The sequence below is a fragment of the Bufo gargarizans genome, chromosome 9 (assembly GCF_014858855.1).
Source record: "Bufo gargarizans isolate SCDJY-AF-19 chromosome 9, ASM1485885v1, whole genome shotgun sequence".
NCBI classification, from domain to species: Eukaryota; Metazoa; Chordata; class Amphibia; order Anura; family Bufonidae; genus Bufo; species Bufo gargarizans.
Window position 1 is genome coordinate 188,692,049 of NC_058088.1, and position 60,948 is coordinate 188,752,996.

The window sequence follows — 60,948 nt, forward strand, 5'->3', positions numbered from 1 at the left end:
GCTGACATGATGTCGGCTGAGGATGGGAAGTAGGTGGCGGGCCACCAGTCAGCACTGATGTACGATGACTTCCTTGGCTTCACTTGCCATTTATGAAGAGCTCAGTAATGGAGACTAATGCCTCTTGTCAATACCATTAATCCATCCTATAAAGCGGCATTTACTCACAAAGCAGCTACTGAAAGTGAGAAGCCTCGCCTGTAATGTAGGGAATGGGATCGGGATCCTGGGAAGGTGTGGAAATACTACCCTCTAGAGGCCAACACCAGAAAAACATGAGCAATTTTTTTGGTAATTTTTTTAAAGGGATTATCCATATTCAGATTTTAGATAGCTGTCTCATAAGACCGACAGCTATTTAAATTTGGATAATCCCTTAAAAAAATATAGACAAATTGCTCATGTTTTTCTGGTGTTGGCCTCTCGAGGGAAGCAGTCCACACATTCCCAGTGTCCAGAACTTACTTTAGCTATCTCTCCTGACCCATCCGTGCACATGCCAACCAGACACTGATCGGCAACACACCTAGTCATGTTTCAAGGCTTTGAATAGATTGGAGGTTGACTTACAGGTTTTTACCTATAGATTGAACCAGAGAGACAGTTTTCTTCCTTCTTGAGAAGAGCTCATTTGCATACTTTTCCCATGAAGCATTGCCTGTAGCTGAATCCCCTCAATGAGAACCAGTAACCGCCAAAAAGAAAACATAAAACCGGTAGAACTCAAATATTTTAATAGAAAACCAAGGACGTACAAACAGTTGTAACAATCGTAACAAATTAAGACTTGAGTATTATTGGTATGACACAAATAGGGTTGAGCGAACCCGGACCCAGACTTTTTCACTGAAGTTCGGTTGATTTTATTATTTTCGGTTATAACGGAAAATAATAGCATTCTTAAGACAGAACGCTAAATAAAATGGCCATTGATGGATTAAAAATAATTTAAAAAAACTCACCTCATCTACTTGATCGCGCAGCCGGTATCCTCTTCTTTCTTCTTTCTGCAGGACCTGCAAAAGGACCTGTGGTGTCGTCATCGCAGGTCCTGCTGAATGAAGATAGAAGAGGATACCGACTGCGCGATCAAGTGGATGAGGTGAGTTTTATATTTTTATTTTAACCCCTCAATGGCCATTTTATTTAGCATTCTGTCTTAAGAATGCTATTATTTTCCATTATAACCATGTTATAACAGAAAATAATAAAGTGAAGTTCGGGTCCCCGTTAACTTTAATGGGGTCTGGGTTCGGGGTCAAGTTTGACCTGAAGTTCGGGTTCGCTCATCCCTAGACACGAACAATCTCCGTACCTTGTCTGGATAGTGGTATAAACACAAAACGTCGAAAAATAAAAGCTCATGAATTAAAATAGATGCCATACAGTCTCCACCCTTCAAAAGCAGTGGTTAAACCCCAGGAGAACTTTGGATTGAGGGTGTAGATGCTATAGAGGCAGACCATGAGGTCCATGGCCCAGCTTTGGTTGGTCCTATAGACTTTTCGATTGGATGGCAGGACTGTGCAGGATGCCACTCCCTAGAGGAACTGCAGGGGGTGGCAAAATGTTCCAAGATAGGTCGGAGACAGTAAATAATGAGGCCCCTTCCCCTCTTTGTATGTCACTACTTTAGATGGCCCCTCTATCCAAAAGAATAGAAAAAGGAATCCTGCTTCTTCTATTTAAGATATGTGAACCCCACCAGTATTGTGACCCTTCAAAGTACTTTGTTCTTAAGAGTCTCAAATACCTTAATAGGGGTGTGTCTGACAACACAATGCTGTCCGATTCCAAGGGGCAACCAACAGAGTTTTCAGCTATGGAATTTTGGCTATAAACGGAAAGTGGAAAATTCCTTTAAGACATTTCCTCCCAAATAAAGTGGTAATAAACGTCATTCAAGACCCTCCATCATGGTCCATAAAAATGGCAGCCCTGACAGCTTCAAAACAGATCAAGCCGTATAGTGGTGCCCTCACTATGTCACCTCAATTTCCTTCATAATGAAAACTATATACAGATCATGCATCACAAAAATTCCACCAAAAGGAAAACCCACTGGGGAACAGCCGCCATAATGGAGGAGGCTTGACATGTATTCGATGGCCAATTTGTAGAATTTTTTAAATTCTACAAATTTTTAAATCAAATTCTTCCGCTTACTAAACACATCCTTCATTTACCGTAACTCTAAATGTGAAATTTCTTCCAATTTTGCGTAGAATTGTACAGTCCAATGATGGAATCCCTGACAGCTGTAGTAAGAGGGACCTACCACTAGAGGGAGCTCTGAACCATTCAATAAATCGAGTGTTGGTGAGTGCTTGATATTAGGGGTAGTAGTTCTAGGTCACTTCTTTTTTGGCAGGACATTGTCCTCGAAGTATCCTTTGTTGGCGATGTTACCGGCAGGGTCGTAGAAGCCAACAGAGATGTACATTCCTTTATTGTCTGTGCTCAGTCCAAACCCGACCTGGGTAGACCCTTTCCAGACCATCTGGGTGAAGTTCCCTGGAGAATGGAAAAGAAGCGGGTGAAGGGAATGATGGGTGCACAGAAGTTGTAGAGGGCCATAAGTTAGAAAAACATGGCTGTTTTCTTCCAGATACCTGGTATTACAAATAAGCTCCAAATGTCCAAATAGTTCTAGAATATACTCCACCAACACTGCTCCGAAGCTGCCTGTCCTTGGGGTAGCCCTTAGGAAACGGGGCCCTGAACAATTGCTCTGATTGCCACCACCTAAAATCAGCCCTACCCTTGAAAACTGGTGCCATGTTCCTCCGCTCTGAATATCCAATTATTACTAAGGAAGCTCAGGGGAGTTGTCATGCTCCTCCCCTCTGAATATCCAATTATTACTAAGGAAGCTCAGGGGAGTTGTCATGCTCTTCCCCTCTGAATATCCAATTATTACTAAGGAAGCTCAGGGGAGTTGTCATGCTCCTCCCCTCTGAATATCCAATTATTACTAAGGAAGCTCAGGGAAGTTGTCATGCTCCTCCCCTCTTAATATCCAATTATTAATAAGGAAGCTTTAGGGGCGTTTTCATGCTTCTCCCCTCTGGATATCCAATAATTGATAATGAAGCTCAGGGGGAATTGTCAGACTCATGTTCCTCCCCTCTAAATATCAAATTATTGATAACGAAGCTCAAGGGGAGTGGCCATGACAACCTGCTGCTTGATTTAGGTGTGACTAGAGTGTCCTATCATGACATAGGTTTTGGGGAATGTAGGATCCACTCACCTGATCCGCTCTGGAACCCAGGGGTGCTGAAGTTGTACTTTGAGATCTCATTGTACCATGATTCTGCCACTTCCTTCCCTGTGATAGGAGAACAATCAATGACATAAGATGTGAGGACCTCATGCAACGGTAGATACCAGAGGGCCCCTGTGTAAGAACAGTACGTGTGGCCCCATGGGGACCAGTAACACATCATATTGTAACCTTTTCAATTACCATTAGCGGTCATGTAATCTAGTAGCCAGAATTGGTATTTGCCGTTAGGTCCCCTTTCCTATGGGGCCCCTGTGTAACTGTATAGGCTGAACATGCGACCTGTCCTCCCCTGACATCCCATAATGTAATTATGTTGGCCCCTAAACTGAACCAGGGTGGAAATAGTGGGCGGGGTTTACATGGCCGTGTCCAAGAGTGGTCACTGGTTGACTAAACCTACATTCTTCTCAGAAGAGAAGCAGCAAAATTTCCCTCCACTGATCTCCTAAAACTTAGGGGTACTGACCAACAAGGTTCACTACACCCAAAACTGAAATTTCACTTTTGGTGGAGTCACCCTTTAAATCTGATTTGACCCTGATGCCGAACATGCCAGCAGCCTTTCTCCTATATGTATTCGAGCTCACCGTCCCTGCATATAAAAACTCGCTAAAATATCTCATTCAAGCGGTGAAGGCAAGTGATTCCTCGACACTGGAAATCGACGGTCCCTCCGACCCTCGAGGAATGGTTTTAGGGAGTAATGTTATTTCAGAGAATGGAGGAACGAATAGCCCACACCCCCAGGGCCGTCTTTAACGGGCAGCTGCCCAGGCCCAGTTGCTCCTGGGGGGCCCAAGGCAACTGCCTCTTGAGCCCCTCTGGCCACTGGAGGACCTTTCATGGAGCCATACTTTATTAACTAAGTAGCAGGACATGTAGGACATACATGGGGGATGTCCCTGCACTTACTATTATTTCTGGGCACTGCTCCATTGCGCTGCTGTGGCCCCCGTTACATTCTCTCGCACTGTATGCTAAGTAACAGCATCGGAACACCAGGGAGGAGACATCAGCTTTTCCATGTGGACGTCTCCTCCCTGGTGTTCTGATGCTGTTACTTAGCATACAGCACAGAAGAATGTAACGGGGGCCACAACAGTGCAACGAAGTGGAGCCCAGAAATATTAGTAAGTGCAGGGACATCCCCCATGTATGTCCTACATGTCCTGCTACTTAGGTAATAAAGTATGGACCCATAAATGCGGCAGCGACACTTGTGTTCTCCTTCTTGCCCAGGGTCCAATCAATGTTATTATAAAATCCAATAAACGCTTTCATTATGAATCTGATTGGACCACATACCGGTAGGCAGGCTGGTGTCTGTACCCCAGCGGTACCAGAGGTTCTCCCCATGTTCGGTGGAACTGTTTTGTAGAGCGCGGACCCCCACTAAGTGATCCGCCCATTTCTGGGCCTCCTGCGTCAGTGGGGTGGTGAGCTGCAAGGCCCCCGATCCGTGCACGCGCCTGTACTTGTTGTGCTCATTCAGTAGATCTTTCCGGAATGTTTTCAGGTCTTTATCTGAAAATAAGGAGAGAATAACAATGGAGGTAACAAGATATGTGACTATACCACTCTACTTATATGAGGTTGTCACAGCCCCGCCCCTTCCTGATATCTGATAATCCAGCAGATATGATGACTGGCTGATGCCAGAATATAAGGAATTATTATTATAAGTGCACTAGTAGGTGTCATTAGTCCGAGAGCCTGCAAGTCATACCTGGAATAGCAACGACGTCATTGGGAGCCGAATCCTTCACAAAACCATCTTCGTCGTCATCGTCGTCTGTGATTTTGGAGCCCCGGGGAAGGACGTTACGGCCGTAGAACCCGGGGTTGGTGATGTTCCCACATGGGTGGTACTGGGCTACAACAATGAACATGCCCTTTCCGCTCGATGCGATGCCAACTCCAACCTCCTTAGAAGCCTTCCATACCATCTGGGTGAAATGTCCTGTGGAACGAGTGAAGAAAAAAAGATCAAAAGACGTGAACAAGGCAGCAGCAACACAAAAACCCACGTCACGCTCCACCCCGTCAGGCCAACTTTGCATCAGCTTTTTACGGAATGTTCCTTTAAAAACTGGAGCTCTACAGCACAGCGACACTACCAATCTTGACCAGCAGATGGCAGTATGAACCAATATAATTTTTTAAAGTTTTTTTACACACTTATTTTTTTATTTAACGCATTTATATAACGCTTACATATTCCGAAGCACTTTACATATGTTCCCAATGGGGCTCACATTGGGAACAGATACTCTTCAGTGGTTTACAGACATTAGCATATATAATACATATGAATTAGACATTCTGCTGGTTAAATACCTGTGTCCGGCTGGTGGCCTGGTTTGAAGAAATTGTAGTTCTTCTCTTCTTTGTACCAGCTGTCCGCAACTTCCTGACCTATTAAAAAAAATAATAATAATAATTAAAATGATTGCTATGAATTCAAAAATTGCAATTCCACTAATAAACACCAGATGGCAGACCAGCACTAGTGTCGATACCCTTGTGGTTTGTATATAAATGTATGTAATGTAGGCTTTAAAACATGAAAAGGTAAAAAAACATAACTATAAAAAAACTAAAAAACTGCAGTTCCACTGATGAACACCAGATGGCAGGCCACAAAAAGAGTACCATGCATTACAAGACTCATGATGTCACTTACAGACCTCTGAAGTGTTAAAACTTTGCCTGACCCTGAAAGCCGATATCTTGGACCACACCTGAAGCTAAACAACGTATCCAACTTGAGACATTGAGACATCTTGAATGGGCCCTGGTTGTCATTGGTGGACTTCCCCTTCAAGGAAGTCCTACAACTGACCTGTCACAGTGATGGACGGACTTCCCGTTTTAGCCCAGATATTCTCTCCACAGGACGTGTCACTGTGCTTTAGTGTCTTTAAGGTCAAGAGATGCTCCGCCCACTTCTGGGCATCTTGACTAATCCGGGTGCTCAGCTGCAGGGGTTTGGCTCCGTGTTGCGATCGGTAAGCGTTGTTTGCCTTCAGAAATTCCTTTGCAAATGCCCTCGGATCCACTGGATCATGAAAGAAAGGGTACGTTAATACATAAGGAACTTTTGGACAATCTCCCCCATTCAGAATCCCCCCATAGAAGCAAGAGCCAGGGTTAAGGATGTCCTCTGGACTGGAGAACTGCTCACTGATTCCATCTAGACCTGCAGATCTCTACTTCTCTAATTCCAATAATCCACAATGTTTGACAAACTGGTGCCCCAAGACAGTCTGAAGACATTACCAGTAGAAGATGAAGAATCTTCCCCACGTGTGGACGGATAATAGGTGGTGGAGGACGATGTCCCTCGGTCAGTGGGGCTTGTGGTCGACTCCGTCACTGGGGTTCCCTTGGGCAGCACGTTCTTCTGAAAGTACCCAGGGTTGGTGATATTCCCAGCTGGACTGTACTGCGCCACTGCTATCACCATCCCTTTGCCATCCACAGCCTTGGCAATGCCAACTTCTCTGGAGTCCTTCCAAACCACCTGCGTAAAGTGACCTGGAAAGGAGAACATAGGAAGTTCAACTACTTCATCATCAACAGAAGGTTCATCAAGACCTCGGAAAGGTTCATGCTCTAGCCCCAAGCATAACCTTCCTTCCTTACATAACTCTTCCTTACAGTCTATGTAGGATCCGTATTATACTCCAGAGCAGTATTCACCATTCTGCACACTTCAGAGCTGAAATATCCTTCTGCTTGTTAAGTGTCTGCAGAGAGTTTGCTCTGGAGATTTGCATTTGTCTTTATAGAAGAACAGTGAGTGCAGCTTTGGAGTATAATACAGGATAAGTAATGTAATGTATGTACACAGTGACGCCACCAGCAGAATAGTGAGTGCAGCTCTGGAGTATAATACAGGATGTAACTCAGGATCAGTACAGGATAAGTAATGTAATGTATGTACACAGTGACGCCACCAGCAGAATAGTGAGTGCAGCTCTGGAGTATAATACAGGATGTAACTCAGGATCAGTACAGGATAAGTAATGTAATGTATGTACACAGTGACTGCACCAGCAGAATAGTGAGTGCAGCTCTGGAGTATAATACAGGATGTAACTCAGGATCAGTACTGGATAAGTAATGTATGTACACAGTGACTGCACCAGCAGAATAGTGAGTGCAGCTCTGGAGTATATTACAGGATGTAACTCAGGATCAGTACAGGATAAGTAATGTATGTACACAGGGACTGCACCAGCAGACTAGTGAGTGCAGCTCTGGAGTATAATACAGGATGAACTCAGGATCAGTACAGGATAAGTAATGTATGTACACAGTGACTGCACCAGCAGAATAGTGAGTGCAGCTCTGGAGTATAATACAGGATGTAACTCAGGATCAGTACAGGATAAGTAATGTATGTACACAGTGACTGCACCAGCAGAATAGTGAGTGCAGCTCTGGAGGATAATACAGGATATAACTCAGGATCAGTACAGGATAAGTAATGTATGTACACAGTGACTGCACCAGCAGAATAGTGAGTGCAGCTCTGGAGTATAATACAGGATGTAACTCGGGATCAGTGCAGGATAAGTAATGTATGTACACAGTGACTGCACCAGCAGAATAGTGAGTGCAGCTCTGGAGTATAATACAGGATGTAACTCAGGATCAGTACAGGGTAGGTAATGTATGTACACAGTGACTGCACCAGCAGAATAGTGAGTGCAGCTCCAGAGTCTATATCTGTATATAAGAATAGTGATGACGTGTGAACTTTAAGAGTGACATTATTTTTTCGGCATACACTCAGAGAAGCTTTCTCCTGTTCTCACCGTCACTCTCAGAGATGACTCATATTTAGAGGCCCTCTCTTGTCTGTATGCACATTGCCCAATAAACCCTCTAGCATTAATGTCAGAGCAAAGTCCTATAATTCATTGTATTCACGATCATTAGCTTATCACAAGTTCAAAGGACAATTCAGGAAATTGGTCAATAGTATGAAATGTGTATAGAGGGATACAATGCAGCACGTGTGAGTAGCTGGAATCTAGCACTGGTCTGCAAGAAGGCACTATGCCTACCACGGGCATCGCCATAGAGGGTGCAGAGGTAGCATTACACCCAGGGCCGGCGTCATAACCCGGCATCCCCGGGCAAGTGCCGGGGCCCAATGCTCCTGGGGGGGCCCACTGAGCTGCTATGAGCACTTCCATCAATACAGATGGGAGCTCTCACTGCTGTCATTTCCGTTACGCAGTACCCCCTGGTGGGCCCTCTGAGCTGCAGAGACTCAGGACACGCCCCCTCTACACAGGACACGCCCCCTCCACACAGGACACGCCCCCTCTACACAGGACACGCGCTGCCTGAGGAGAGAGACCGCAGGGCTGGAGCTGGAGCAGAGAAGTGTGGAGACAGTCTGTGAGTCTGCACTGTGACTGTCTCTTGTCTGTGGGACAGAAGGGGGAGTCTCTTCGATCGGCTGCTGCTTCATTCTATTTAGTTGTGTTACTGTTTCATTAAGCAGTTTGTCTCCATGACACCTGCCCCCCCCCCCCCCCCCCACATATCCTGTCCTATCTCATCCTCATGGGGCCCCTGCTGTCTCCTTTCCTCCCTCATGTATCCAGAGCTCCTGTTTCACCCTCCTATCTCCTATTGCTGCCCTGCACAGACCTCCTGCCCCTACTTGTTGTATGAATCCCCCTCAGAGCCCCTTCCCCCTACTTGCTGTGTCCCCCCCCCCCCCCCTCATGTCCCGGGCCCCTGTCTCACTCCTCTGCCTCTCATTATGGTGGCATCTGAACAGCATTCACCATAAGGACCTTCTAACGTCACAGGGTCATGTGACTGTGCCCCCCGCCTAGTACTGTGCCCCTTTATACCCTGCATTGTGCCCTCTTACCACACCCTGTGCAGTGCCCATAGTCATTCCCTGTACTGTGCCCTCTTATACCCTTTTATCCGGTCACTGTATGGTGGTTTTATCATTGTATGGCGGTGTTATCACTATATGGCGGTAGTATCCAATAACTGCATGGCCATAACTGTATCCCCTTCCATGCCCACACCACTTGTTTTAGACCTGGCATGAGCGGGAAAAGATTGCGGTGCTAAGGACCTTTGCGCCACAATCTGTGTCAGAAATACGCCTAACATAGACGTATTTCTATATAATAGATGACCCCCTAATTGTATTATTATTCGGGGGTAGGGCTAATATCTTTATATTATATAGATTCTAGTGTATTATACTGTGCCCTGTATTTCTCAGTAGAAAATGATCCTCACCCCTGACCACCAGGACCAATTAGCGCTCTGTCAGTACATGGCGGCCTCCCCTCTCCGCCACGCTGCTCCGCTGTGTACTGGTGCTTATTCTGACACTAGGGCCGGGTTCACATCCCATTTGTGCCATCCATTTAATGTATACCAAAAATGTATGCGTTATCAGATGCCTCAGACTGATGCCGAACAGTGGCGTCCGGTCACCATACAATCCTCAGACTGATGCCGTACAGTGGCGTCCGGTCACCATACAATCCTCAGACTGATGCCGTACAGCGGCGTCCGTTCACCATACAATTCTCAGACTGATGCCGTACAGTGGCGTCCGGTCACCATACAATTGTCAGACTGATGCCGTACAGCGGCGTCCGGTCACCATACAATCCTCAGACTGATGCCGTACAGCGGCGTCCGGTCACCATACAATCCTCAGACTGATGCCGTACAGCGGCGTCCGGTCACCATACAATCCTCAGACTGATGCCGTACAGCGGCGTCCGGTCACCATACAATCCTCAGACTGATGCCGTACAGTGGCGTCCGGTCACTATACAATCCTCAGACTGATGCCGTACAGCGGCGTCCGGTCACCATACAATCCTCAGACTGATGCCGTACAGTGGTGTCCGTTCACCACAATCCTCAGACTGATGCCGTACAGTGGCGTCCGTTCACCATACAATCCTCAGACTGATGCCGTACAGTGGCGTCCGTTCACCATACAATCCTCAGACTGATGCCGTACAGTGGTGTCCGTTCACCATACAATCCTCAGACTGATGCCGTACAGTGGCGTCCGTTCACCATACAATCCTCAGACTGATGCCGTGCAGTGGTGTCCGGTCACCATACAATCCTCAGACTGATGCCGTACAGCGGCGTCCGGTCACCATACAATCCTCAGACTGATGCCGTACAGTGGCGTCCGGTCACCATACAATCCTCAGACTGATGCCGTACAGTGGCGTCCGGTCACCATACAATCCTCAGACTGATGCCGTACAGTGGCGTCCGGTCACCATACAATCCTCAGACTGAGGCCGTACAGTGGCGTCCGGTCACCATACAATCCTCAGACTGATGCCGTACAGTGGCGTCCGGTCACCATACAATCCTCAGACTGATGCCGTACAGCGGCGTCCGGTCACCATACAATCCTCAGACTGATGCCGTGCAGTGGCGTCCGTTTACCATACAATCCTCAGACTGATGCCGTACAGTGGCGTCCGTTTACCATACAATCCTCAGACTGATACCGTACAGTGGCGTCCGGTCACCATACAATCCTCAGACTGATGCCGTACAGCGGCGTCCGGTCACCATACAATCCTCAGACTGATGCCGTACAGTGGCGTCCGGTCACCATACAATCCTCAGACTGATGCCGTACAGCGGCGTCCGGTCACCATACAATCCTCAGACTGATGCCGTGCAGTGGCGTTCGTTTACCATACAATCCTCAGACTGATGCCGTACAGTGGCGTCCGTTTACCATACAATCCTCAGACTGATACCGTACAGTGGCGTCCGGTCACCATACAATCCTCAGACTGATGCCGTACAGCGGCGTCCGGTCACCATACAATCCTCAGACTGATGCCGTGCAGTGGCGTCCGTTTACCATACAATCCTCAGACTGATGCTGTACAGTGGCGTCCGTTTACCATACAATCCTCAGACTGATACCGTACAGTGGCGTCCGGTCACCATACAATCCTCAGACTGATGCCGTACAGTGGCGTCCGTTTACCATACAATCCTCAGACTGATACCGTACAGTGGCGTCTGGTCACCATACAATCCTCAGACTGATGCCGTACAGTGGCGTCCGGTCACCATACAATCCTCAGACTGATGCCGTACAGTGGCGTCCGTTTACCATACAATCCTCAGACTGATGCCGTACAGTGGCGTCCGTTCACCATACAATCCTCAGACTGATGCCGTGCAGTGGCGTCCGTTTACCATACAATCCTCAGACTGATGCTGTACAGTGGCGTCTGTTTACCATACAATCCTCAGACTGATGCCGTGCAGTGGCGTCCGTTTACCATACAATCCTCAGACTGATGCTGTACAGTGGCGTCCGTTTACCATACAATCCTCAGACTGATACCGTACAGTGGCGTCCGGTCACCATACAATCCTCAGACTGATGCCGTACAGTGGCGTCCGTTTACCATACAATCCTCAGACTGATACCGTACAGTGGCGTCTGGTCACCATACAATCCTCAGACTGATGCCGTACAGTGGCGTCCGTTTACCATACAATCCTCAGACTGATGCCGCACAGCGGCGTCCGTTCACCATACAATCCTCAGACTGATGCCGCACAGCGGCGTCCGTTCACCATACAATCCTCAGACTGATGCCGTACAGTGGCGTCCGGTCACCATACAATCCTCAGACTGATGCCGTACAGTGGCGTCCGTTTACCATACAATCCTCAGACTGATGCCGTACAGTGGCGTCCGTTCACCATACAATCCTCAGACTGATGCCGTGCAGTGGCGTCCGTTTACCATACAATCCTCAGACTGATGCTGTACAGTGGTGTCCGTTTACCATACAATCCTCAGACTGATGCCGTGCAGTGGCGTCCGTTTACCATACAATCCTCAGACTGATGCTGTACAGTGGCGTCCGTTTACCATACAATCCTCAGACTGATACCGTACAGTGGCGTCCGGTCACCATACAATCCTCAGACTGATGCCGTACAGTGGCGTCCGGTCACCATACAATCCTCAGACTGATGCCGTACAGCGGCGTCCGGTCACCATACAATCCTCAGACTGATGCCGTGCAGTGGCGTTCGTTTACCATACAATCCTCAGACTGATGCCGTACAGTGGCGTCCGTTTACCATACAATCCTCAGACTGATACCGTACAGTGGCGTCCGGTCACCATACAATCCTCAGACTGATGCCGTACAGCGGCGTCCGGTCACCATACAATCCTCAGACTGATGCCGTGCAGTGGCGTCCGTTTACCATACAATCCTCAGACTGATGCTGTACAGTGGCGTCCGTTTACCATACAATCCTCAGACTGATACCGTACAGTGGCGTCCGGTCACCATACAATCCTCAGACTGATGCCGTACAGTGGCGTCCGTTTACCATACAATCCTCAGACTGATACCGTACAGTGGCGTCTGGTCACCATACAATCCTCAGACTGATGCCGTACAGTGGCGTCCGGTCACCATACAATCCTCAGACTGATGCCGTACAGTGGCGTCCGTTTACCATACAATCCTCAGACTGATGCCGTACAGTGGCGTCCGTTCACCATACAATCCTCAGACTGATGCCGTGCAGTGGCGTCCGTTTACCATACAATCCTCAGACTGATGCTGTACAGTGGCGTCCGTTTACCATACAATCCTCAGACTGATGCCGTGCAGTGGCGTCCGTTTACCATACAATCCTCAGACTGATGCTGTACAGTGGCGTCCGTTTACCATACAATCCTCAGACTGATACCGTACAGTGGCGTCCGGTCACCATACAATCCTCAGACTGATGCCGTACAGTGGCGTCCGTTTACCATACAATCCTCAGACTGATACCGTACAGTGGCGTCTGGTCACCATACAATCCTCAGACTGATGCCGTACAGTGGCGTCCGTTTACCATACAATCCTCAGACTGATGCCGCACAGCGGCGTCCGTTCACCATACAATCCTCAGACTGATGCCGCACAGCGGCGTCCGTTCACCATACAATCCTCAGACTGATGCCGTACAGTGGCGTCCGGTCACCATACAATCCTCAGACTGATGCCGTACAGTGGCGTCCGTTTACCATACAATCCTCAGACTGATGCCGTACAGTGGCGTCCGTTCACCATACAATCCTCAGACTGATGCCGTGCAGTGGCGTCCGTTTACCATACAATCCTCAGACTGATGCTGTACAGTGGCGTCCGTTTACCATACAATCCTCAGACTGATGCCGTGCAGTGGCGTCCGTTTACCATACAATCCTCAGACTGATGCTGTACAGTGGCGTCCGTTTACCATACAATCCTCAGACTGATACCGTACAGTGGCGTCCGGTCACCATACAATCCTCAGACTGATGCCGTACAGTGGCGTCCGTTTACCATACAATCCTCAGACTGATACCGTACAGTGGCGTCTGGTCACCATACAATCCTCAGACTGATGCCGTACAGTGGCGTCCGTTTACCATACAATCCTCAGACTGATACCGTACAGTGGCGTCCGGTCACCATACAATCCTCAGACTGATGCCGTATAGTGGCGTCCGTTTACCATACAATCCTCAGACTGATGCCGCACAGTGGCGCCCGTTCACCATACAGTTCCATAGTAAAAAAACATATACGTTAACGTCTGCATTTTTTACTTGCCTCTGCAGGATACAAAAACGTGGAGTGCTGCACATTTGTATACATCAAACCGATAGGAAAAACGTGATGTGAACACACATTGGGGGGAGGGGGCGTACTAAAATTTGCTGTGGGGCCCAGTCAGTTCTACCTACATCACTGCACATCTCCTTCTCTCCTCCAGGCCTGGCTCACTGCTGCAGCGGCCGCCGGAGAGAAGGAGCGCAGGGAGCTGCGGTTAGTGATGGACAGGACCGCCGGCTCCCTGCAATGATAGGTATGTGAGGGGGCCACTGGGGGGTCATTCATCACACTGTGAGGGCCCCTTACACAGTATAATGACTCCCAGTGCCCCCCATTTAGTATAATGATCCCCATTGACCCTCCATTTAGCATAATGACCACCAGAGCCCCCATTAAATATAATAACCCCTCGTGCCCCCTCCGTACAGTATAACCCCCAGTGTGGGGGCGACTGGGGGTCATTATTCTGAATAGAGGGTCACTGTGGGGTCATTATACTGTGAGGGCCCTTTACATAGTATAATGACCCCCAGTGTCCCCCATTTAGTATAATGATCACCAATGACCCTCCATTCAGTATAATGACCCCCAGAGCCCCCTCCATACAGTATTCTCCCAGTGTGTGGGCTACTGGGGGTCATTATTCTGAATGGGGGCGACTGGGGGTTATTATTCTGAATGCAGGGCCACAGGTGGTCATTATACAGTGGGGGGGGGATTGGGGTTTCATTATACCGTGTGAAGGGCCACTAGTAGTCATTATACTGTGTGAAGGGCCACTAGTAGTCATTATACTGCATAGGGGCCACTGGGGGTCATTATACCGTGTGGGAGCCACAGGGGGTCAATGTAAAAAAATGCCTCATGGGGGCCCACTGGGATTTATCGCCCAAGGGCCCACATGAACCTGGAGCCGGCCCTGATTACACCCATGCCCTCCTAGAGCCTGACAGCTCCCAAAGGCTCTTTTGCCTCATAGACAAGACACCACAGCTACTAATGGCACATGGGAGGTGGGTGCCCTGCTATAGATGTTGCATTAGGACACAGGAGTTACACTTCCGTTGCTTGCAGATCATTGCACTTGTTACATCAGCTCTCTTTATGGGATGTTGCGCCAAATGTAAGGAATTACTCTAAGTTTTGTGAGGCAGTGACAGGCCTCATACATGAAGAGGCGATACATAGTATTTGCTGTGTTTTCCCCACGACCACCTTGCTTTAGGCGAGGCCAGGTGCGATAATCACTTAGGGATAAAGCAATCCTCAGTATGTGAGAGGAGAAGTTAGGCCCCAGGGAACAGACCTGGAGAGGGTCTGGGTGGCTCCAGCCAGGAGTGCTAGGGGCCACAAGGCTGAGGAAGCCTGAATTGGGGGGGACCCAGCGACTCCTGGAGAAGAGGGGTGTCGCACGGTCAGATTCAGGAGGACTACCGGACCATTACCCCCCCCCAAGGACTGGTGGGTTGCATTGGTCGACAGCTGGAGGCTGAATACCATGGTGTTAACTGTGTCTTAGAGGTGAGTAAGGGAGACCTCTGTATAGTGAGCGCCTAGCCGGGCAAGCATTTGTTGTTTTGGTGTTAATGTAGCACATTGTGAGGTGAAGCTGCGACTTCATGGTTCCGAGTGATGCCAAACTTGGAAATATGATGAGCTGTGTGACTAATAAAGCTTGAAAACCCCCTGTTTGATAAGAAGTCTGTCATTGCGGACCCCGCAGAGAGAGCGATCCCTTACAGTTCATATACATGAGCTCCTCACCGGTGTTGGACTGGAACCCTGGCTTGCTAAAGTTGTAGTCTTTTATCTCATTGTACCATGTATCCACAACCTCAGAGCCTAAAATACATACAAAGAGACTGTAATTAGTTGGCATCTTCTGACATATCCAAAAGAAAATGTATTCTCCAAAAATACTCTCCAAAGCATACTCCAAATATACCATTATAATAGGGGGATTCATATTTACGGTATGCAATTCCATTAAAAAGTAGATAAAGCTTCCCCTGGCTATAGTAAGATAAAATTGCTTGATAATGTCTCAAAATTTCAGCAGAAAAAAAGGGAAAATAAGTCCAGAAATTCCAAAGACACTAGAAATGGATCATTTGTCTGGTGGCGATTCCTTACCAGATGCGTCCCTCACACTTGAGTTCCACTTGTACCACAGGTTCTCTCCATGGTTGGTGTTGCTGTGCTGCAGTGCATTGATGGACAGAAGGTGGTTAGCCCATTTCTGACTAGATTCACACAGTTCTCTGGACAGCTGTAGAGGGGGTGCCCCATGCAATCGGCGATACTTATTGTGAGTGTCCAATGCTTCTTGTTCAAAATTGCCAAGTTTTACTGCTGAAAAATATAAAAACATTCAACGATTACTTCACCCAATACTCCACTTTAATCCACCATAGCAAGTCTTCATGAAATGGTAAACATTTATTCTAAATTGAAAGTATGGGTTTTTCCAAAGACCTTTGAGAACATGTTGTTGGCTACTAGACAACGAATCAGGCCATAATTTCTTCTTGGAGAACCCATGGCCAGATTGGAGCTTTATCATGAGAAGATCTAACTCATGAGAAAGGGAAATTAGGCTCAAGAGAAAAGAAGAAGGAGACCCTGATAGATAGAGATACTGTGAAGACAAAAGAAGAAGGTGACCAAGACTGAGACAATAAAAGAGAGTGTGGACCATTGAGGAGTCTGAAGACTCAACGGAAGATGAGGGTTTGTGGAAAAACCATGCTCATATAGTTAACAAGAAATAGGATCATGTAGACCCCTTGGATGTAAAGGAAGGTGACCAAGATAGATGGAGATAACAAAGAAGTCGTGAACCACTGAGAAGTTTGAAGCCCCAACAGAAGATGGGACATTTATATGAACAACAGGAAATGGGATCATATAGGATCATATAGGCTACCCATACAATGTAAAGGGATGTGGCAAAGATGGATGGAGATAACAAAGAAATCATCATCATGAGAAGATCTAACTCATGAGAAATGGGAAATTAGGCTCAAGAGAAAAGAAGGAGACCATGATAGAGAGAGATACCCTCAAGACAAAAGAAAAAGAGGACTACCAAGACTGGAGACAATAAAAGAAAGTGTGAACCATTGAGACTCTGAAGACCCAGCAGAAGATGGGACATTCTGGACAAAACTTTTTCATCAGAAGATGAGAACATGTAGACCCCCTCTAATGTAAGGACCAATGTTCCACCGACCTGAGCTTCTTACCTTGCCTGCCAAATACTGCCGTTGGCTTTCGATCACTTGTCTTCTCTGGCTCTGATGGCTTGGTGACACTTGGTTTCCACCGTGAACTGGATCCATCGTTATCTGATACTGTTGGGGCTGTCCCTGAGGGCAGCACGTTCCTTTCAAAATAACCTGGGTTGGTGATGTTGCCTGCCGGGTTGTACTGTCCCACCACGAAGAAAAGACCATTGCCATCTGTCGCTATACCAACGCCAACTTCTTTTGAGTCTTTCCAGACAACTTGGGTGAAGTGACCTTCATTAGAGAAGACAAAAGATGATGAAGTGAGGGGGGATTCGAATTTATGCAGTCTAACACAATTCAAGTGAGGACATTGAGATTTACCTGTGTTACTGCGGAAACCAGGCCGTCCGAAATCATAGTTCTTTATTTCATCGTACCATGATTCAACAGGTTCCTGACCTGTTGGGTGGAACGACAAGATTTTAGGTCTAAGACCAGGTTTAGGTATATCAAGAAAGAGCCTTCAAGGGACATTAAACCTTGAGATTAGAGGTAAATGTCTGCTAATTCCCTTCATTTTGTCAGAGACGTAAACTATATATTAATGCAACCACTTAGACAGGTTGACTCTTGTTGAAAGCAACTTGAGGCTGGACTCCCCTTCAGTCCCAAATGTGAGTGAAAATACTTTCCTGAAGATGGAGTTGGCTTATAAATGCTAAGATGTTAAGACTAGGAGAACCCTTTGGGCAAAAAGGTATGCCTAGAACAGGGCCTGGGAGGGTGAAGCTTGACACAAAGAAAGAATGAACGTGTCAGGCATCTGACTAAAAAGGAGAATAGTCCTGAGTGGGCTGAGAGGGTTGTGGGTCATGTATGTGGTGGCTGGGTGTACAATGGCAGCATATGATCTAGTATTTGCAGGAATTACCTGGGAGCTCTCTGGTGCTGGAGCTGTATTTGTAGTACAAGTTCTCTCCATGGTCCGTCCCGCTGTGTTTGAGGGTCTGTATGGACAGCAGGTGGTCGGCCCATGCCTGTGCTGAGCGGCAGAGGTCCCGGTTGAGCTGCAGCGGTGGGGCTCCATGTTTCTTCCTGTATATGTTATGGGCAGACACAAAGTCTTTCTCAAACTGGTTTCCTTCAACACCTAGAAGAAGCAGATGCGGTGAGTTAATTTAGGTTCCTTGGGTCAATAAAGACTTTACTACTAGATTATATGACTTTTGTAGAGGCAAAGTGGGGTTTACTCAGTTTTAGGGGTGCTGTTCAGCTCAGTGCTTCTAAGAAAAGTACAATACCAGTGTTTGTTGGAGACACCAGTATTAGAAATCTTAGCAAGCTTTAAAGGAACCCCTCACCTCCATCTCACAAAACCTCTCATTGGCTGTAAGGCACCTGGATACAGCAGGAGCTCTCCACCACTGCTTTTTCTCACAGACTCCCCTAGCACCACCCTTTAATGAAGTCCCACCCTTGGACTAGTAGGGATCAGGGGGAAATGTTCTTTACAAGATGTCTACGAGACCACCTACTTTAGAAAGCCTATTACATTTTCTTAAAGGGATTTTTCATTTTGGACAAATCACTCCCAGATTGCGAAATGAGCTCATGAGGTTCCTGAGGAGGGGTCCTGCCAATGGAGGTGGGTAGGCACTGTTGTCAATGAACTAAGGTAACCCCGACGAAGCAAGAACCAATGCTTCGAACTGTAGCTAAATAGTGGGCTTCCTGAACCCCCCCCCCAACTATTTCCAGCAGTCCCATTGAGAATGAATGGAGCAGCATTGCGCATTGACCATGGCTCGTTTGGGGGTTACAGGACCCCCATTGTCATAGAAAACCTTTGATTTTAGTGGAACCCCTTTAAGGCCAGGGTCATACAGTCATACAGATCATATGGTCACAGTCTAGCATCCTTAATAATCACCCAATGTAGGGTTATTACATTGCAGTCGGCATACTGGAGTCCGCTGCCCGCGCGCTGTAGACTGCCCATACACAGAACATTACAGGCAGATTTGGGCTTTCCTCAGACAGCCCACGTCATTCCAATCACCTCAGTCATGGGTTAGAGATGAATCACGACATTGTACTGTAAGGAATCTCGCTACTGCAAGGGGCTTCACATGGACGAGACTTCCCCCACATACAGTCCTTACTGGGAAGACAAGTGAGCTGATCTGCAAGGAGCGGTGGGCGGGAGGCTCCATATACTCTAAGGACTAGAAGACTTGCCTAAGAATAGGACTATAAATTCTCAACTATTTTTAAAAGTTCTGTCTAATTCTGGGAAAGCTGGGTGACAACCATTCACTAGACAGAGTCACTTCCTGCAAAGCCTTTGGCTATGGAGGGTTAATCGAATGTTATAATTGCATTGATACACCCATCACCTCCTCTTTGTTCCGACTTGAATCTACTCGGAGACCTGGTTGCTGCTATTTGTCTTTCATGCTGCAGGATTTTAGCATGACGCAGGTATTTCACATGACCCGTCACAGGCACACAGCGGATGATGGGTCATGTAGGACAATGCAGGGTGGGGCCCAGATTTATACATGTTTTGGGTGTCCCTCTGCATCCAGTTCTGCTCTGCTCTGGATTCAACTCACCATCCAAATCAATGTTCACATCCAGTGCATTCAGAAACACTTCAGACCCTTCCACTTTTTCACATTTTACGTGATAAAATAAAACAATTCCAGTTTCCCCCATCAATCTGCACTAAATACTCCTTAATAAAAAATGCTCTAAATGTTAGCAAATTTATGTAAAAGAAAAAGCTAAAATTTCTCATGGACATACAGTAAGCATTCAGAGTCTGCAGATCAGAGTGAAAACCAAGCCATGAGGAGGAAAGAACTGCCTGTAGAGCTCAGAGACAGGATTGTGTGGAGGCACAGATCTAGAGAAGGGGATAGAATAGTTCTGCTGCACTGAAAGTTCCCAAGAACACAGTGGCCTCCATAATTCATAAATGGAAGAAGTTTAGAACAACCAGGACTCTTCTTAGAGCTGTCTGCCCTCAGGGGAGAAGGGTCTTGTTAAGAAAGGTGACCCAAAGGTCACTCTGGCTGAGCTCCAAAGATCCTGTGTGCAGATGGGAGAAACTTCAAGAAGGTCAGCCATCACTGCCGTCTCCACCAATCTGGGCTTTATCGGCAGAGTTTCCAGAAAGAAGCCTCTCCTCAGTAAAGGACACATGAAGGCCGACCTAGAGTTTGTAAAGAAAATCACCTAACGAAATCTCAGACTGCGAGAAACTAGACTCTCTGGTCCGATGAAACCAACCTTTAACTGTTTGGCCTCAATTCTTAATGTCATGTCTGGAGGAAACCAGGAGCCACTCATCTCATCACCATCCATACAGCAAAGAATGTGATGGCATCATCATGTCTGGAGGAAACCAGGCGCTGCTCATCACCTGCGCCATACCACCCCTACAGTGAAGCATGGTGGTGGCAGCGTCATGCTGGGGGGACAGGGAGACTGGGAAATCTGAATTGAGCAAATTATAGAGATATACTTAATGAAAACCTGATCCAGAGCTCTGGACCTCAGACTGGGCCAAAGGTTCACCTTCCAACAAGACAATGACCCTAAGCACACAGCTAAGACAACACGGGAGCAGCTTAGGGACAACTCTGTGAGTGGCCCAGCCAGAGCCCTGAACCCAAAGGAACATCTCTGGGGAGACCTGAAAATGGCTGTCCACCGATGACCCCATCCAACCTGACAGAGCTGGAGAAGATCTGCAGAGAAGAAGGGCCAAATCAGGCTTGCAAACCTTGTGGCATCATCCCCAAGAAGACTGGAGGCTGGACTCACTGCCAAAGGGGCTCCAACTAAGTCCCAAGTAAAGGGGCTGAAGACTTATGTCCTGAGTGAAGAGACTGAATACTTATGTCCTGAGTGAAGAGACTGAATACTTACATTAATACAAGAGTTTAGTTTTTACTTTTTAATAAATTAGCAAAGGTTTTACAAATTATATTAAAATATTTTAGCACAAGAAGGGTCTGAAGACTTTCCTGAATGCATTGTACATGCACTATTCCAGCCAAGTCAGCTATGGATATGGATGTTGACGGGATCTTCACAAGTTCTCCATGGCAGAGGGCAAACATCAGGACGAGACATCTTGTCCTCAGAACAAACGTCTGGTAAAAGGGGGGACCTACTGGACTCCACCCCAGGAAACATCTAGTCTGCGGTCTGTACATGTTTAGAGGTTCTGGTCTAGTCTGTATATACAGGGTGCCTGATCTGGGGACTGTTAGTTTATAGGTCTGGTTTGAAGGACTGGTCTGTATGAAGGAGTATTTGTTTGTTTTGGGTCTGTATATAGAGAGCCTAGGTCTGGGGTCTTCTTCATAGAGGCAGTCTCCTCTTGGGATGTATATATTGGGTTTAGTCTGAAGTGTATTAGTTTGGGGGTCTGGTCTGTATATAGGGGTTCTTGTCTAGTTTGGGTCAGTATATAGGAAGTCTAGTGTGGGTTCTTCATATAGGAGGTCTGGTCTTGGTCTGTATATATTGGGTTTAGTCTGGAGTCTGTATTAGTTTTGGGGTCTAATCTGTATATAGGCAGTGTGGTCTGAGGTCTGTGTATAGGAAGTCCGAAATCTGTATACATGGTTTTTGTCTGGAGTCTGTATTACTTTGGGTCTTCTGGTCTGTGTTTCTGTATATATAGGGTGCCTGGTCTGGGGTTTATTGGTTAGGACATCTGGGCAAGGGTCTATGTTTGTTTGGGAGTTCTGGTTTGGGATTTGTATACGTTAGGGGGTCTGGTTTGTACATAGGGGATCTTTAATAGTTTGTGGGTTTTGTCTGGGTCTATACATAGGGGGTCTGCTTTGATTCTGTGTATATGGTGGTCTAGTCTGGGTCTGTATATAGGGATTCTGAGGTCTGTGTTAGTTTATGGGTCTATGTCTGTATAAAGGGGTCTGTATTAATTTTGGAGTCAGGTCTGGGGTCTGTAGTGGTTCAGAGGTTTGCTCTGAGTTTGTATATAGGGGCTCTGGTTTGGAGTCAGTAATAGTCTGCGGGTTTTAATGAGGGTCAGTAAATAAAGGGTTTGCTTTGATTCTGTAGATATGAGGGTCTGGTCTGGGGTCTGTATTAGTTTGGGGGTCTGGGTCTATGTAAAGGGAGTCTTTAATAATTTTGGGTTCCGGTCTGGGTCTTGTCTGGGCTTGGTTTATATGGAGCCTGGTCTGGGGTCTGTATTAGTTTGGGGGTCTGGGTCTGTGTAAAGAGAGTCTGTAATAATTTTGGGTCTGGTCTGGGGTTGGTGTTGGTTTATATGGAGCCTGGTCTGGGGTCTGTATTAGTTTGGGGGTCTGCGTAAAGAGAGTCTATAATAATTTTGGGTTCCGATCTGGGTCTGGTCTGGGGTTGGTGTTGGTTTATATGGAGCCTGGTCTGGGGTCTGTGTAAAGAGAGTCTGTAATAATTTTGGGTTCCGGTCGGATCTGGGCTTGGTTTATATGGAGCCTGGTCTGAGGTCTGTATTAGTTTGGGGGTCTGGGTCTGTGTAAAGTGAGTCTGTAATAATTTTTGGTCTGGTCTGGGGTTGGTGTTAGTTTATATAGAGCCTGGTCTGGGGTCTGTATTAGTTTGGGGGTCTGTGTAAAGGGAGTCTGTAATAATTTTGGGTTCCGATCTGGGTCTGGTCTGGGGTTGGTGTTGGTTTATATGGAGCCTGGTCTGGGGTCTGTGTAAAGAGAGTCTGTAATAATTTTGGGTTCCGGTCGGGTCTGGGCTTGGTTTATATGGAGCCTGGTCTGAGGTCTGTATTAATTTGGGGGTCTGTGTAAAAAGAGTCTGTAATAATTTTGGGTTCCGATCTGGGTCTGGTCTGGGGTTGGTGTTTGTTTATATGGAGCCTGGTCTGAGGTCTGTATTAGTTTGGGGGTCTGGGTCTGTGTAAAAAGAGTCTGTAATAATTTTGGGTTCCGATCTGGGTCTGGTCTGGGGTTGGTGTTGGTTTATATGGTGCCTGGTCTGGGGTCTGTATTAGTTTGGGGGTCTGAGTAAAGGGAGTCTGTAAAAGTTTTGGGTTCTGGTATAGGTTTGGGGTTGGTTTATATGGAGCCTGGTGTGGGGTCTGTATATTAGTTTAAATATTTGGTCTGAATCTGCATGTAGGGGTCTGGTGTGGGATCTCTAGTAGTCTGGGGGCCTGGTCTGGGCCTAGTATTAGTTTAGGACATCTGGTCATCATTGCGTTGATGGGGGTCGTATATACAATTTGTGATTCAAATGCGCTAGGTTTGAGGGAGTGTCCTATGTAAATGAGCATGAGCAGTGCCGCCCCCCCGCCCCCCCCCCCCCCCATTTAGTACAGTCCACTCCCCAGTCCTCACTACACTACTAGACCCGTCCAGCAGCCGCATGGGAGACTAGCGCATGCACAGTGCCGTGTGGATGGTTCGTCACCAGACTCTCTCAGTAGTGCAGCCTCAGGCTTCAGACCTGTACTTTCCAGTGATCAGAACATCATACATACAAGATGTACTGGTGAAATACACCCTCCCCCTGTCATCCCTGCACCGCACTATATATAGTGTAACCGTATAGCAGCCTTTACAGTATTAGACAACCCCCACCGCAGACTGCTGTGTCACTGCTTTATCTCACAGACGCAGGACTAATAATGGGTCATCGTCTGGTTTCAGAACAGCAGAATCATGAGAAAGAATAGACTATATGGCGGTATACGGGTTTCTTAATGCTTACCCTACACAGGGTCTCACAGGGACTTTCACCCAGCTTTCCACAGGCCCTGATTGGCATATTAATCTATATCATTGTGCAGAGCCACCACCTCTGACTTTTTTACCATTCTGTCTGCGAATGCGTCAGTCCTTACTGCATTTCTGGAATTCTGTTCATGAACTGGGCAGGACTGTAGGGCGAGGTGAACCGTAGCAATGAATGGAATGATGGAAAAGGTTTCTATTGAGGTTTGTCTTCTCCAGTGGGAAATGACTACAATTTTTTTGGCATCCGCAAAACTAAACATTTTACTTTGCGGTCGTCGACTCAAGTCTTCGTGATCTGTTTATAACTGAGTCCTCGATGATATCATTCAGGGGGCGGTGAGGGGCGATAGATTAGTCCCTTAAAGTTGTACACTCTAAAGATGGAGTCTCATGTCTAAATTTAAGAATATAAGGGAACCCTCCCTATCAGCTGATGAAGCATGTTCATATATACTTCATTTCTCTTCTGCGCCCCCTGCAGGAAAGACAGGGTATAACAATCTGTCCATGTTCTAACGATAGCAGGAGTTAGGACTTACTTGCAGTGTTGGACTGGGGTACCTAGGGCCCACCACTAAAAATGTATTTTGGGGGCCCACCGTACAGATACATTCAAATATATTAAATAATCTAACAAGTTTGTTATATGAACATAGGCTGGTTGAGGTGCTGTACATTGAATATATGTATGTAGTGCAGTAAGTCTACTGTGTTATGTGCCACTTGTGCAGGGGGTGGTAGACTAGGGGCCGACCTTGTTCAGGGGCCCACCGGGGGATTCCCCTGTGGGCCAGTCCGAGCCTGCTTACTTGTAAGCCCATGTAATCACATATAGTATTGGTCATTTGGGCCATTAAGGGCAGGGGTGCATCAGGATCAATTGTAACCCTGGACCTACACATTCTAAGAAAAGTGGACAATCCCTTTAAGAGACATGCATGCTGGGAGTTGTAGTATGCAAAAGCTGGAGGGTCACAGGATAAACCCCTGCCATTGAACAACATAGGGCAACACAGTCTGTGACTGCCAATAGCAAGACCTGTCTACACAAGTCACCCAGAAGAACCACAAGTCCCAGCATGCACCCACAGATCGTCGCACCCTGATCTACTGCGCACAGCTGCGTTCTCTCCAGCGGACTGGAATAATATTTGTGATAGGTCCTTCCCCTCGTGTTCTGTACTGCAGCCACATATCATCCACCGCTGGAACAAGACATGGCCGCTCCAGCCAACGAGCTCTTGTAAAACCGTCCTGCTTACAGTGTTACTTATGCAAATGAGCCAGGGGTTTAGAGTGAAGCTCCGGGAGTTTTCGGAGGGATAAAGATCTTGAAGATCACAGGGTCTTCCTCTGACAGTCGCCTCCTTATATAGCGATCCGAAGCCATATATAAAAGACTTAGTACCAGACAGCAGGAATCCACAAGGACAGATGGATCTGCATCTACGACCCCTAACAAATCTAGATGGTCTGAGAATATGAAATATATATGCTCCAGAGCTGCATTCACAATTCTGCAAGCTTCAGAGCTGCCATCACCTTCCTGTTTAGTGTCTGCACAGAACTTTTTCTAGGAAGTGTCTTGTTTATACCAGGCACTGTACAGTTATCTGATGTAGGAAAAACGAACTGCCCCCCTACGTTATAGGAGCTCAGAAAACCTGCATTCAGGGGAGTCTGTCAACAAGTTTGTTGAACATATACATTAATAATCAGCAGGATTGTGAATGCAGCTCTGAAGTATAATGCAGGATGTAACTCAGGATCAGTACAGGATAAGTAATGTATGTACACAGTGACTGCACCAGCAGAATAGTGAGTGCAGCTCTGGAGTATAATACAGGATAAGTAATGTATGTACACAGTGACTCCACCAGCAGAATAGTGAGTGCAGCTCTGGAGTATAATACAGGGTGTAACTCAAGATCAGTACAGGATAAGTAATGTATGTACACAGTGACTGCACCAGCAGAATAGTGAGTGCAGCTCTGGAGTATAACACAGGCTGTAACTCAGGATCAGTACAGGATAAGTAATGTGTATACACAGTGACTCCACCAGCAGAATAGTGAGTGCAGCTCTGGAGTATAATACAGGATGTAACCCAGGATCAGTACAGGATAAGTAATGTATGTACACAGTGACTGCACCAGCAGAATAGTGAGTGCAGCTCCGGAGTATAATACAGGATGTAACTCAGGATCAGTACAGGATAAGTAATGTATGTACACAGTGACTGCACCAGCAGAATAGTGAGTGCAGCTCTGGAGTATAATACAGGATGTAACTGAGGATCAGTTCAGGATAAGTAATGTATGTACACAGTGAGTCCACCAGCAGAATAGTGAGTGCAGCTCTGGAGTATAATACAGGATGTAACTCAGGATCAGTACAGGATAAGTAATGTATGTACACAGTGACTGCACCAGCAGAATAGTGAGTGCAGCTCTGGAGTATAATACAGGATGTAACTCAGGATCAGTACAGGATAAGTAATGTGTATACACAGTGACTCCACCAGCAGAATAGTGAGTGCAGCTCTGGAGTATAATACAGGATGTAACTCAGGATCAGTACAGGATAAGTAATGTGTATACACAGTGACTCCACCAGCAGAATAGTGAGTGCAGCTCTGGAGTATAATACAGGATGTAACTCAGGATCAGTACAGGATAAGTAATGTGTATACACAGGGACTCCACCAGCAGAATAGTGAGTGCAGCTCTGGAGTATAATACAGGATGTAACTCAGGATCAGTACAGGATAAATAATGTAATGTATGTACACAGTGACTGCACCAGCAGAATAGGGAGTGCAGCTCTGGAGTATAATACAGGATGTAACTCAGGATCAGTACAGGATAAATAATGTAATGTATGTACACAGTGACTGCACCAGCAGAATAGTGAGTGCAGCTCTGGAGTATAATACAGGATGTAACTCAGGATCATTACAGGATACGTAATGTATGTACACAGTGACTGCACCAGCAGAATAGTGAGTGCAGCTCTGGAGTATAATACAGGATGCAACTCAGGATCAGAACAGGATAAGTAATGTATGTACACAGTGACTGCACCAGCAGAATAGTGAGTGCAGCTCTGGAGTATAATACAGGATGTAACTCAGAATCAGTACAGGATAAGTAATGTAATGTATATACAAATTTACTGTACTTCTTAATTCGATATTAACAGTGTTGTAAAGTAACAATAATTTTGTGCAAACAGAAAAAGAGGGGGGAAAAAACTTTATTTTCTATAAAATAATTTCAGGTTTTGGATAGGGATAGTGCAGTGTCTTCCCTGTGTAATTTTTAGTCACATGTTTGGCCATTGCTTATCAGTGTAGTAAATCAGCAGATAATTGTACAGGCCAGAAACAATGGACAGCGTGATCATGTGACTATGTCACATGACTACCTTGTTGCGACGGCACAGGATGACATGCCCTGACATCCGTATTGTTTGCATCAGATACTGGGTACAGAATCGAGGATATTCTGTATCAATTGTGGTTAACAAAAATTATGAAGAAATGGAGATGATGGTTACTTCATGACATTGTTGCAACAATGTTGCAAAATCTACCCAATAGGAGGGGGCTGGGCTGCTGTTGCATCAGGCAGGCCTCGACAGGAGGTGTCCACTGCCCATAACTCTGCCTGGAGTTTTGGGTAAACTAAAAAAACACATTATTTCCCCAAAATATATAATCATTTTTAACTTGCCATAAAAGGGGTCCATCACCCCATCAAAGACATGAAATATTCACTACTTGGCGCAGTCTGGTCAGTGTAGGTCCACACATGGAGCGATACTCCTTTCCCCTAGGAACTAAGATGGGGAGCCCATGTTTTTGGGGTTCCCACCGTTGCTGTACCATAGAACTCAGTGGTGTGAGTATGGGGAGTTCCTAATGATAATGGTCACTACTTAGAGCCTCTTTGGAGGAAGCAATTCATACACAACATGATGATGAGACTGACTCAGTGGTGACCCTCAGAGCTTACAGTCTAATTCTTTGCCTTCCCCCCCTTTAAGGCTGGAGTCACACATGCAGTTTTTGAGTCAGACACAGGAGTAGTTGCAAAAGGAAGGAAAAGTATGAAGGAAAGGCTGATTCGACTCCTCTTGTTTGCATCAAAAAAATTGCACATGTGATTCCGGCCCAAGGCGACGACCGTGGCCGATCGTTTGCTCGTACTCACCCCGGGGTCTGCGGCGCGAGACGCAGCCTCCCATCTCCTCCTAGTCCTCGCAGCCTCTACCCTGGGACGGCCTCCTGCAGCCGCTGCTTCCACACAAGGGCTGAGTCACATTACTTGGCTGTGGGCTCCTGCAGACTGAGAGCTGGGCTTGTTTGGAATAGATAAAAGATTGAGCTGTGGATGCTCGGGCTTCTCTTCCCCCGGCAGCAGGAGGAGGGGAAGGAACTCTGAAACTAGACCCCTGACAGCTGCACCAACAGCCCCTCCTGCAGGACACAACATCTGGAAGGGGAGACCATTTGTGTGCCAGGGACAGAACTTGGCATGAAATTCACCCATGCAAACCTCCCACCCTACCTATGTGCTGTTACAAACCCGAATCCTTGGAACCTGTAAAGTTATAGGATCACTACCCCTATCATCCTCAGCTTACAAAAGTGCAGCTGCGTTATAAGAGGAGTGGCTGATACCGGTCACACCTACAGGTGGAAATATCTAAGCGTCGAGGACAGGTGGCATAAAGTAGTGATCATGGGGGTCCGGGCCCATGTTATTATCTGTAGACACAGTGTCAGGTCTTCTATACCAGGCATGCTCAACCTGCGGCCCTCCAGCTGCTGTAAAACTACAACTCCCACAATGCCCTGCTGTAGGCTGATATCTGTAGGCTGTTTGGGCATGCTGGGAGTTGTAGTTTTGCAACAGGTTGGGCATGCCTGTTCTATAAGTTCTAAGATCCCCGAACCTATAGAGTAATTGCTATATTGGCAATCTCCACGTATGGTAATTATTAAACAGCTGCATGCTTCCATGGTCCTCTGCTCATAGAAGGGGCCTGACAGCCGAGGGGCCCTCTACACCTCCATACCACCCCTAGTACGCAATGGGGCTCATCAGTAAATAACTTTCCACTTCATGGGCTGCTTTAAGCATTCACCTGTTGATTGCCAGGCAGATAGCATCTCATTAGCCATGGAAATACCGCTAGGCCTAGCTCAGGACCCCATGGCGGTCCCCGAGTTCATATCAATCAAACCAATAAAATCCCCAAAGCATTGGAGGCCATACTAAGAAATATTATATAATGTCCCAGTGTAAAGAAAGGTATGAGCCCTGCACCCATACGAGCCCCGCACCCATACAAGCCCTGCACCTATAGGAGTCCCGCACCAATACTAGCCCTGCACCCATACAAGCCCCGCACCAATACTAGCCCTGCACCCATTCGAGCCCCACACCAATACAAGCCCTGCACCCATACGAGCCCCGCACCAATACTAGCCCCGCACCCATACTAGCCCCGCACCCATACGAGCCCCGCACCAATACTAGCCCTGCACCCATACGAGCCCCACACCAATACTAGCCCTGCACCCATTCGAGCCCCGCACCAATACTAGCCCTGCACCCATACAAGCCCTGCACCTATAGGAGTCCCGCACCCATACAAGCCCTGCACCCATACGAGCCCCGCACCAATACTAGCCCTGCACCCATAGGAGTCCCGCACCCATACAAGCCCCGCACCCATACTAGCCCTGCACCCATAGGAGTCCCGCACCCATACGAGCCCTGCACCCATACGAGCCCCGCACCCATACGAGCCCCGCACCCATACGAGCTCCGCACCCATACGAGCCCCGCACCCATACGAGCCCCGCACCCATACGAGCCCCGCACCCATACGAGCCCCGCACCCATACTATCCCCGCACCCATACGAGCCCCGCACCCATACAAGCCCCGCACCCATACAAGCCCCGCACCCTACCATTATATATAACCTATTCTAATGAAGGCGAGGATACAACATCTACATACCTGGCTGACACCAAAGACCTGTTATGACAGGCGCAGCTCCATGTGGCCGCCAGTAATCTAATCTCAGTGAAGTTTCACAAAGTGAAAGAAAAACTAGTCAAACAAGGAGAGCGGTAAACACTGGGGAAGATTGATTGATTGAATAATAAGATCAGTCATCACGTGGTGTCTGTTTTATATGCATATAAGGACATATAAGGACAGTAGAACAAAAAACTTCCTGTTTGTCTTCTTGCTGCCTAAATCCTGCAAATTGTATAGAAATTTACATTTGCCAATTGCAGTACCACTTGTCACCACTATAAAAGGCAAAACCTTTCCATAGGGGCCAATGCAATAGCGCCCCCCACCCACCCCATGCTGTGTCATGCAGCCTCTGGGCACTAATTTTGTAACCCCGGCCAATTAGTTCAAGTGTGTCTATTTAACCCTTGCTAGATTATAGTCCAGAGAGGCTCAGTACAGCTCTACTTAAAATACCTAAGAACAGCCCCTCCCCCCTCTATCCCCATCAGGGGCTTCCATGGTAAAGTTTGCATTAGCTTTTACATATTATCACCACAGCAAAATCAAAATTCAACCCCTCTTCCCCTCTTTCTGCTACCCATACCCTCTTCCTTGTGCACCCCAATACTTGCCTTATAGATAACCCCTATCTGTGCAATCCCTTCCGACGCCCCCCCTAGAGAACGCCCCCGTATTGTGTTCCGCCTCGCCCTCTGCTCCCATTCTAGTCAATGAAGAAATCCTCCATAAAGGATCTCATGTCGCTCTTCTCTTTGCGGTATTGTCTGCAGTAAACCAGGCCTGGTGCGTGTGCGGAGTCCATGAATGGGGTCTGCGGCGGGGGCTTCTGGGTATTCTTTGTGGTGCGGTGTGGGAATCCATGGAGACTCCATGCATTTTAATTCAGTCTGATTATTCGCCCCCCACCCCATGAATCTGGTTTGTGTGTTATGTTCTCTCATCCATCCAAAAGAGGCAACAGTTATATCTATAGCCCTGTAGGGGGCGGTATCAAAGGTCAGCAACAAGACATACATTATATTAGTGACTGCGCAGGGCTCAGGGTAACATTCGCCAGTATCTGTGGACAGTGAGAAGATCCATATAAGTATATCCCTTTAAGAGCTCAAATTAAAGGGGTTGTCCACAACCCCGTCTTAAGCCTCATTTACACGTCAGTGTTTCACGGACAGCACACGTCCCCATTCATTTTAATGTGTGTATTCAGACATCAGTGTTTTTAGCATGGATGCATGCTCTATTTTGTCCGTGTTCACGGATCCATCACGCCCATTATAGGCTATGGGTCCGTGAAAAACACTGATGCCATCCGTGCTCCACGGATCATTAGGGAGAGATGTTTTGAAAATTATTTTTCAGCTGCACAGTGTCCGTGAAACACGGATGGCACACGGACAGCAAAAAACGGACCCACGGATTCTACACAAACACATCACTGACCACCTTTTCACTGGGTTCAGCACGGACGTGTGAATGAGGCTTTACATGTGGCAATCAGTTGAACACCTCAAGTGATTGAGTCGGATTGCTGGAGAGAAGCTGTGGAGAGCCACATCTTTCTCCTGCAGTGGCCTCTGCAGGACAAATGTGGTATTACATACTCTCCATTCAGATGAACGTATTCCGTGGTCCTCCACCGCTGGAAGTATTTCAATAAAGAGGGGCTTGAGCAGGAGACCCTCCCCTATGATATCCATTGGACCTGTCACCTCCCATGTCTGTTTTAGCAACTACTTGCATTTCCCATGTAATAGAAACTCCATGTTTTGCTATTGCTTTATTATTCCTACTAGAAGTGGGGGGGGGGGGGGGACAAACTTCAAACACAGGCAAAACTTTCCAAGATCAGTTTATGAAATGTCACCTAGGCTCGTTAAATAAGGCACTGTTACATAATTTTTACGAAATAAATTTGCAAATTTTCGCCCCTCCAAACATGAATTAACAGAAACTATCTGGAGCTCGGCGAGAAAATTCATCCAAGCTGAGAAATGGTGCTGTGACTGTGAAACGAGCGCTCGCACCCCGGATATATTTAGTGTCAGGCAGTGAGATGAGAAAGCATTACATAAAAGGCAGTGCACACGGTAACATATCAGAAGTCAGTGCACACGGCAACATATCAGAAGGCAGTGCACACGGTAACATATCAGAAGTCAGTGCACATGGTAACATATCAGAAGGCAGTGCACACGGTAACATATCAGAAGGCAGTGCACACGGTAACATATCAGAAGGCAGTGCACACGGTAACATATCAGAAGGCAGTGCACACGGTAACATATCAGAAGGCAGTGCACACGGTAACATATCAGAAGGCAGTGCACACGGTAACATATCAGAAGGCAGTGCACACGGTAGCATATCAGAAGGCAGTGCACACAGTAGCATATCAGAAGGCAGTGCACACGGCAACATATCAGAAGGCAGTGCACACGGTAACATATCAGAAGTCAGTGCACATGGTAACATATCAGAAGGCAGTGCACACGGTAACATATCAGAAGGCAGTGCACACGGTAACATATCAGAAGGCAGTGCACACGGTAACATATCAGAAGGCAGTGCACACGGTAACATATCAGAAGGCAGTGCACACAGTAGCATATCAGAAGGCAGTGCACACGGTAACATATCAGAAGGCAGTGCACACGGTAACATATCAGGTCAGTGCACACGGTAACATATCAGAGGTCAGTGCACACGGTAGCATATCAGAAGGCAGTGCACACGGTAACATATCAGAAGGCAGTGCACACGGTAGCATATCAGGTCAGTGCACACGGTAGCATATCAGGTCAGTGCACACGGTAGCATATCAGAAGTCAGTGCACACAGTAGCATATCAGAAGTCAGTGCACACGGTAGCATATCAGAAGGCAGTGCACACGGTAGCATATCAGAAGGCAGTGCACACAGTAACATAGCAGAGGTCAGTGCACACGGTAGCATATCAGAGGTCAGTGCACACGGTAGCATATCAGAAGGCAGTGCACACGGTAACATATCAGAAGGCAGTGCACACGGTAGCATATCAGAAGGCAGTGCACACGGTAGCATATCAGAAGGCAGTGCACACAGTAACATAGCAGAGGTCAGTGCACACAGTAACATAGCAGAGGTCAGTGCACACGGTAGCATATCAGAAGGCAGTGCACACGGTAGCATATCAGGTCAGTGCACACGGTAGCATATCAGAAGGCAGTGCACACGGTAGCATATCAGGTCAGTGCACACGGTAGCATATCAGAAGGCAGTGCACACGGTAACATATCAGAAGGCAGTGCACACGGCAACATATCAGAAGGCAGTGCACACGGTAACATATCAGAAGGCAGTGCACACGGTAACATATCAGAAGTCAGTGCACACGGTAACATATCAGAGGTCAGTGCACACGGTAGCATATCAGAAGGCAGTGCACACGGTAACATATCAGAAGGCAGTGCACACGGTAGCATATCAGGTCAGTGCACACGGTAGCATATCAGGTCAGTGCACACGGTAGCATATCAGAAGTCAGTGCACACAGTAGCATATCAGAAGTCAGTGCACACGGTAGCATATCAGAAGGCAGTGCACACGGTAGCATATCAGAAGGCAGTGCACACAGTAACATAGCAGAGGTCAGTGCACACGGTAGCATATCAGAGGTCAGTGCACACGGTAGCATATCAGAAGGCAGTGCACACGGTAACATATCAGAAGGCAGTGCACACGGTAGCATATCAGGTCAGTGCACACGGTAGCATATCAGAAGGCAGTGCACACGGTAACATAGCAGAGGTCAGTGCACACGGTAGCATATCAGAAGGCAGTGCACACGGTAGCATATCAGAAGTCAGTGCACACAGTAACATAGCAGAGGTCAGTGCACACAGTAACATAGCAGAGGTCAGTGCACACGGTAACATATCAGGTCAGTGCACACGGTAACATATCAGAAGGCAGTGTACAGACATCTACTAGGGCCATTATTTACTGGCACAGATGGGGAGAGCACTATTGGGGTATTATTTAGTGGCACACATGGGGGGGAGGAGCACTATGGGGGCCTCTACTAGGGGGCTTATTTACTGGCACACATCGGAGAGAGGAGCACTTTGGGGGCATCTACTGGGAGCCCTATATATTAGAATTATACTGTCACTATGGGGAGGGGGAGCCGTATAAGGGCATCTACTGGAGGCTCTATATATTGGCATTATATACTGTCACACACGGGGGGCACTATGGAGAAGTGGGGGAGAGGAGCACTATGGGGCATCTGCTGGGGGGCATTATATAGGGGCATTTTATACTGTCACAAACTATATGTGCAATATGGGGGTGGGGATGAGTACTCTAGTGGCATTTAATACTGGCATACATTATAGGGGCACTGTGGGGAAGGGGGGAGAGGGGCATTATCGGGGCATCTACTTGGGGCATTCTATAGGGGCATTTTATACTGGCACATTATGTCAGGCACCTTGGGACAGGGGAAGGAGCACTATGGGGGCATTACTGGGGGCACTATATAGGAGTATTTTATACTGGTCCAAATTATGGGGCACTATGGGGAACTTGGCTAAACTGGGGGCACTAAGAGGTTCTTTTTGGGCACACAGTAGGGGGCATTGCCACACATTATGAGGGCACTATAGGGACACTGGCTCTACTGAGGGCACTAAGAGGAGGTATTTTTTACTGCCACACAACAGGGTATTTTTTTGTATCATTATTTTCGGGGGACATTATGTTTACACTCTTGCACACGAATGTATTTTATTTCCGTTTCTGTTCCGTTTTTGCGGTTTCCGTTTGCAGTCCGTATATGGAACCATTCCTTTCAACGGCTCCGTAAAAAAATGGAAGGTACTCCGTGTGCATTCCGTTTCCATATTTCCTTTCTGCTAAAAGATAGAACTTGTCCTATTATTGACCGCAGTACGGACAAGGATAGGACTGTTCTATGAAGGGCCAGCTGTTCCGTTCCGCAAAAAACGGAATGCACACGGATGTCATCCGTATTTTTTGCGGATCTGGTTTTTGCGGACTGCAAAATACATATGGTCGTGTGCAAGAGGCCTTAGTGTGGGGGACACTGTTTCCTGGGCACAGTTATTTTTTAGAGCAGCGTGTGCCAATAATTATTGAAGGGGCACTATCTGGTAGTAGTATTTTCAGGGGGTTTATCCTTTTCTGTAGTGTAGTATTGGGCAGCACAGCGGGCACAATATCAGATGTGGCAGGATGGCATGTTCAGAAGGTTGGAGGATATTGCAAAAGTAGGAAACTAAGATGTCTGTCAAGAGAGAAGAGATGGCTGAAAGAAATCATCATGGTGGTCTGGGCTGAAAGGAGAAGATGAGGAAAGAGAAGGTCTGCATCTAAGGAGAAGTCACTGTAAGTACAAGGTATGTGGCGCTACTTTCACATCAGCGTTAGTGATTCTGGCAGGCTGTTCCAGCAGAGAATTTTCTGGACCCGGCACTGCTGGATGCAGACAGAATGCCCGCCGGCCTCATTAACTATAATGGGGTACGGCAGAGATCCGGTCACAATCTGGCAAAAATGCAGAGAATCAGCGGGACACAAACCGCTGCATGCTGTGGTTGGTGTCCAGACTGATCGTAGTGCCGCAGGTGTGAAAGTAGCCTTAGGCCTCATGCACACGACAGTATTTTTTTGCGGTCCGCAAAAAGGGGTTCCGTTGTTCCGTGATCCGTGTCCGTTTTTATTTCCGTGTGTCTTCCTTTATTTTTGGAGGATCTCCAAACATGAAGGAAAGTAAAAAAAAAAATCTAAGTTTAGTTTGCCATGCAAATGATAGGAAAAAAACGGACGCTGATGACAATCTTGTGTGCATCCGTGTTTTGTCACGGACCCATTGACTTGAATTGGTCTGCGAACAGTTGTCCGTGAAAAAAATAGGACAGGTCTTATTTTTTTTACGGACTAGAAACACGGATCATGGACGCGGATGACAAACGCAGAGTTTTGAAAGTCAATGGGTCCGCAGAAAATCACGGAAAACGGAACAACGGACACGGGACACAACAACGGTCGTGTGCATGAGGCCTTACCCTGTATGTTTTGTATTGCTGTATGTAATGTTAGGAAGAAATAGGTTAAGTTATGAATTTGGCATGGGGGGTGGGGGGCCCAGGCACATTCTTTGCACAGGGGCCCTCTGCTGTCTGCGTCCGCTGCTGAGTCAGTGCACACGGTAACATATCAGAAGGCAGTGCACACGGTAACATATCAGAAGGCAGTGCACACGGTAGCATATCAGAAGTCAGTGCACACGGTAGCATATCAGGTCAGTGTACACGGTAGCATATCAGAAGTCAGTGCACACGGTAACATATCAGAAGTCAGTGCACACGGTAGCATATCAGAAGTCAGTGCACACGGTAGCATATCAGGTCAGTGCACACGGTAGCATATCAGGTCAGTGTACACGGTAGCATATCAGAAGTCAGTGCACACGGTAACATATCAGAAGGCAGTGCACACGGTAACATATCAGAAGGCAGTGCACACGGTAGCATATCAGAAGTCAGTGCACACGGTAGCATATCAGGTCAGTGTACACGGTAACATATCAGAAGTCAGTGCACACGGTAACATATCAGAAGGCAGTGCACACGGTAACATATCAGAAGGCAGTGCACACGGTAGCATATCAGGTCAGTGCACACGGTAGCATATCAGGTCAGTGTACACGGTAGCATATCAGAAGTCAGTGCACACGGTAACATATCAGAAGTCAGTGCACACGGTAGCATATCAGAAGTCAGTGCACACGGTAGCATATCAGGTCAGTGTACACGGTAGCATATCAGGTCAGTGTACACGGTAGCATATCAGGTCAGTGCACACGGTAGCATATCAGAAGGCAGTGCACACGGTAGCATATCAGGTCAGTGCACACGGTAGCATATCAGGTCAGTGCACACGGTAGCATATCAGGTCAGTGCACACGGTAGCATATCAGAAGTCAGTGCACACGGTAACATATCAGAAGTCAGTGCACACGGTAGCATATCAGAAGGCAGTGCACACGGTAGCATATCAGAAGGCAGTGCACACGGTAGCATATCAGGTCAGTGTACACGGTAGCATATCAGAAGTCAGTGCACACGGTAACATATCAGAAGTCAGTGCACACGGTAGCATATCAGGTCAGTGTACACGGTAGCATATCAGGTCAGTGCACACGGTAGCATATCAGGTCAGTGCACACGGTAACATATCAGAAGTCAGTGCACACGGTAGCATATCAGGTCAGTGTACACGGTAGCATATCAGGTCAGTGCACACGGTAGCATATCAGGTCAGTGCACACGGTAGCATATCAGGTCAGTGCACACGGTAGCATATCAGAAGCAGTGATGGCCAGTTTGCATTGTTCGCCTGCGAACACATGGGGGCTGCCATCTTAACTCACAAGTCCGGCGATGCACAGGTAAGCCCTTACTTGTGCCGCGAGCCGGTCTGAAAACAAATGCGGTCACCGGGAGCAAGCAGTTCCAAGAACAGCCCGATGAAGGCCCCCGGCGGCTGTTTTCCGAACTGCTTGCTCCCGCTGACCACATTTGTTTCAGACCGGCTCGCAGCACAGGCACAGGTAAGGGCTTACCTGTGCATCGCCGGACTCGTGAGTTAAGATGGCAGCCCGCATGCGAACATGGCGAACTGGCCATCACTGATCAGAAGTCAGTGCACACGGTAACATATCCCAGGTCCGATGTGTTTTTATGTGTTGCAGGCACCAGATGGGATCGCCCTGTGCAGACTGTGCTCTCTATATAAAGCACAATTCTAGGAGTCAGAATGTCGGCACTTTTGGGCACTTTTAGGCCACCTTCACACGTTGCGGAATATGTACAGTTTATCCGTGTAGAAAAAACACAGGATAGTACGGCACCAGTGAAGGGATGCGATTACACAGATCTCACGTACACTTTGCAGATTTTTTTCCTGAGCGGAAATTGACCTGCATTGTGGATTTGAAAATCTGCAGCATGTCAATTATGTTTCCGGTTTTAGCGGCAATTTCACCCTTTTCAATGGAAGAGTGAGATCGGCGACAAAACCGCATCATATCTGCACCAAAAAACGCTCTTAGACATTGCAGATTTTGGTGCGGATATGCTGCAGAAACGCACATAAATCCGAACGGAAATTCGCTTGGATCTTCTGTGTGTTCCCCTGCACCCATGTGCAGGTGGCCTTATAGTAGCCCTACGTGGCAGGGGTATTACTATACTACCCGTAAGTAGCGCAATTACATTAGTACTTTTATACTGATTCTCTATGATACTTTGTAGTGTTGCACTGTATTATATTAGTATTATATAACAGTACTTTATTGGCTCTGTGTGGCCCTGCTATATTGATATTCATGGTAGTATTATATTAGCACTATATGGAGCTGTTGTATTGGTATGCTATAACAGTACTCTATTGGCTCTGTTTAGTACTGCTATATTGCTGCTTATATGAGTATTATGTTAGCACTGTATGACACTGTTATATCAGTATTGTATAACAGTACTCTATTGGCTCTGTGTGGTACTGCTATATTCATGTTCATGATAGTATTTGATTAACACTATATGGCGCTATTATATCAGTATTGTATAGCAGTACTATATTAGCTCTGTGTAGCACTATTAGGGTCCATTCACACGTCCGCAATTCTGTTCCGCATTTTGCGGAAATGAATTGCGGACCCATTCATTTCTATGGGGCCGCACAATGTGCTGCCCGGATCCGGAATTGCGAATCCGCACTTCCGGGTCCGCAATTCCATTCCCGAAAAAAATAGAACATGTCCTATTCTTGTCCGCAATTGTGGACAAAATTAGGCGTTTTCTATTAAGTGCTGGCGATGTGCGGTCCGCAAAATGCAGAACGCACATTGCCGATGTCCGTGTTCTGCGGATACGTGGATCCGCAAAACACACACGGACGTGTGAATGGACCCTTATATTGATGTTTATGTTAGTATTATGTTAGCTCTATATGGCACTATTATATCACTATTACAATATAACAGTACCATATTGGCTCTGTGTGCTATATAGATGCTTATAATAGTAATATGTTAGCACTATATGGAATAATACATTTTGGAAAACTATAGCAAATTTTCAATGTAAGCCTGCCCCCTAGTGCCCATATAATACTGCCATCCCGTACAGCAGTACCAGCTACCATTCAGATAATGGTGCTGTATCCCCTGGCTGGTGTCCTACTATGTATCCTATTGGTGCTACTAATTAACCCAAGTGCCAAGTAACAGAGTGACTCCAAGGCTGGCAGACCGGGTAGACGGTCCGAAGGGCCACCCATTGGTCCAGAACACATACAACCTATTTCTCACCTTGGTCAGCACTGGATCTAGGTGCACTACCACTGTCTGTCTTGGCTACAGATGGTTCCTTGTTGGATGCTGGTTTCAACTGGGCATCAGACCCAGCACTGGCAGTAGGTGGTGCCGCTACGGAAGGCAGAACATTCCTCTCGAAGAAGCCTGGGTTGGTCATGTTTCCAGATGGATTATACTGGGCCACAACATAGTAGGCTTTTTTACTATCCGTAGCCACTCCAAAGCCGACCTCCTTCGACTCCTTCCAGACAACTTGAGTAAAGTGGCCTTAAAAATAGTAATTTTTGCTTAAGAAAAATGAATGGATAATATTATAATCTCCAATATTTCTAGCATGAGGCAGTTCTCCATATGGCCACTAGAGGTCAGGCTTGCCAAATGCAAGTCTATGGACAAGCAATGCAGGAATTTTTTGTGATAAATTGACCACTAGAGGCGCCGTTTGCAGAAATATTGATTTATTTTTTTCTATATTTTTTTTTACTACAGTACAGACCAAAAGTTTGGACACACCTTCTCATTCAAAGAGTTTTCTTTATTTTCGTGACTATGAAAATTGTAGATTCACACTGAAGGCATCAAAACTATGAATTAACACATGTGGAATTATATACATAACAAAAAAGTGTGAAACAACTGAAAATATGTCATATTCTAGGTTCTTCAAAGTAGCCACCTTTTGCTTTGATTACTGCTTTGCACACTCTTGGCATTCTCTTGATGAGCTTCAAGAGGTAGTCACCTGAAATGGTCTTCACTTCACAGGTGTGCCCTGTCAGGTTTAATAAGTGGGATTTCTTGCTTTATAAATGGGGTTGGGACCATCAGTTGCGTTGTGGAGAAGTCAGGTGGATACACAGCTGATAGTCCTACTGAATAGACTGTTAGAATTTGTATTATGGCAAGAAAAAAGCAGCTAAGTAAAGAAAAACGAGCGGCCATCATTACTTTAAGAAATGAAGGTCAGTCAGTCCGAAAAATTGGGAAAACTTTGAAAGTGTCCCCAAGTGCAGTCACAAAAACCATCAAGCGCTACAAAGAAACTGGCTCACATGCGGACCGCCCCAGGAAAGGAAGACCAAGAGTCACCTCTGCTGCGGAGGATAAGTCATCCGAGTCACCAGCCTCAGAAATCGCAGGTTAACAGCAGGCTCAGATTAGAGACCAGGTCAATGCCACACAGAGTTCTAGCCGCAGACACATCTCTAGAACAACTGCTAAGAGGAGACTCTGTGAATCAGGCCTTCATGGTAAAATATCTGCTAGGAAACCACTGCTAAGGACAGGCAACAAGCAGAAGAGACTTGTTTGGGCTAAAGAACACAAGGAATGGACATTAGACCAGTGGAAATCTGTGCTTTGGTCTGATGAGTCCAAATTTGAGATCTTTGGTTCCAACCACCGTGTCTTTGTGTGACGCAGAAAAGGTGAACGGATGGACCCTACATGCCTGGTTCCCACCGTGAAGCATGGAGGAGGAGGTGTGATGGTGTGGGGGGCTTTGCTGGTGACACTGTTGGGGATTTATTCAAGATTGAAGGCATACTGAACCAGCATGGCTACCACAGCATCTTGCAGCGGCATGCTATTCCATCCGGTTTGCGTTTAGTTGGACCATCATTTATTTTTCAACAGGACAATGACCCCAAACACACCTCCAGGCTGTGTGAGGGCTATTTGACCATGAAGGAGAGTGATGGGGTGCTGCGCCAGATGACCTGGCCTCCACAGTCACCGAACCTGAACCCAATCGAGAAGGTTTGGGGTGAGCTGGACCGCAGAGTGAAGGCAAAAGGGCCAACAAGTGCTGAGCATCTCTGGGAACTCCTTCAAGACTGTTGGAAGACCATTTCAGGTGACTACCTCTTGAAGCTCATCAAGAGAATGCCAAGAGTGTGCAAAGCAGTAATCAAAGCAAAAGGTGGCTACTTTGAAGAACCTAGAATATGACATATTTTCAGTTGTTTCACACTTTTTTGTTATGTATATAATTCCACATGTGTTAATTCATAGTTTTGATGCCTTCAGTGTGAATCTACAATTCTCATAGTCATGAAAATAAAGAAAACTCTTTGAATGAGAAGGTGTGTCCAAACTTTTGGTCTGTACTGTATCTTTGGGTTTCTCACCTGTGCTGACGGAAAAGCCGGGTTTACTGAAGTCATAGTTCTTAATCTCGCTGTACCAGCTGTCCACCGGAGCGTTGCCTGCATAATAAATAGACGGATCCATTGTGATTCGAGTATAAAATATAATGTAACTCAAGATCAGTATAAATTATTCCCCTTCTCACACAGCGGTGGATTTGCTGCAATGTATTAATGTAACTAAATGTGTCCTGCAGAGGATTGCCTGCAGCTGCAATACCAGGCACAGCCTATGGACAAGAGTGGCGCTGTTTATGGAGGAAGGTAGCCTCAAGCTTCTCTTTCTTCAGGCTTGTGGATTTTGTCTGACGTCATACCTGCTAGGACTTTAGGGCTGGAGCTGCTCTTGTAGTCTATGTTTTCTCCGTATTCGGTGTCGCTGTGTCGCACGGTCCGGATGGACAGCAGGTGGTCGGCCCATTTCTGCGATGATTCGCAGAGGTCTGTGTTCAGCTGAAGAGGAGGGGATCCGTGCAGGGCCCGATACTTATTATGAGCATCCAGGAAATCCTGCTCAAACTGCTTGGCATCAATACCTGATGGACAGCAAGGACCATGTTATTGCACACATAGTATATATAGATACACAGCGCCCTCTACTGGTCACTGATCACAGCACAGTTCTTCAAGGGTCCTTTAAAGGACTTTGGTTTTTGAAGCCATAGTTATCCAGTCCCTATAATGGTAGCCCCCCAAAGTGCCTGGGCCCCTCATACAGGTTATACTTACCCCGCATCACTTCTGATGCCCGCATGGCCACCGCTGTATCCGATGACGGGGCGTCGGTGTCAGCGGATACAGCGGTGATGCTAGGAAGGCTTGTTCCCGTCGCGGCCTGCTATTGGCGGCCCGATGCCCACCCCATTGCTGGATGTTTTGATCCACGCGACGGGTAGACTCAGCGGCGGCCGTGCGGGCATCAGAGGCGATGCAGGTGCCGAGGAGCGGGTTAAATATAACCTGTTTGAGCGGCCAGGGCATTTTAGGGGTTGGCCAGCCCCTTTAAGAAAAAAAAATATTCACTAAACTAGCATAAAATGCGCCAAATTGATTAAGAGGCGTACATGTATTAATACATTTGGGGGTGTCTTGAGAGGTCCGTGCGCCAGAAAAGGAAATTTACAAAAGGTAAGACCTAGCGCCACCCATGTCTCGCCCAAACAGCAGGAAAAAAAATCACAACACTTTTGCACTAATGGCGCCAATGTGTGACTTTTTGATGCCACTTTTCTGGTGTAGAGCAGTTGATAATTACCACCACTCCCCATGAGCTTTCCTTAAGGCCTCTTTTTTTTCTGTTTATGTTCTGTTTTTTGCGTTCCGTATACGGACCGTATCATTCATTTCAATGGGTCCGCAAAAAAAAACGGAAGGTACTCCGTATGCATTCCGTTTCAGTATTTCCATTTTTCTGTTCCTTTCAAAGATAAAACATGTCCTATTATTGTCCGCATAACGGACAAGCATAGTACTGTTCTATCAGCGGCCAGCTGTTCCGTTCCACAAAAAACGGAATGCACACAGACGTCATCCGTATTTATTGCGGATCCGTTTTTTGCGGACCGCAAAATACTGAAAAAGGCAAACGGTCGCGTGCAAGAGGCCTAAAGGGGTTGTCTGGCCGTGGACCTGACAAACCCAGTCGTCCTGAGCATAAAAAAGTTGACTCGTCTGCTGCTCCCTGCGGAACCAGAATGCAGAGTCCCGTGACTGCTGCAGCCAATCACAGGCCTCAGCTCCGAGGACGGACAACCCCTTTAACCTGGTGCAAAGATTCAGTTTGCTTCACTGGCCACGTAACTAAATACCCTGTGACTTGCTAGTGCCCCCCTTACAACCATGGCATATTCCCGCAGCGCCCCCTCAAGCTATGCCCATAAAGTCGTGGCCATGGGAGTACAGAATGTCGCCGCAGACAGCCCATTTATTTAAATGAGAACGGTGTAATACACCATCCATCCTGCAGGGGTGCTGCAGGGAGACTGAACTCTTACTGTCGGCCTTCACAGGTTACAGCTGATCCCAGCTTTGATCCCTGGTGGGAAAAAAAAGACATTGAGGGTCCTTTCCGAACATTTTTACACCAATTTTTGGCATAAAAATTTCACATGTCCCCAATTTGTGACTTTTTGAAAGGGTGTTTTTTTTGCACTGCGTTTGACACATAGGAGCATCGAGGGTGTGGCGGGGGCAGGGACTTCAGCTTTAACAAATTTACAACATTTACGCCAGGCGGAAAACGACTACTGTCAGGGGCTAGTCTACTTTTTTTCCGCAATTCCGCCTCGTCAGCAATTTGGCGCATCAACCACCGGCAAAGCCAGCGCAAAAGGGGAGAAAAAGACCGGCGTAAAACTCCATTCTTAGTGAATGACCCCCATTGTTTAAAAGCGGACGACCCCTTTAAGAGTTTTCTATTCTCATGTGGAAAACCTGCAACTAGGTGTCACAATTCCCAGTGCAGATGCTGGGAGTTGTAGTTCTACAGGAATGTGGCAATGGCTCTTGATCACCTTGTTCTTGGAGTTTCAGGCCGGCAAACTTCTTGCTGAACGCCATGTCTAATCTGCAAGAAAAAGGGACATTTCACTCCAAGAATCCACCAAATTTCCCCTCAATGTCTACACAGAGGGGGCGACATGAAATAAATGGCAAATAAATGGCGGTTGCTATGTAGGTTAATCTGTCACGCAGGATCTGTGGAGAGCCGGGTGACAACCACCTTAGGATTGACTAGGGTGAGTTGTCAGACGGAATTTGTTGCCCATTTAGGAGACCAGGGGGCGACGCGACGGTGCTGGTCGTAAACAGGGCGATGCCCCAGATTACAAATACTAGTGAAGGGAGCAGTTGCCCATAGCAACCAATCAGCTTCTAGCTTTCATTTCTCACAGGCCTTGTGGGAAATGAGAGCTGGAAGCTGATTGGTTGCTATGGGTAACTGCACTGGTCCTGATAAACCTGCCTCATGTTGATATCTACAGCAGTCCCTCAGCTTCCGCTCTGTAGACCACGAGGCCACGTCCTCCATGGGTCTCACTTCTGCCTCTTGTAACCACAGAGTGAGTCACGGCCGAGCCGGGGAAAGGTGAAATATTTCCTCTGCAAACTTATAAGGTTGACTAAGACAGCAAGAAAACCCAGTGCGCCTCATAATACTGCAGTATAATCTCCGGGACAGTGTGTAGATGGTGCATCTAAGCCCATGTGCGATACATTATGCTAAACCTGCATATCTAAGCTGGCCATGTGTCATACACTCTACTGAGGCTGCGTATCTAAGCCTAACATGTGTGATACTGTTTGCTGAGCTTCCGTATCTAATTGCTGAGTCTGCATATCAAAGCCTAACGTGTGCTACTGTCTGCAGGACTAGTGTATCTAATTTCTGAGCCTGCGTATCTAATCCTATCATGTGTGATACTGTCTGCTGAACTGGTGTATCTAAGATTATCATGCGCAATACTGTTTCCTGAGCCTGCGTATCTAATGGATGAGCCTGCGTATCTAAACCAGTCACGTGTCACACACTCTGATGAGACTGAGTATCTAAGCCTATCATGTAATACTGTCTGCTGAAGTAGTGTTTCTAAGCGTATCATGTGTGATACACTCTGCTGAGCCTGCGTATCTAATTGCTGAGCCTGCATATCTAAGGCTACTTTCACACTTGCGCTTGATCGGATCCGTTCTGAACGGATCCGATCATATTAATGCAGACGGAGGCTCCGTTCAGTACGGATCCGTCTGCATTAATAACATAGAAAAAATTCTAAGTGTGAAAGCAGCCTGAGCGGATCCGTTCAGACTTTCAATGTAAAGTCAATGGGGGACGGATCCGCTTGAAGATTGAGCCATATGGTGACATCTTCAAGCGGATCCGTTCCCATTGACTTACATTGTAAGTCTGAACGGATCCGCTCGTCTCCGCACGGCCAGGCGGACAGCTGAACGCTGCAAGCAGCGTTCAGCTGTCCGCCTGGCCGTGCGGAGGCGAGCGGAGGCTGAACACCGCCAGACTGATGCAGTCTGAGCGGATCCGCTCCATTCAGACTGCATCAGGGCTGGACGGAGGCGTTCTGCTCCGCTCGTGAGCTCCTTCAAACGGAGCTCACGAACGGACCCATGAACGATAGTGTGAAAGTAGCCTAAGCCTATCATGTGTGATGCTATCTGCTGAATCTGCATAACTAAGCCTATCATGTATGATCATATCTGCTATGTTGGTGTACCCAATCCAGTCATGTGTGATACAGTCTGCCAAGTCTCTGTATCTAAGCCTATCATTGGCAATACTATGCTAAGCATCTATATCTAAGCCTATCATGTGTAATACTGTCTGGTAAGTTGTTGTATCTAATCCTATGATGTGTGATACTGCCTGCTGAGCTGTGTATCTAATCCTGTCCTGTGTGATACTGTCTGCTGAGCTTATGTATCTAAGTTCATCATATGTGATACTGTCTGCTGAGCTGTGTATCTAAGACTATCCTGTGTGATACTGTCTACTGAGCTGTGTATCTAAGACTATCCTGTGTGATACTGTCTACTGAGCTGTGTATCTAAGACTATCCTGTGTGATACTCTCTGCTGAGCTGTGTATCTAATCCTATCCTGTGTGATACTGTCTGCTGAGCTGTGTATCTAATCCTATCATGTGTGATACTGTCTGCTGAGCTGTGTATCTAATCCTATCCTGTGTGATACTCTCTGCTGAGCTGTGTATCTAATCCTATCCTGTGAGATACTGACTGCTGAGCTGTGTATCTAATCCTATCCTGTGTGATACTGTCTGCTGAGCTGTGTATCTAAGACTATCCTGTGTGATACTGTCTGCTGAGCTGTGTATCTAAGTTCATCATATGTGATACTGTCTGCTGAGCTGTGTATCTAAGACTATCCTCTGTGATACTGTCTGCTGAGCTGTGTATCTAAGACTATCCTGTGTGATACTGTCTGCTGAGCTGTGTATCTAATCCTATCCTGTGTGATACTGTCTGCTGAGCTGTGTATCTAAGACTATCCTGTGTGATACTGTCTGCTGAGCTGTGTATCTAATCCTATCCTGTGTGATACTGTCTGCTGAGCTGTGTATCTAAGACTATCCTGTGTGATACTGTCTGCTGAGCTGTGTATCTAAGTTCATCATATGTGATACTGTCTGCTGAGCTGTGTATCTAAGACTATCCTCTGTGATACTGTCTGCTGAGCTGTGTATCTAAGACTATCCTGTGTGATACTGTCTGCTGAGCTGTGTATCTAATCCTATCCTGTGAGATACTGACTGCTGAGCTGTGTATCTAATCCTATCCTGTGTGATACTGTCTGCTGAGCTGTGTATCTAAGACTATCCTGTGTGATACTGTCTGCTGAGCTGTGTATCTAATCCTATCCTGTGAGATACTGTCTACTGAGCTGTGTATCTAAGACTATCCTGTGTGATACTGACTGCTGAGTTGTGTATCTAATCCTATCCTGTGTGATACTGTCTGCTGAGCTGTGTATCTAATCCTATCCTGTGAGATACTGACTGCTGAGCTGTGTATCTAAGACTATCCTGTGTGATACTGTCTGCTGAGCCGGTGTATCTAATCCTATCCTGTGTGATACTGTCTGCTGAGCTGTGTATCTAATCCTATCCTGTGTTATACTGTCTGCAGAGCTGTGTATCTAATCCTATCCTGTGTGATACTGTCTGCTGAGCCGGTGTATCTAATCCTATCCTGTGTGATACTGTCTGCTGAGCTGTGTATCTAATCCTATCCTGTGTGATACTGTCTGCTGAGCTGTGTATCTAATCCTATCCTGTGTGATACTGTCTGCTGAGCTGTGTATCTAATCCTATCCTGTGTGATACTGACTGCTGAGCTGTGTATCTAATCCTATCCTGTGTGATACTGTCTGCTGAGCTGTGTATCTAATCCTATCCTGTGTGATACTGTCTGCTGAGCTGTGTATCTAATCCTATCCTGTGTTATACTGTCTGCTGAGCTGTGTATCTAATCCTATCCTGTGTGATACTGCCTGCTGAGCTGTGTATCTAATCCTCTCCTGTGTGATACTGTCTGCTGAGCCGGTGTATCTAATACTATCCTGTGTGATACTGTCTGCTGAGCTGTGTATCTAATCCTCTCCTGTGTGATACTGACTGCTGAGCTGTGTATCTAATCCTATCCTGTGAGATACTGACTGCTGAGCTGTGTATCTAAGACTATCCTGTGTGATACTGTCTGCTGAGCCGGTGTATCTAATCCTATCCTGTGTGATACTGTCTGCTGAGCTGTGTATCTAATCCTATCCTGTGTTATACTGTCTGCTGAGCCGGTGTATCTAATCCTATCCTGTGTGATACTGTCTGCTGAGCTGGTGTACCTCAGCCTAACATGGGTGAAACTGTTTGCCGAGCTATGTATCTAATTCGTTTGTGTATGATACTGTCTGCTAAACCGGTGTATCTAAGCCCATCATGTGTGATACTGTGCTGAGCCTCTGTATCTAAGCCTATAATGTGTGATACTGCCTGCTGCTGTATCTAAGCCTCCTTATTGCACACAACCGTAAGCCAATGCGTTAAAGTTGCCTGACGGTGCCGTGTTCTTCTTTCACACAGTGTAGATGTGCCCTCGTGGCGTTTGGCGGTGTGGGCGCGGTGAGTGGCGGTGTGTCAGCTGAACACCAGGTAAACAGCAGCTCCTGCATACCGCCTAATCATGTCAATAATACTAGTGTGCACACATGTAATTCTTCCTGGTAAACAGGGTGATGCTGGCACCCTGTGCCTGCCGCTGTCAGCTGACGCCTGCTATTACTGCAGGAAAAGCAGGACCGCCACTATACCCCGCACTTAAAGGGGTTATCCAGGTTCATATCGCCTGAGAATCTGCCGATCACCTCTGATCTGTGGGGAACACTAGTGGCAAGTATTCCATTTCCCTGCAGCACCACCACAGGTGAAATGAGGAATTACACAATTCCTATTTAAATTGAAGGGCAGGACGGGTCCTCCATTTGCTGCTGGTAACCTCTCTCACTAATGGTTGAGGGTCCTAAAGGTGGGAACCCCTCAATGTGGTAGTAAAACTGAGAAATACCGGACTGCCCGCTTCCCCTACCCCGAATAGTCTCTGCCAACCACATGGACTGCTCACCCTGTAATGACCTCAGCTGGAGCGTTCAATCCATAGGTGACCTCTGACACAGAGACATCTTCACATCCACCACCCCGAGCAGACCTGATCATAATGTGCTGGTGGACTCCTCACAGAGCTCCGCTGTGCTCCACCTCTAGAGACGGCTCCACTGCTGCACTCTGTACGTGGCCCATTGTGTATCGAGGTTTCCTTCCTATTATTACTGTTCCTGTCCTCATCACAGGGAGCGAGAGCAGTGAGAACTCATTGTCTGCGGGGGGTGGGGGTGGGGGGGTGATTATAAGACACTAGGAGGACTCTGTACCTTAGCGGAGGAGATCCCAAGTCTCTACATATATTATTATACATAGGGGCGGTATTATAGTAGTTATATTCTTGTACATAGGAGCAGTATTATAGTAGTTATATTCTTGTACATAGGAGCAGTATTATAGTAGTTATATTCTTCTACATAGGAGCAGTATTATAGTAGTTATATTCTTGTACATAGGAGCAGTATTATAGTAGTTATATTCTTGTACATAGGAGCAGTATTATAGTAGTTATATTCTTGTACACAGGAGGCACTATTATAGCTGTTATATTCTTGTACATAGGAGCAGTATTATAGTAGCTATATTCTTGTACATAGGAGCAGTATTATAGCAGTTATATTCTTGTACACAGGGGCAGTATTATAGTAGTTATATTCTTGTACATAGGGGCAGTATTATGGTAGTTATATTCTTGTACACAGGAGCAGTATTATAGTAGTTATATTCTTGTACACAGGAGCAGTATTATAGTAGTTATATTCTTGTACATAGGAGGCAGTATTATAGTAGTTATATTCTTGTACATAGGAGCAGTATTATAGTAGTTATATTCTTGTACGTAGGAGGCAGTATTATAGTAGTTATATTATTGTATATAGGAGGCAGTATTATAGTAGTTATATTCTTGTACATAGGAGGCAGTATTATAGTAGTTATATTCTTGTACATAGGAGGCAGTATTATAGTAGTTATATTCCTGTATATAGAGGTGGTATTATAGTAGTTATATTATTGCACATAGGAGCAGTATTATAGTAGTTATATTCTTGTACATAGGAGGTAGTATTATAGTAGTTATATTCTTGTACATAGGAGCAGTATTATAGTAGTTATATCCTTGTACATAGGAGCAGTATTATAGTAGTTATATTCTTGTACATAGGAGCAGTATTATAGCAGTTATATTCTTGTACATAGGAGCAGTATTATAGTAGTTATATTCTTGTACACAGGAGGCACTATTATAGCTGTTATATTCTTGTACATAGGAGCAGTATTATAGTAGCTATATTCTTGTACATAGGAGGCAGTATTATAGTAGTTATATTCTTGTACATAGGAGCAGTATTATAGCAGTTATATTCTTGTACACAGGGGCAGTATTATAGTAGTTATATTCTTGTACATAGGAGGCAGTATTATAGTAGTTATATTCCTGTATATAGAGGTGGTATTATAGTAGTTATATTATTGCACATAGGAGCAGTATTATAGTAGTTATATTCTTGTACATAGGAGGTAGTATTACAGTAGTTATATTCTTGTACATAGGAGCAGTATTATAGTAGTTATATCCTTGTACATAGGAGCAGTATTATAGTAGTTATATTCTTGTACATAGGAGCAGTATTATAGCAGTTATATTCTTGTACATAGGAGCAGTATTATAGTAGTTATATTCCTGTACATAGGAGCAGTATTATAGTAGTTATATTCTTGTACATAGGAGGCAGTATTATAGTAGTTATATTCTTGTACATAGGAGCAGTATTATAGTAGTTATATTCTTGTACATAGGAGGCAGTATAATAGTAGTTATATTCTTGTACATGGGAGCAGTATTATAGTAGTTATATTCTTGTACATAGGAGCAGTATTATAGTAGTTATATTCTTGTACATAGGAGGCAGTATTATAGTAGTTATATTCCTGTATATAGGGGCAGTATTATAGTAGTTATATTATTGCACATAGGAGGCAGTATTATAGCAGTTATATTCGTGTACATAGGAGCAGTATTATAGTAGTTATATTCTTGTACATAGGAGCAGTATTATAGTAGTTATATTATTGCACATAGGAGGCAGTATTATAGTAGTTATATTCCTGTATATAGGGGCAGTATTATAGTAGTTATATTATTGCACATAGGAGGCAGTATTATAGCAGTTATATTCGTGTACATAGGAGCAGTATTATAGCAGTTCTATTCTTGTATATAGGATGCAGTATTATAGCAGTTATATTCGTGTACATAGGAAGCAGTATTATAGTAGTTATATTCTTGTACATAGGAGCAGTATTATAGTAGTTATATTCTTGTACATAGGAGCAGTATTATAGTAGTTATATTCTTGTACATAGGAGCAGTATTATAGTAGTTATATTCTTGTACATAGGAGCAGTATTATAGTGGTTATATTCTTGTACATAGGAGCAGTATTATAGTAGTTATATTCTTGTACATAGGAGCAGTATTATAGTAGTTATATTCTTGTACATAGGAGGCAGTATTATAGTAGTTATATTCTTGTACATAGGAGCAGTATTATAGTGGTTATATTCTTGTACATAGGAGCAGTATTATAGTAGTTATATTCTTGTACATAGGAGCAGTATTATAGTAGTTATATTCCTGTACATAGGAGCAGTATTATAGTGGTTATATTCCTGTACATAGGAAGCAGTATTATAGTAGTTATATTCCTGTACATAGGAGCAGTATTATAGTAGTTATATTCTTGTACATAGGAGGCAGTATTATAGCAGTTATATTCCTGTACATAGGAGGCGGTATTATAGTAGTTATATTCTTGTACATAGGAGCAGTATTATAGTAGTTATATTATTGCACATAGGAGCAGTATTATAGTAGTTATATTATTGCACATAGGAGCAGTATTATAGTAGTTATATTCTTGTACATAAGAGCAGTACTATAGTAGTTATATTCTTGTCGCACTTATTCTTGTCCTACATAAACACCACTCCATATTCAGTGGGAGTAATTTGCTTTCCTCGGGGACCCCCCCACCCTTTCAGTCTAGTAAACTCTACATAATACACTGCACTGAACTGATGAATTATAAAGCAGAGCCCTATTGTAGATATATATTGTAGTAGGCGCTTGCACTCTGTAACTACCTGGTAATGAATGAGTTAATACGATAAGCACAAGCAGGAAGACACTGGAGAACATGAAGTTGCGCAGGAAGATATAGATGCTTCTTGTAAATGAATCGTCTCTCAGCAACCAAAGCAGTGACAGGAATTGCAACCATTGCACCATCCTGACATGCAGCGTCTGTATGTCTCAATTCTACAGGGTTATTGCATGCACCATCGTAATAGGTACAAGCGGTAATGGAGGCCCTCCAGTGAGTGCTGCCCACCCATCGCCCCTCTCCTAATGGAGGCAGACATGAAGCTTCCCCCTCCAGTGATGCTATAGCCACTACTGCATCTACAAGATTAGCATTTTATATAAACCCGCCTGACCTTGTCTGTCGCTGGAGGAGATGCTGAGGATGGAGATGCTGCCTGGGCGGCTGCCAGGATCTCCGGAGCTGCTACTGAGGCTGCCGCCCCTGGTTTTATCCTGAGCTTGCAAGTTCCTGTTGTCAATGAACCTCTGCACTGACAGAGAGAAGTCGGTGACCCCAGCAGGCGGAAGGCAGCGTGCAGTCTGCATTAGCTGCGCAATAGTTTCATCCATTATTACCGGTTCGGTATATGGGGACCATTGGGCAAGAGTCAGTGTAGAATTAAAGGGGGGCTCCACCAGATTCACATAGGCTCTATAGACACTCATACAACAGATCATTACCTTCTTTTTTTTTTTTTTTACTTATTTTCAGGAAATTTGCACTGGTTTTAGGATTTTGTTTGTTACCTGGAAAGCATCAACAAGCAGGCTAGCTTTTAGAAAGATATGTTTTTAGCTTCATAGGGCAGCTGCAGATACACAATGGTTTCCTGCTGTGAATGGGTTGCGGGTGTGATTATTAATAACCTGAGGCATTAAGGTACACACACACAACCTGAGGCATTAACACATCGCTCATGTGAAGAGCTAATACTTCCTTTGGGTATTCATGTGTTAATTAATCAGATAGTACTCAGCAGTGTTATGTACTCTGAAAAAGATAAATAAGAATAGATCCATCAACAGCAGCTTGTTGATGGTTTCCATGTAGAATCCAAAAATAATTCAATCAAGACTACAGAGCCAATGTAATCACCGGCGGAGCACTCCAAATGTTTCATACATTACTGCCATTGAGTGCCCAAGTGCCTTTGCTTAGTGCAAGAATTACACCGCTGTGCACTGCCTAATACCTCCATACAGCCAGGGACGGACGTACCGCCTGTGCAGCCGGGGCCCAACGTGCACAGGGGCCCAACGTAGGAGGGGGCCCTACACTCAAATTTGCAGATGGCAACAAGAATTTTTAGTCTTGTCACCATCTGCCACTGGACCAACGCGCTGCAGCTGAATACTGCGGCGGGGCACGGGAGCCCGGAGTTTCCTGCTCCTCCACCGATCACCATCAGGCCTCTTTCACACGAACGCGTGTTCCCCGTGGCCGTGCTGCGAACCGCAAATTGCGGTCCGCAATGCACGGGCACCGACCGTGGGGCAGCCGCATGCGGATCGCGACCCCATTCGCTTGAATGGGGCCCGCGATCCGTCCGTTCCGCAAAAAGATAGGACAAGTTCTATCTTTTTGCGGCACGGAAGCACGGAACGGAACCCCACGAGAGCACTCCGTAGTGCTTCCGTTCCATGGTTCCGTTCCGCACCGCATCTCCGCATTTGCGGACCCATTCAAGGGCAGTGTGGGGTGGGGGGGTTATTACTATGTGGGGGCAGTGTGGGGAGAAATTACTATATGGGGGAAAATAGCATCTGATATGGGGGTCTGAAGATCTGATGTGAGGGTCTGATCTGTTATGGGGTCTGATCTGAGGATCTGATATGGGGGTCTGAGGATCTGATCTGAAGGTCTAATCTGAGGGTCTGATCTGTTATGAGGGTCTGATCTGTTATGGGGGTCTGAGGGTCTGATATGCAGACTGAGGGTCTGATATGCAGACTGAGGGTCTGATATGGCGGTTTGATTTGTGGATCTGATTTGAGGTTTGATATGGGGGTCTGATCTGAAAGGAAGTGGGGTATTTTTTGTATTGTCACACATTATAGGGGATATTTTTATACTGGTGCACATTAAACGGGGGCATTAATCTACTGGCACTCATTGTAAGGAGACTAGGGGGGCATTATTACTTTTGGGCACAGTAGGGACATTATTACTATTAGGGCACTGTTAACACTGAGTGCACTCTCAGATAATTATTTTTAATGGTGGGACTTTGGGGAGCACTATTACTGTGGGGGGAACCCTGGCACACTGTCAGTTTAGCGCAATTATTTTTGGGGGACATTATGGATACACGATTAGTGTCAGTAATACTTTTTCCTGGGCGCAGTTATTTTTATTTTGTTAGTTTGTTATTTTACTTACTTATTGTCTTCTTGTTAAACTCTGCAGGGACGAGAGATACATAGCAAGATAGTAACATAGTAACATGGTACATAAGGCCATAAAAATACATTTGTCCATCCAGTTCGGCCTGTTATCCTGCAAGTTGATCCAGAGGAAGGCAAAAAAAACCTGTGAGCTAGAAACCAATTTTCCCTACCTAAGGCCTCTTTCACACTTGCGTTGTCCGGATCCGGCGTGTACTCCATTTGCCAGAATTACACTCCGGATCCAGAAAAAACGCAAGTGAACTGAAAGCATTTCAAAATGCGTTCAGTGTTACTATGGCAGCCAGGACGCTATTAAAGTCCTGGTTGCCATAGTAGTAGTGGGGAGCGGGGGAGCGGTATACTTACCGTCCGTGCGGCTCCCGGGGCGCTCCAGAATGACGTCAGAGCGCCCCATGCGCATGGATGACGTGATACATGCGATCACGTGATCCATGCGCGTGGGGCGCCCTGACGTCACTCTGGAGCGCCCCGGGAGCCGCACGGACGGTAAGTATGCTGCTCCCCCGCTCCCCCACTACACTTTACCGTGGCTGCCAGGACTTTAGCGTCCCGGCAGCCATGGTAACCATTCAGAAAAAGCTAAACGTTGGATCCGGCAATGCGCCGAAACGACGTTTAGCTTAAGGCCGGATCCGGATTAATGCCTTTCAATGGGCATTAATTCCGGATCCGGCCTTGCGGCAAGTGTTCAGGATTTTTGGCCGGAGCAAAAAGCTCAGCATGCTGCGGTAATTTCTCCGGCCAAAAAACGTTCCGGTCCTGAACTGAAGACATCCTGATGCATCCTGAACGGATTTCACTCCATTCAGAATGCAATGGGATAATCCTGATCAGGATTCTTCTGGCATAGAGCCCCGACGACGGAACTCTATGCCGGAAGAAAAGAACGCAAGTGTGAAAGAGCCCTAAGGTGAAAAAAAATTCCTTCCTGACTCCAATCAGGCAATCAGAATAAATCCCTGGATCCCCGACCCCTCTCTAGTAGCTATAGCCTGTAATATTATTACGCTCCAGAAATACATCCAGGCCCCTCTTGAATTCCTTTATTGTACTCACCATCACCACCTCCTCAGGCAGAGAGCTCCATAGTCTCACTGCTCTTACCATAAAGAATCCTCTTCTATGTTTGTGTACAAACCTTCTTTCCTCCAGACGCAGAGGATGTCCCCTCGTCACAGTCCTGGGGATAAATAGATGATGGGAGAGATCTCTGTACTGACCCCTGATATATTTATACATAGTAATTTGATCTCCCCTCAGTCGTCTTTTTTCTAAAGTGAATAACCCTAATGTTGATAATCTTTCAGGGTACTGCAATTCCCTCATTCCTGTAATTACTTTAGTCGCCCTCCTCTGGACCCTCTCCAGCTCTGCTATGTCTGCCTTGTTCACAGGAGCCCAGAACTGTACACAGTCCTCCATGTGTGGTCTGACTAGTGATGTGTAAAGTGGTAGGACTATGTTCTCATCACCGCCATCTATGCCCCTTTTGATGCAATCCATTATCTTATTGGCCTTGGCAGCTGCTGCCTGACACTGGTTTCTACAGCTTAGTTTGCTGTTCACTAAAATTCCTAGGTCCTTTTCCATGTCAGTGTTACCGAGTGTTTTACCATTTAGTATGTACGGGTGACTTGCATTATTCCTTCCCATGTGCATAACTTTACATTTGTCAGTGTTAAACCTCATCTGCCACTTCTCTGCCCAAGCCTCCAATCTATCCAGATCCCTCTGTAGTAGTATACTGTCCTCTGTAGTATATATACAGTATACTGTCCTCTGTAGTATATATATATATATATATATATATATATACAGTATACTGTCCTCTGTAGTATATATACAGTATACTGTCCTCTATAGTGTATATATACAGTATACTGTCCTCTGTAGTGTGTGTGTGTGTATATATATATATATATATACAGTATACTGTCCTCTGTAGTATATATACAGTATACTGTCCTCTATAGTATATATACAGTATACTGTCCTCTGTAGTATATATACAGTATACTGTCCTCTGTAGTATATATACAGTATACTGTCCTCTGTAGTGTGTATATATATATATATATATATAGTATACTGTCCTCTGTAGTATATATACAGTATACTGTCCTCTATAGTATATATACAGTATACTGTCCTCTGTAGTATATATACAGTATACTGTCCTCTGTAGTATATATAGAGTATACTGTCCTCTGTAGTATATATACAGTATACTGTCCTCTGTAGTGTATATACAGTATACTGTCCTCTGTAGTATATATACAGTATACTGTCCTCTGTAGTTTATATACAGTATACTGTCCTCTTCAGTGTCAATTACTTTACACAGTTTAGTGTCATCTGCAAAAAATTATATTTTACTGTGCAAGCCTTCTACAAGATCATTAATAAATATATTGAAGAGAATAGGGCCCAATACTGACCCCTGAGGTACCCCACTAGTGACAGTGACCCCTCCAGTACTGACCCCTGAGGTACCCCACTAGTGACAGTGACCCAATCTGAGTGTGTACCGTTAATAACCACCCTCTGTTTTCTATCACTCAGCCAGTTACTTACCCACTTACAGACATTTTCTCCCAGTCCGAGCATTCTCATTTTATATACTAACCTTTTATGCAGTACAGTGTCAGATGCTTTGGAGAAGTCCAGATACACGACATCCATTGATTCGCCGCTGTCAAGTCTAGAACTTACCTCCTCATAGAAACTGATTAAATTAGTTTGACATGACCGATCCCTCATGAAGCCATGCTGATATGGCGTTATTTGCTCATTTCTGTTGAGATACTCTAAGATAGCATCTCTCAGAAAACCTTCAAACAGTTTACCCACGACAGATGTTACACTTACCGGACTATAGTTTCCAGGCTCTGTTTTTGGACCCTTTTGAATATTGGCACCACATTTGCTATGCGCCAATCCTGTGGAACACTCCCTGTCAGCATAGAGTCCGCAAATATCAGAAATAAGGGTCTGGCTATGACATTACTTAATTCCCTTAGGATACGGGGGTGTATGCCATCTGGTCCTGGCAATTTGTCTATTTTAATCTTTTTAAGACTCCGCTGTACTTCTTCCAGGGTCAGACAGGGCACTTTTAAAGGGGAATTTACTTTTACATTCTGCATTTCATCTGAAAGTTTATTTTCTTCAGTGAATACAATGGAGAAAAAAATATTTAACAGCTTTGCTTTCTCCTCGTCGCTCTCTGCGACTCCCCCCTCATCACTCTGTAGAGGCCGACACCTTCAGATTTATACCTTTTACCATTTATATAACTGAAGAACATTTTAGGGTTAGTTTTCCTCTCTTTGGCAATTAATCTCTCAGTCTCTAGTTTGGCCGCTTTTATTCGTTTTTTACATATTCTATTTTTTTCCTTATAGTTTTTCAGTGCTTCCGTGCTACCCTCCTGTTTTAGTGACTTAAATGCTTTCTTTTTGTTATTTATTGCCTTCTTTACAGTTCTATTTATCCAGATTGGTTTCTTCTTGTTCCTTAACCTTTTATTCCCATACGGTATGTACCTCTCACAATGAGATTTTAGGATGCTTTTAAAAATATCCCATTTTGTGGCTGTATTTTTATTTCTGAGGACTTTGTCCCAGTTAGTTACGCCTATGGCCTCTCTTAGTTGGCTAAATTTTCCTTTTTTGAAGTTTGGTATTTTTGTTCCTCCCTGTAGAAACGCTCTTTTGAAGGATAATTGGAAGGTTATTACTTTATGGTCACTATTTCCCAGGTGTCCCCCGACCTGCACGTCTGTTGTTCTGTCAGGCCTATTGGTTAATACTAAGTCCAGTATGGCCGTCCCTCTAGTCGGGTCCTGAACCAGTTGGGTAAGGTAATTGTCTTTGGTTATTGCCAGGAACCTGTTTCCTTTATGAGATGTACAGGTCTCAGTTAGCCAGTCTATATCTGGGTAGTTGAAGTCCCCCATAATAACCACCTCATTATGATTTGCCGCCTCGTCTATCTCGTTTAGTAGTAGATTTTCTGTGGACTCTGGTATATTAGGGGGTTTATAGTAAACTCCTATTAGTAATTTATTATTCTTTTTGCCTCCATGTATCTCTACCTTTGAAAGAAGTCATCATGGTGGTCTGGTGTGAATGGAGATGAGGAAAGAGAACATCTACATCAGAGGAGACATCACTGGATGTAAGAGGTATGTGCGCTGTATTTTCCTGTATGTTTTATAGCGCTGTATGTAATGGTTTCCAAGTATGTCTTTAACAGTAGGGCTGGAGGAAAGGGGTTAGGTTGAGAATTTGGCATGGGGGAGGGGGGGCATCATTAAAATTTTGGCCTCTGGCAACAGAAAGGCTATAGGTACACACCTGCCCCTTGCCTCAAAGCACTGAGGAAAGGGTGGGGGTCCCAGGCACATTCTTTGCACAGGGGCCCTCTGCTGTCTGTGTCCGTTCCTGCATACAACATTCAAATAATACTACCATATAGTGTCCATATAACACTGCCATGTATATTTGCGAAAGTAAACAGCTTTCGACATCTCCAATTACGGAGACCACTTGCTATAATTAGTTTGGTTCTCATTCGAAAGCATAAAATCTAGAAACCGTAATTTTGTGGCCGCGCTCCAGCTGCCATCAACAGGAAGAGCAGAGACCTCGAGGCACCGTCACCTCCATAGACAGTGGCACATCTGCACTGTCACCATTTTAATAAGACTGGGGACCGGGAAGTCAGGGTGCAGCACAGGGTTAGGTCTGGGGACGTGGGTGCAGGAATGGGTGCTGCAGTGCACTCTTGACCAGCAGCACATGCTGGCCACCAGTGGTACTGCGGTCTGTCTGTTTTCCTAAAGTCTTCTAAAAAGGATTCTCGTTTTGAGCCATGCCTCGTCTGACTCGTTGGGTTTTCTGCGGTCTACAGAATAGAGTACAAGACGTTATGCATGACCGACAGAGCAGCGACCCAGCGCACATTCCTACCAGGTGCACTGCTGAGTATTCAGTGCAAAGGCTGACAAGTGCCGGATTCTTCACATAGACAATCAGACGCTTCTGGGAGCGGTCGGCTACGCTGAAATGGCGTGAAACGTCCTGACTAGGGGCACTGAATCGTCTTCTTATGTCAGCCATGTCCTTGCTATATCTGTTGACAACCAACATGACCACCATTAGGGATCCAGTATGGGTTGTCACCGAACTTCCCTAGCCTGCCTAGTGGTACAACATTATACTGCTACATGTTACATGGGGTGGGGTGTTTGATAGGTTTATGGGACCTCTGAAAACACCTACCTCCAACACATAGGGTAATTGGATTACGACTCCCAATGGGGGTCAGGAACTGGAGTGCGTGATATCAGTAAAATAGGTTGGCATCAAAAGCATCCATGATATTGTACAAAACAAAATTCAAAAGCCTGCAGTACCACTGGCGGCCAGCATGTGGTGCTGTTCATAAGCAATACTTTCAGCATCACACGCTGGCCACCAGTAGTACTGCATTTTTTGAGGGTTTTATTATTAGTTATTTATTATACTCACTTATCCCTAATATACTCACTTATCCCTATACTGAAACATTATTCTACCTATTGCTTGCCCTCTAGCACCTACCGCCATATGTCGCTGCATCCTGATAGAGAATGTGATGACTACAGGTCCCTGGTATATTTAAGTAAAGCCTAATCAGGACAAGTTTTAAAACTTTCCAATTGCTCTTCAGTTCTTCATCATGTTCTTGATATTTGTTTGCTGTCAGTGAATGGGAACATTCCTCACATCCAGAGATGTACAGATCTAATGCTTCTGACAGTTCTGTTACAGTTGTATCCAGTCCTCTATCCTGTCTGATAGTCTGTTACAATGTATCAGAACAGATTTCCTAGATTGCATTTGTCCTGCAGTTTGTTACAGTGTGTCAGTTCAATCTTCAGTGAGATGGGCACAGGGGCAGCCCAAATCTTTCACTTGCCCTTAAAGGGGTCCTGTAGGTGGGTAATAGGGGTTCTTACCTTGGGAAGGCGTGATCCTCAGCTGTCACTGCTGCAGGCTATCTGCTCTGATGCTATCAGTCAGTATATGTACATATACCAGGCGGCACTGCTCACTTATGTGCTAGTGCAGGAAGTGTAGTCACTACTAGCCCAGAGCTCCTTTATATGTGATGCCGGGTGTATCACGCCTACAATGTCACCCTCCCACACTGTACACATAGGTCTATCTCTTAAAGTGTGCCCTTAGTCTGCTGTATCGAGTGTGAGTGGCCTCTGCTACGTCTCTGCCTGAAAAAACATCCACCTGCACCAGCCTTAGAGGGAATGTCCACCCCTGGACACTTGTGAACGCTTATTTTGTGTTTTTTTAAATCATATAAACCACTGTTTCTACATAATAGCACCACAAAGTGCCTAAATAACACCGTATAGAGCCCAAAAGGAAAGTGGTCATGCAGTTTCTATATAATACTACCATATAGTATCCAAATAAATGATGTCACACTGTCCCTATATAATACCACCATATAGTGCTCAAAGAAAAAGTGTCACACCGTTCCTATGTCATACCACCATACTGTTACTATATCATGATATTGCTATATAACAGTGATGGCTAACCTCCGGCACTCTAGCTGTGGTAAAACTACGACTCCCAGCATGCTCC

At 45.9% G+C, this 60,948-nt stretch overlaps 1 protein-coding gene and 1 long non-coding RNA gene across 6 annotated transcripts; one reads left to right on the plus strand and one right to left on the minus strand.

Annotated features, from left to right (window-relative positions):
* Positions 1-1,178: 1,178 nt before the first annotated feature.
* On the minus strand, positions 1,179-60,431 carry LOC122946145. 3 transcript variants are annotated; one of them, XM_044305544.1, is made up of 17 exons: positions 60,300-60,431; positions 44,069-44,121; positions 41,873-42,091; positions 41,538-41,615; positions 39,403-39,675; positions 18,121-18,339; positions 17,571-17,648; positions 17,205-17,480; positions 16,093-16,311; positions 15,724-15,801; positions 6,569-6,826; positions 6,132-6,347; positions 5,627-5,704; positions 5,016-5,249; positions 4,595-4,813; positions 3,254-3,331; positions 1,179-2,514 (listed from the first exon to the last, which is right to left on the minus strand). In XM_044305544.1, the coding sequence occupies exons 2-17, from the start codon at positions 44,112-44,114 to the stop codon at positions 2,354-2,356; spliced, it is 2,730 nt and encodes a 909-aa protein (XP_044161479.1). In that variant the 5' UTR covers positions 44,115-44,121; positions 60,300-60,431; the 3' UTR covers positions 1,179-2,353. The 3 variants fall into 3 exon arrangements, with proteins under 3 accessions (XP_044161479.1, XP_044161481.1, XP_044161480.1); XM_044305546.1 differs by having other exon boundaries at positions 16,093-16,308; positions 60,300-60,412; XM_044305545.1 differs by lacking the exon at positions 60,300-60,431 and adding an exon at positions 52,240-52,508.
* Positions 32,432-38,120, plus strand: LOC122946153. Of its 3 annotated transcripts, XR_006391214.1 has the most exons (3): positions 32,432-33,945; positions 36,250-37,245; positions 37,398-37,468. It is a non-coding gene; the product is annotated as an uncharacterized LOC122946153 (long non-coding RNA). The 3 variants fall into 3 exon arrangements; XR_006391213.1 differs by having other exon boundaries at positions 36,250-38,120; XR_006391215.1 differs by having other exon boundaries at positions 36,907-38,120.
* Positions 60,432-60,948: the final 517 nt, after the last annotated feature.

Excerpts from the sequence above, each read along its gene's own strand:
- LOC122946145 (XM_044305544.1), bottom strand. The coding sequence starts at position 44,114 with ATGGCGTTCAGCAAGAAGTTTGCCGGCCTGAAACTCCAAGAACAAG. Across the intron at positions 39,676-41,537 it reads CGGCTTTTCCGTCAGCACAG|GCCACTTTACTCAAGTTGTC; the intron begins GTGAGAAACCCA and ends ACTATTTTTAAG. Across the intron at positions 5,705-6,131 it reads TCCGTCCATCACTGTGACAG|GTCAGGAAGTTGCGGACAGC; the intron begins GTCAGTTGTAGG and ends TTTTTTTAATAG.